At 43.7% G+C, this 71,676-nt stretch overlaps 2 long non-coding RNA genes across 2 annotated transcripts; one reads left to right on the top strand and one right to left on the bottom strand.

Annotated features, from left to right (window-relative positions):
• Positions 1-396: 396 nt before the first annotated feature.
• LOC146766002 (uncharacterized) lies at positions 397-9,865 on the bottom strand. Its single transcript, XR_014958658.1, has 2 exons — positions 9,725-9,865; positions 397-9,485 (listed from the first exon to the last, which is right to left on the bottom strand). It is a non-coding gene; the product is annotated as an uncharacterized LOC146766002 (long non-coding RNA).
• Positions 9,866-12,193: 2,328 nt separating this feature from the next.
• Positions 12,194-66,557, top strand: LOC146766001 (uncharacterized). Its single transcript, XR_014958659.1, has 3 exons — positions 12,194-30,769; positions 30,850-31,112; positions 44,325-66,557. It is a non-coding gene; the product is annotated as an uncharacterized LOC146766001 (long non-coding RNA).
• The last annotated feature ends 5,119 nt before the right edge of the window (positions 66,558-71,676 follow it).

Raw genomic sequence — 71,676 nt, 5'->3', positions numbered from 1 at the left:
AGGGGTTGTGGCCTTTTCATAAGATTATTTTAGGACTCAGAGAAAGGACAGAGGGAGAAATAGAGAAGCACTGTCTCAGAGCTCCCAAGCAATACCTCTGTTGTTACAGGCAGGATTAGAAAATTTCAAGAGCAGGCTCTTTGTGTGCTAGGCTGTATTCCTGTCTGTGCTTCCCAAAGCAGAGGAGCTGGGGACAGGAGCCTGCCCTGAGTGTGCTGCTGCAGGTCAGGACCTCTGCCCAGGGAAGGAGCACTGCCTGTGGGCCTCCCACGTCTGCTCACAGAAAGCCTGGCTGGATGCTGTCACACTCTGACAAAGGTCACTTTTACATCCCGTCTTCTAAAAGGTCACAGCATGACCCCAGGTGCAGGAGAAGAGGAGGAAGGAGAAGGCAGCTTTCTCCTTTTTTTTTTTTTTTTTTTTAATTTGTTACCACTGCCTGAAAAAATATACCTTGTCTTTGCTTTTGTATTACCCCCTCTCTTGACCTGCACTGGCACTTTCTTTTCCTAAATGCTATACCATAAGCTCTCCCTTTATAGGTTTCAATGGCTGGTTACTGGACTTTTTATCCACTTTGTTCTCTCTGCAGAGCTGTAGCTGTCATCCTTCAATGAATAAGCAAACACTTCAAACCTCACTGTGCCCTCTAGATGTAAAACTCTCTGAGCACAGTTCTTGACCACAGCTTGTATGAGATGCACGAGCACAAACTGCTACACAGATAGCTTTTCCCTCAATGGCTGGCTGGAGGGAAGGTACCAATCCTTCTCTTATTCATCCCAGTATATAGCAGTTAATGGATCCATCTCCTCACTGCTTTCCCTTGCTCCTTTTTCGCAGTATTTACATGGGTCAGTGGGGCAAGGAGGACAGGTAAAGGCCAGATGCTCTGGTGTCCTACACTGCTGCAGAGTTGTTTCCCAAACTAGGATTTAGTGAACCAGCTAGAGGATGAAAACTATTTGTTATTCTTGACTTAAGTAAGTCCCAGTGGTTAACAAGGCATTTATGTGCAAACCCATAAGGCTTAAATTCAGAACTAGTGTATTTAACTGCTGGGACATCCTCCCAGTGTGATTTGAAATTTTTCTCTCTCACAGAATTTGCAGCAGCAGTTGAATTATTTTCTGCATTTTGGATGCTAATGTAAGGGATAAGTATGGGAGGTTTCTCGGTCTGCTCATTTTAATAATTAGTTTCTTAAGAGCTGGAGTGAGATGGTGGACATGATTCTCTGGGGACTGCAGAGACTTGTCACAGATGCTGGATCCTTCAAACAACAGACATGGGACATTGAAGTTTTAGAGACACGGTTGACTTTGTGAGGGTGGTAACTTGGTGATAACTTGATACAAGTTATTTTATTTACAGCAATCATTCTTCACACAGAACTCCCTTAAGATGTTTTAAGCAGAGATATAGAGTTAGAGAAACAGAGAAGAGTCTCTTTTCAGAAAACTTACTGTGACTTTTGAACAGGAAATAGCCTGTCCCTGGCTTGTCTTTGAAAAATAGATAGCCAAGGTTTCACTTTAAAATGTAATTATCTGCATCTATCAGATATCTCTGTTAGGTCTCTTATTGCTCACATAGATGAGTCAAATCTCTCAGTATGTTTTTTAATATAGTGTTCCTTTAATAGAGGTACTTGCTGTGAGCCCAATGTCATTAAGTATCTCAAGACTGTCTTACTTTCAATTGTGCTAATACCCTAAAAAATCCACATGTAATTCCCAGGATCTCAAAGGAAATTGATGCAGCTTGCAGACTACCCACCAGTGTACCTGTTCCTGACCTTTAACTAAGCAGATCGATGGAATTCTTGTATATTGGCCAGCCCACACAAAAGTCAAAACCTGTGGAGAAACCGAAGTTGTGTAAGGTCAAAAACTAGGTCATGGCCGAGTTGGGAATGCCAGTGAACTGGGCTACCTGTTGAGCAAAAAAAGGAAGAAATAGCCATGATGAAGAGTATCCAAAGGTGGTTTCCCAGGTTCCCAGTCAGAAAGGAGACTGTTCCACTAATTGGGTCTTAAAAGGTCTTTTCTAGTCTGTTTAAATTCTTACAATATGCCCCTCACCGAGATGTGAGGGTGTCTATCTAAGGATGTCTCTCTTTTCATTCTTTTTAGCTATGTTTGTTTTCCTCCCTCCCCTTACCCATTCTTTGCAGGTTCTTGAAGAGCATTCAGACCCCATGAGGGGGTCTCTACAGATCTCCTAAGAAGATTAAGCTCTCTGAATATTTCATGCCCCTGATTGACAGCTCTTGAGGACCTCTTGTAAGCCTGGCGCCCGTATTCTTGTTTAAAAAAAAAAGAGAGGGAGACAAGAAAATCACATCCAAAGAAAAAAATTGATCCTATGGGCCTGACCTCTGCTGACAGAAGGCACTAGACAGAGGCAGCTCCTCCCGGACATCTCCCCCTCCTTTCCCTCCCACCAGTCTCTACTGTGAAATAAAAGGAAGGTAATGGGATTTTAAGAGGCAAGGAGTAGGCAGAGGAGGAGGGGGTGGTTGTGCCCCCTCCCCTGAGCCCCGGTGCTGCGGCTGCTGGTCCCTCAAGAGCCATTGTGTGCCCCCGTCCCTGGCTCCCGTTCCGCGCCGCGCCCGCCCTTCCCTAACGAGCTGGGGCCGAGCCGCCGGCCCTCATTAGGGGCTGAGCCGGGAGCCAGCCCCGCGCTCCCCGTTCCGCCCCATTAAGGGCTTGCCCCCTGCTTGACAGCGGGGAAAGGGAGCCGGCGACCTGTAAATTCTCATCAGGCTGCTTGAGAGCCTCCCTGCCCCCTCAGCCAGCCCGCAATACGCAGCTTAGAAGTTTCTGCTTTATTTGGAGAGGCAGGGCCAAGCAGATCTCCTCACGTGCTGGCTTTAGGAGACGTTCCTTGGTGGAAACGGGGAGAGGATGACGGGAGAGAAACAGAAATAAACAGCTCTGAACCCTTCTTACGGCTGGAGCACAGAGAGATTTGCTGTCGTGCTTGCTGTAGATGCCAGTGTTAGACTGCAATGTCCTGTGTTCCTCTGCTCCATGCTAAGAAACTGGCACAGCTTCTGGCAAATTTTTAGGAATCATCCATGGTGCTGGGGATACTTCACAATTATGACCATGCAAATAAATGGAATGGTCACTGCTGAGTGATTTGGAGACCCCACCAACTTTTGTAGTCCTTTAACCTTTGCCTTGCTCAAGACTCCAGATTTGCTGTACTCAGTTTGAAGTCTCCTCTTTGATGTTACACTTACCTTTTCAGCATGATTAATCTCTATTAAACTTGAATATCCTTTCAGGGTAGGTTCAGTGTTTCTGTGTGAGGTATGGCTGGACAGCAGTGGCACTTTTGACCATGTGAGTAGGGGACTCTTTGAGGTACATGTAAGATATTACATGTAAAAGAAATGGGAAACTTCATAAAGCATCACTGAGCCAGTTAGTTATGCAATCACCTTTTTAATTATTATTTTTACCAACTGATTGATGCCCTATTTATTTGCAATAGCCATCTTGGTGGAATGCCAGCACTATTCCTCAGCAGTGCTTATCCTGCCAGTGTTCTCTGGATGAGGTGTGCACCCTATATTGCAGCTCATTTTTTTTGGTTTGGAGGGAAGAGAAGAGCATGTGGGTGTTGATAACGATCATGGACAAGATTCATATGCACACAGAATCAAAGGCAGCTTTGGCTCTTGATTAGTCTCACACCACTGCTATTAAGCTTTATAAAGGCTTGATTGTTAGGCCACAATATTGTCACCACCAGTTTAGTCCTTGTGTCATTTGTTATTCCTGGTACTGCCACCCTGTGCCCTACCTGTGTGCCTTGGTAAGCTGTGCAGACAGAAAACCATTCCAGAATGGTGCCAATGGGTTTGGAGGAATTTAATTCTCTCCTACTGAAATGAAAAGATGGGATATGCATTATATTTTCATCTTACCTGTTGCCACTGAAATGAACTGGAAAAAAACTAGACAGACTTCCTTATAATCCTACCAGAGTCAGGAAGATGGAATCCTACCTCTGGAAACATTTTTCTAAGTTTTGAAAGAGGAAGAATTATACCTACAGTTTTCTTGTAGTGGGTATAGTCTTTATAGACAAACTTCTAAATCTAAGATCATTGAAACCCTTTTTAAATCCAGTTCTTTAGTATAAAGCTTTCCTTTCTTAGTTCTTAAAATCCCTTCCTCTACTCAGCTTTTTTGTCAGGCTGAGCAGAGCAGCTGAGACAGAGCCTGGAGACAAAGCTACCCTTGAGTCATTCCCAGCTTCTGACATGGTTTGCCCAGTCTCTCTCATGGACACAGAGAAGGAGCTTTTCAAAAGTGACTGAATGCCTCCCATCCTCTCATCATTCCTCTTTCAATTTCAGATGAGCAACAAATAAAGAAGGGAAGGCTGAAGGTCATTTTTCTCGATAGCAATCTAGTGGCCTACTCAAAGACTTCTGCTTCTCATCAGCCATGCTATTTCATCTGTAATTAAACTAAAGATGCTTGTCTGGAAGGAATATGCTGATATTTGTGACTAATGTGGTGTATTCACTACAGAGCTCTGAGGTATCTCACCTGCATTGATAAGACTAGGACACAAATCACACATGCTGTGCTCCTGCTCTGAATGCTCTGGAGAAACCTGTTTGCCTTCCTCTTCTGTCTGCACAGAAACTTGAGGGAAAAATCCTTTCCCTGATTTGAAGTGGGGTATAAGTAAGTAGGCAGTAAAAATATCCCTCAGTGCCTCAGGAGAACTCTAAAGATCCTTGTGCACTCATGTGTTGAAATGATCAAGCAGGTTTTGTGTCTTTTTCCAGGAGCAATTTCTATCTCTTCTATTAAGAGAAGAGCTTATTGATAATATCACATTTTTTCGGGACTAGTCATATGAAAATAGACCTCATCCTCTGTTTCTAGACACCTGATACAGGCCAACATATTGCTCTGCAAAGCAGTCCTTAGCTCCCTACAGAACTGTGGAATAATACAAGTTGGAAGGGATTTTTGGAGGTCATACAATCCAAGCTAAAAGAAGAGGGGGAGAGCAGCTCAGAATCCTGTTCCATCCTTAATCCCATACAAGCATCTTTTCCCATTAGTGTTTCCAAGAGTCAGCATTGCTGCATCCTGCCAGCCCTCCCTGTTGGAGTGGCCTTTCTGCAGTGGCTGTGGCCAAAGGAGGCTGTGTGACCTCTCTGTGAAACTTTGGAGCAGAGGTAGGCTGGGTTTGCTTCTGGAGCCTCAAAATTAGAAGTTCATGGCACTCATCCAAGTGGCTATAATGCTGGGTATGTTAAAGAGTGGTTATCACAGTAATAGAAGGAGAAAACTAAGGGGTTTCATAAGAAATAAAAAAATAGTAATGGATAATCTACGTTCTTTTTGAAATGCTTATCCAGGTTCAAAACCAGAGTGAAATTTAAACTTGGTTTGTAGGGTTCTGAAATTTCTGGATAATTTTTTCCATTTTAATTTGTGGTTAGGAATAGAACCAGAAGGACCAAGATATCACACAATTTATTTGAGCATTTGGAGTTGTGAGCAGAAGTAAAAATGTACTAGAAATCACACACAAGCTAATAATTTCCTCCAAGGTTTGGAGCCCAGTTTTGCAGAGTTGGGAGGTTTGCTACAGTTTGCAGGTAGACAGCAGTCAGGAGTGGGTCAGAACCAGGATCTGGGGTTACAGGGAGGTCTCTGTGACTGGGGCCCCAATAAAGGCTTAAAGATTTTCTCCCCATCAGGTTGCACTTGTTGCTCTACAGACTCCAAAGCAGGCTGGGAGACTCACTGCCTTTGCCTTCCCTCATAAGACGAGATTTTTCACTGGATGTTATCAAAGGTTTAAGAATGTCCCATTGAAGGAGTGAAGATATCAGCTGATAGAAACCCTGACTTTGTCATCCAAAAGTGAGTTTTTCTCTAGGAAAATGGATCACATTTATGTTGCAGAGACTGTGTTTTGCCTTGAAAAAGCTGGCTAAATTTGGAGTTAAAATCCATGACATATTTTCATTTGGGTAGAGAGAGAGTCTTCTTTAATTCATTTTGCCAATAGTGACAGCTGCAAATGTACTATTATACTATTACCTAATGCAGTGCCAAGTGTAGGTGTTTTGAAGTGTGTGGGGAGGAAGGAGTTAAGGATTCTGCTTCATGAGCCATCCACAGCAGGGAATGACCCAGTTTAAAAGGGTTAACAGTATTTGGTTTTTCAGAACTATTTGTTATATCAAGTTAGTGCAGCAGAGGTCACCCAGGTCACTGTGCCTCCCCCTTCCCTTTCCATCCCCAGCCCCTGCTCCATTCCTTGTTTCTCCTCTAATCCGATGACCTCAGACACAGCTCTTTCCTTATGATGTTCTTGACAGCATCTTCAGACAATATGCAGCTCGACGCCAGTTGTCTTTCCCTTTTTCTCCTGTCCCTCAGGAGAAAACCTGGGATGCTAAAAGGCACTTTGTGCAGTGGGGGAAAGCCTCAGCAATTTGTTCTGTGGTTTTTGGACAAGACTAGCTCAGAAAACAGTTTTCCATGTATGTGCTCTGTTGGCATGGCTATCTTTTCTTCTCAGTGTGTGTGTTTGGGTGTTTTTTCTCTATTTTGTGTGTGTGTATGTGATTAAACTCTCATTTATCCACTGTACATTCTGGTCTCTTTGTCATGATGTTGCTGACTGTGACTTGCTGAAGCTCAGAGCAAATGCTTTTTGGGAGTACAAGTTAACTGTTTACAAATGGAAATGGAAATGTTTGGCTGGAATTTGTCCCTGGGCTTAGTAACCAAATGAGGTCAGATTTGCTACTGTAACTGAGAGTTAAGTACAGAAAAGCTTTCTAAGAAGGTTCTCAACCTCATCCTTTCTCTCTGACCATCTTCTGCCAATCAAAGCTTCTCTTAGATTTTTGTTCAATGTATTTTTATGACTATTTTCAAAGGTACTGAAGGCCCACAGAAAGCAGATCCTCAGGTGTTTGGTGTCTTTGACAATCAGACTAGAATTGAACAATGACTATTATGCTTATATATTTTTTCACCTTACCAGCATCACTATGTTAACTTTTTGTCATACTATCCACTAGGAATAGAATACAAAACATTCTACCTGATATGAATGCAGGAAATCTCATTTTTCTGCTTCCTCAGGTGCCTGTTTTACTGTGTTTCTCATTCTCCTCTACCTGTGCCTCTTTGACATCCAGTTATTTGATTTTTAAAAGACTGTTCCTTGTTTCTGATTTTACTGTGTTGCTCATTGTGCAGACAGAGCTAGAGGAGTTTCACTTGCTGTTGGGGATAAACTTAGTAAGGTGTAAAGGACTGTTTTTCTCCCTCTGCTGTGGTTTGACTACTTTCTGAGGTGTGTGCTTTGCTTTTCCTAGAAAGATGGGGTAGTGTAGTCCTGGATGTCCTAAACCTCCTGCAGGAAATGAATGGTCACCAACAAGCTGCTGTTGATAATGTTAAAGCTGTTTCTTGCAGCCTTTCCAGGGCTGGGGAAACTCTGCCAGACCTCAGTGTTTTTAACAGATCTGAGGGATCAGTGAGAAAAAATCCCTGTGCATATTTGCTTGAATTGAAAAGCAAATTGCAACTCAATTGTATGTGGCTTTCCTTTGCTTCTTGGTCATATTCAAGTATATAAGGGTTATTAGTGTGAATGTTAATTAGAAAACAAAGTTTAAGGCTCTGTCTTCTGTTGGAATTTTTTTACTATGAGAAAACCCAATTCTATTTAGTTCAGTCACCACAATTTGATGTATCAGGAGAGCAGAATTTTACATTCAAAGTTTCATGTAACTGGCAAAAACAAAGTTCAAGTACTACTTTCCATTGCCAGCTTTTTCAGTTCCCAGCTTGCTTCTGTTATTGTTACAAAGTTGCTTTCCCAGTGTCTTGACCAGTGCCATTGGTAGCAAACAAAATTATTATTGTGAGTTGCTTGCTGCGCTGGAGGAATCAGAACAAATCATGGTTCTGCATACTGTGTATGTTGGAGTTGAACTGGATGATCCTTATGGGTCCTCTCCAACTCAGAATATTCTGTGATTTCATGGAAAATTAGTTGGAATAATAAAAAATGTTGGCTAATTAACTTCTTCAGCTGAGCAACAGTTGAACCTCTTGGAAGAAAATGTGTTTTAAGTTTCACCTTCTTTAACCTTAGGTGGAACATTCCTTATGTTTCATGTTAGCCAGGACAGTGCAGGTCTTGAAGCCAGTATCTGTGTGTTTCAGAGCTTTCATCCAGATTCTCTGGGAGGGTTTCAAATCCTTCCTTCAGCACCTGCACAGATGTTTCAGGAGTCTAGAGAGTCGTGGCATTTCTGTGTCATTTATTATGTAGTTCTCTCACCATTGGGCTCAGGACTACAGGTTTTTGGAAGCATGAATGTGATGGAGAAAGGGAATATCTGGAGGCATGGAACCCTTTCAAGTTTTTGCAGTTGTTTGTGTTGTTGTTTTTTTGTTTGTTTTGGTTTTTTTTTTCCTTTTCGTAAAGAAAAGGGCAAGATGCTCTTCTGTCACTGAGCAGTCATCTTACCCACCAAGTCATCTAGGCCAAAGGACACTGTAACAGGGACATTCCCAGGAGTGGAAGATGTACAGTTTCTGTAGAAGGGAAGAGAGCATCAAAACAGGAATGGAAACTGGCAGGAGGAGCTCGGAAAGGCCAAAAGTTTCCAGCTCAGACAGACAGTGAGAGAGGAAGTCAGTGAGTGCAAAAGGATTCCCTCTCTCCCCACTTCTCAGCCCCCACCCTCTGTCCTTCCTCCATACCCCACCCGGGGAGATGGGAGAAGAAACTTGGCAAGCCATCTTGTCGCCAATCAATCTGTGGTGTAACAATTAGCACTTAAGCAGCACTCACGCTAAACACAGACTCAGAAAACACTTACAAAGGAAAAGAAAAAAACCCTCAAACCCCAACACAACAACAACAGGGGAAAGCTGGAACAGATCAATGCCACGCTAACCAGGAGGCACCTAATACCCCATTATTGACGAGGCCGATAGCGCTTTAAGTGTGTGCTCTCCATGCTGAGCAATTAGCGGCAGGACCAGTGTGGTGGAGGCAGCTAAGGCACAAGAACGCACCCCCCGCTGCCCAGCGCTTCCCCCAAGAGGTGTTTGATGACAGCTTCATTTGTTAGCGAGATCCCAATAGCTGCCGGCGCCGGCATCCTTTCCATTACGGAGCAGAGTGCGAGGGGAGCTGGGCAGTGGGTCCGCTCCCCCCGCTCCCCCGGCCTGTGGTAACAGAATACAGTAGACACGGAGTCTGTCTGTGCGCTGCCTAAATTGATTGTAATGGCTTTCTTAACGTGCTGAAAGAGCCGACTGTTTTCTCGCCTCGAAAAAAGGCTGGAGGAAGGAGGAAGTGACTCCAGCGGCTGCGGCACAGTGGATGAAAGTAAACTTTTGTTTGGTAAAGACCAGCCGACTGCAGACTGTCTCTGGCCTTTCAGCTGGCTCTCAGCAACACTGTGTTTGAGAAGAAAGGGGAGAGGGTAGAGAACAAACTGTCAGCTTCCTGCCTTGGCGCTTGCTGCCGTGCTAACCCTGCTCGTCTGGCTGCACCTCCCAGAAGCACACTAGAAACCTCTTCATGCAGGGAAACTGGCTCCAGAAGGTGCCTATAGGGTAAGGCTTTCCGAGGAAATTCATGCATAGGGACAGTAGGGCATATGTGCTTTTAAATGCTTGGCTAGGCTGAGGCTTACCTCAAAAAGGTGTGCTGAGCTCCCATAACAGCAGAAGCTAAGCCAAGCCTGGAGAGGATGTGACCTTCTGAAGAGTATCCAACCAGCATCTGTTATTGATAAACTGTGTTTATCTGGCAGCCCAGAGCCATGCAGAGACCTCCCAGGTGGAGAGATGTCCCCCATGTCAGAATGTCTGTGCAGTCAGATAAAACCATCCATCAATCAGTCATATCTGGTCACCAGAGCAAGCCAGCAGGTGCCACTCAGGGACTCTGCTACTCTCAGGTGTGCTGCAGCCTGTTCTGCTAATCTTTACTGCATTGGCTGGGAGTTGCCCAGAGTAACCCAAACACTTATAGAAAAATCATTGTGTCACACCTTTAGCAACAAAATAAACTGAGTGACAGACGTTTAGGCTTTTCTGAGAGGCAGTGTGTGTTGTAATACCTCTCTATGGGAACCTGCTCAGCCAGTGTGGATCTGGAGTACCAGACTCACTACTTAATCACTCATGTCTGGAGATATGCTTTGGTTCCCTCTTCTCTTTCCATGGAATGAGTCTCTTAGAGGCACCACACAGACTGTTAGGTACCACGAAGGATGAGGAGGCACCTGGTGTACAGGTATCTGGTGTGCCATAGTGTGAAGGAAAAGTACTGAAGTTCTCCACTGTGGTGTCACTCAGGTTTCAGGTGATCCCACACCTTCCCACCCTTGCCTGGTTCCAGACATTTATCTATTCTCAAAGTTAGATCTTGTGAGTTGAGAAAGGGGCTGAAAAGTACAACTTCTCATGCTGCTGTAACCAGAAGCTGCTCTCTGCTTCTGACCAGGAGCCTTTAAGATGGTGCCAGATGGGGCCATTAAAGCTGTGCAAACAATAAGGAACACATAGGGGAGTCTGTTAATGGGTTTCTTTTGGAAGCATCAGCTGGAGCTGCTGAATGAGGCACATGACCTATTTAAAAAAGCCACTTGAGAAATCCGTCTGACTGCTGAAAGGATGAGATTTCTTACCTTCTGTGTTTATGCCAAGCCACTAAAGATCTGCCATGCTGGATGCTCACACACTCCTGTGTTTGCAGTGTTGCTCACTTGCCAATATACTTTATGGCTCATGCCCTATAGCTCTGAGATCGTGGGCTGGAGGAAGTGTCCTAACCACGTTCTGGGCAGGAAGGAAGCCACATGTAAGGAGATGGCTTCTGTAGAAGTGTTGTTTGATTATCCCTTTTGGGAAGGGGGAGCCCACTGTCTGTGCAGATTTTTCCATGGTTAAAACCCAGCATTTTGCATGGAGAACAAGCAGCATGGTTAGAGGTGGCTGACAGAACACTGCGAGTGCAGAAGTTCCTTGGCCTTGAGTCCTGATGGGGGCTTATGTGATCAGAAATTGTGGTATAGTTTGGCAAAGCTCTGAGTTTCAGCTCATGTAAGGATCAGCTACTGATCCACTTTATGAAGGGAAATGCCTCTACCTGCAGTGGCCAGAGGAAAAATGATGTGATGGAGGAAAAAAATATAGATATACTCCTTGGCAGAATCCAGATTCTAAATTGCTCCAGATTGTGAAGGTATTTTCAGTCAATCTTTTGTGGAAGAATACTCCAATATCCTGGCTTGAATTTCATTCCAGGGAGCTGGTGATGCAGGGCAGGATCAGTTCTACATTGTGCATTGTGTGCTGCTTCATTTGATTTGGTTTGAAAGAGGAGGATTCTCTGAGAAAACAGAACACTAACTTCTTGATTAAAATTTTACTCACTCTGCTCAATTCTTTACTGTTTGAAGCACAGTCTTATGATTTTATGATGGGCAGATCAGTCATCTCACAGTACCATTCAACCAAGATGGAAACTGTGGGAGAAGGGTTGAGTCTTCGTTCTCTGCAAGGGAGCAAGGCTTGTTCTTTTCAGATGACCCACTCCTCATTGGTGCTATTGTATTTATTTCATAAATAGTACAATAGAAAGGTGTTGTTCTTGCTGACATAAAGGAAACAAGACTAGAATCTGCCTTGGAGAACACCTTTAGGAAAAGCATAATGTGAAACATTATACTTATGTCTGTCTTACCAGTTTGGCACAGACATAAATGGGAATGTTTTGTTTGTATCGTGTGTTTTGTCAGATTCTTTGTCAGAAGTTAAGTGGCTGATTATTAACCTCAACTTGGACACAAACTTGGAATATTTTATGTGGCAAAATCGAATCTGCAACCCCTTCAAACTAGTGGTGTATTCTACTGGCATGGCAAATTGAAAATTTTACTTTGAGAGAACATCCTGGAACTTAATATCTCCCTTCAAAGGTGTTTTCTTGGGTTTTCATAAGCAGCAGTAAAGAAAAGTTCCCTGAGTAGGGAACTTTCCATATATGATCACTTCTCCTTGCTTTAGCTGCAGCCAAGAGAGGGAAGAAAATCTGGTCTAGTTGTTAAATCTTCAAAGGTGTGAATATGCCATCCTGCAAACTCTTCAAGTCCCTTGCTTGAGCCTGGGAGCCTTTCTTATCTGACAGGAAACATCTCCTGAAGGAAAGTCAACTTGAAGTGTTTTCTCTCCCACCCGCCACCTTCTAACTTTGGTTGCTGAGAGAAGAGAAAGGCTTTTAACACCATGCAGTGACCCAGCCCTAAGTACAGTCTCCTGGAGTTGATCTAGCTGGGGAGACGGGAGGTCAGCTGCAGGGGGCAGGAAAAGTGAGAGAAACCATGTCAACAGGCTGCTCCCACCGTGTCTGAGTGCTGAATGATGAGCCTGGGACATGGGAGAAGGAGCCAGGGTGCTCACCTGGAAAATGTTGCGGGAAGCCTGTCACGGGTGTTTAAGTGCTGACAAGATGTGTTGGAGATATCTTTGCAGTCCATTTAGGATAAAGGTAACCTTCCCTGTGAGTCCTGCTTCACAAGGGAAGTTGCTGTCCTGGTTCATAGAGGGGGGACAGCAGCAGCTTGATGAGGGGGACTGAAGTAATTTTTCAATATGGAATAGTGCTGCTGTACTTATGTAAAGGCTGAAAGGGCAGGGGATGGTGGGGTTTTAATTCTGTCATCTTCCCATAATCCATAGGCATGATCCCAAATCTGGTGAAACCAGCAAAAACACATTTTGCCCAAACAGATTTTGAAACAAGCTCTGTTTCAGGAACATCTCCAGATCAGTAAATCCTTTGATCAAATATATTACTTCTTTCTGAAAAAAATATATCCACAGGATGAATCAGTTGCCTCTCAGCAGTGAATTGTATCACATGTTACCTCCAGGGATGCTGCAGATGAGGCTGGAGATGGCATTGGGCAAATTTGATACCAAGGACATGTGAGTAGCTCCTGAAGGGAAAGATTTTGCTTTCGGAATTAGACTTTCTATAGTGAATTGTAATTCTTAAGAAATAACCACTTGGTGGGTCTTATCATGTACTTCCCAATGCCTTTTCAGGGAACACACAGGGAACACATGTACCATGGAACAAAAAACTGCCTTGCAAAGAGCTAACCTGCCTAACTCTGGTGTCAGTGTAAATTGCTAAAATGAACTGACTTCCTTGCAGTTTTTCTACCTAGGATATGATAAAGAACAACAGAATCAGATCCTGATTTGCAGCAGTTTGTTTTCATTGATTCATTATCAACACTTTAGTGAGATCAAGGTTAAAAATGGGCATTTTCTACTACTTATTTGGGGGCAGAAATTTGAAGCTTTAGTTGTTTCTCTTCCTTTGTTTGTTTCTCACACTGTTAATTGCTCGACTTCTGTCCTTCCGCAAGAGTCAGCTGGGAGAGCTTGGTAATGTTTAGCCCTTGAGCCTGACCTTCCAATCTCTGCAAAGTCCGAAGGAGAGGAAAGAGTTTTAACTGAATTTAATTGGGGTCATCTTTGCCCATCAACCTCTTCCTCCTCAGCACCTGGGGGGTTTGAGCTGGGGCCCCAGTAACTGGTGGAGAAGAGAAGATGTCTCCACGTCAGAGCCGAGCAGCTGTCACTGAGGCTTAGGGAGCAGACAGGAGATGGTGCCTGCAGGAAACAAAGATGGTTCCCACCTGTCCAGAGCTAATGAGGATGTTTCCGATGTCAGTAAATGTTTCCTGAGCGCATCAAAGAGCCAGGAATCTTCACAACCCACTCCTGAACAATGAGCAAGTACAAGAGGTGGAAGACAGAATTGAAGGAATTGGGGAAAAGGAATGAAGATGAGGCAGGGAGGAATATGAAGGAAAGGGGGATAATTGAAGAAGGGAATGAGCTAAAGAAGGAAAAGAGAAAGTAGAAAACATGGCAAAAGAGGGAAAATGAGGATGTCTGGATGGAGCAGGGAAGAAACGGAGAAATAGGTGGAAGTGTCCTTAGATGAGAGATACTGAGAACACACTGGAAATGGACTAGAAGAAAAAGAGCAGAATATGAAAGAGCGAGGAATATGGAGGAATTGGAGAAAAATGGAGAAAAAGAGAGAAATATGGAAAAAAGCATCAGCAGGTGGAGAGTTCTTTTCACAGAACAGCTTGAGAAGCCTGAAAGATGAAGGATAGGACATAGTCTGTAAGAGGAGTCTTGGGTCTAGAGAAGTTAAGGGAAAAGAGGGGCAGAAAATATTTCTGACATATAATATTTTTAATCTTACTCTTGTAGGGTTCCTATGTGTCAAAATCTCCAGGAAAATTCTCAGTCTTGACACAGAGCAAAAGAGAATCCTTTTTATGTATTGCACAAACTATGAACATAAGCTATGAACTGACTGACAGCAGCTCACACCTGGGACTTACAGATAGAAGCCAACAACTGATTTGTCCAGGAAAGTGTAGCACTTCATTAGCTGCAGCAATAAAACTATGGGTTTGTATCTTTTGAAGATGATTCATTCTCACTGTCACCCTCTATTCTTTTATCCTTTCTTTGCAACATAATTATTATTGAAGCACCAAAAGGTCCTACTCACAGATTGAGGGTGTTATTTACCTTTCCCAAGAACAGATTTTATTATTGATACATGTGCTGATATCGCTTTAAATTCTATGAAAACTCTTTGGAAGATTGCTTCTTCCTTAATATCAGATATCACATTTAAAAGTTCTTATGTGTTTTTTATGTTTTAAAATTGCATCTCAGTAGCAGTACTTGGAATAAATGTGCCACAAGGTGTCCCATCAAGGGTGTGATTAATCTTATTTTGGTCCAACTTTCTCAAGATCCTACATCACAGCTCTGCTGTAGGCAGTAAGAAGAGATCAGCAGTTCCAGAGCATCATTCAACTCATGTTAAAATAGATGTTAAAGTAGAAATTATTCCTATTCAGAGTCACACTGGGCTGTTAAAAACAGGAAGACTCTTGAATCTACACAAGAAGGACAAATATTTATGTTGGTGCTAAGTAGCAGTTGTCCTTCATGAGTTTAAAAATAAAATGAAAGCAGAGTATTTCATCAAAGTATGTCCTGTTGCAGCACTGGGAGCAGTGTGTTATGAAACTGTGTATGAAAGCTAAAACATTTAAGAAGGGAGTTTTAAATTAACTGGGAACGCATATAAAACTTTTTTTATTTTAGTTTTGTATTGAAAATGATGAAATTTTGGTTTTATCAGATACCTGCAAAGTCAGACTGTTACAGTAGAGCTGTGCAGTGCCCCAGTGGTTCAGACAGTCAGGTCTACCAATTATCCTGCTTGTTTCCCAGCATTTGCCATTGGCCAAGAGCAGGGATGGGAATCCACCAGCTCATTTCCTATCAGGTTTGGTTCTGAGCTAAAGCCACGTTATTAATGTTCCTCTCCTCACAAAGACTCCGGGCTCCCCTGTGAGATGCCAAGGGGCTGGAGTGAGGGCATTCCATGTGACAGTCACAGGGAAGAGGCACAGCTGAGCCCCAGAGAGGTCAAAGCCCCAGAGTTTCAGACTCTCAAACTTTCAGACAAAGACTTTGGGGTCTCTCTCCTGCTCAGCCCCTTCTGTTCCTGTGTGCTGCCCTGTCCCTATTCCCTCGGAGGAAGACTGTGATGATGTAAGTGGACAATGCAGGGAGCCAATAGTGGGGTAGGGAGAGCCTGCAGGAGATCGCCTGCAGCCAGAGAGGACACAATTACTGCACCAACTGCCCGGCCAGGCCCAGCCAGGAGACTCCACTTAATGTAATTGAGTGTGAAGGCAGGCTGGAGACACTGCACCCGCTGCCTCAGCCCCCCCTGCCACAATATAGACACTATTGGCTGCTAATTGGCGCCAGTGGGCTGGTGCTAATTGTGCTCATGTCTTGGGCTGAGGACAGGCATGTGAAGGATGGAGGGGTCTGCTGGGAATAGGAGGAGGGGAGAGCCAGGGAGACAGTGGTCATACAAGTTGGAACAGGGCTTTAATTTCATATCAAATATTTAAGTAAGTGAGTGGAAGATCTGTGAACTCTCTTTGTGGTAACCCACAAAAGGCCTTGGGGAATAGCACCGCCCTGCCTCCAGCCCAGCCATGAGCTGTCTGAAGGCCTCTGTTCCTCTTCCTCCTTATCTTTGTTTAATTAATTGGGAGAATTGCTAATGATCTTTTTTCCTCTTCATACCTTCTCTGTTTTCTGCCATTGCATCTTCTTCATTCTTTATTTCAAAGATTCGGCTTTTCCGAAGTCAAGGCCATCCAATATTTACACATGGAAATTTTGGCTGAACAGAATAACAGCTAAGGAAGAGATCAGGCTCATTACCCTGAAATTGGAGACAGTCTGCTTTGTATATGCACAGCCAGGATGAGCAGTGGGGACTCTGTGGTGTTGTTTCTTAGAAATATCCAGTCAGACTTCTGGAGGTGGAACTTCACATGCATCAAGTGTCAGTAAGATGTATGTTCAGAAATAATCATTTGGGCTATGACCAACAGTTCATATGTGAATTGTACCTGCATGCTGTCTCACTTCTAAGATTTTAGTCTCAAAAATGGGCAGGGAAAGTATAATTAAGCTGTGCCTGTGCTGGAAGCAGAGCCCTGTAAGGAGTGACCTGGCTGTGATGGTGTGCTGGTGAAGGGGGAGTTTGATACATGGGACAATGATCTTCACTCTACCCAATGTGAATGACTTTCATGATGCTAAGTGCACCAGCCTTTAATATGCCCTGGGAACAAGCTGGCAATGTCGAGAACTCTGCTGAGAATTCTGTCTGCCACCATTTGTTTACAAAGTCCAGGTAATAGAAACTTGGATGTACATGATTTGGGGATTGAGGTGCAGCCAATTTCACCTGAATTCAGATTCTGTCTCTCAGATCCAGGTGCTGCATAGGTTTGTCTTGAGCTGAAGGTGGTAGATTTTCAGATGTTTTACACTTTCCTTCTTTCAGTGTTTTAAAGTCAAAGTGGTTTAGGTGTTTGTACCTTGATTTTGAACGACCTGGAACCTTGGTGCAGTTTTGTGACTGACTTAGAGGCAGTGTGACTGTGGAAAGCACCATCCAGAGGTACAAGCTCATCCTGCTTGAGGGTTCCTCTCATCTCAAATAATTCCGTGATTATTAGTTGCACTTGAAAACAAAATCTCCTTGTTCCATTGAAAGCAATTATTTTCTTCCTTAGTTTACTGATAATTTTCTACAAGATCCAGGTTTTTATATGGATCATGTCTTCCCAAAGAAGCTGGAAGGAAAGGCACAACCAGGGAAGAGGGAGAGCCATGATCAGTGTCTTATTTTTATTAGAAATCACAAGATGTTCATATTCCCAGTTCCTCCTAAAAATGGATCATAATGGGCTTTGCAATGCTGTACCAAACAATGCATAAATAACTTTAAACTTGAGCTGTTTTAATTGTGTTACATTTGTCTGGTGTGTAACACAATGATGACTTGTTTGGCCTCAAGGCACTGCTGCTATAAAATGTTCAATATTAAATAATAATTGCAGAAAGTACTTTAATAGGTTCTCTGGGCAGGATGTTCCAAATACATATCTCACAGGCCACTGCATTCAGATAACAGTTTCAATCTAAAATTAATTTTTAATGTACTGATATCTAGGCAATTTTAAGCTTTTTATAAATTATCACAATGTGTGGATTCTTGGGTGAAAGGCTTAGGCATCTAAAGTTTTCTACCTCTTTCCTCCTCTCAAGATGCAATCCCAGAACTGATGTATGAGGCCTTTAAACTCCTTTGACAGCATGTCACTTTTACTAAGGCAGGCACAAAGTGAGTGAAAGCTCTGCAGTGATTTGTTTCAAAACCTAAGTTCCAAATCTCAAGCTCATGAACTATCAGTTCTGTCTAACAATCAAAATATGCCTACCTCTTCCCTGCAGACACCAGCTTCTAGAATATGGCATCCCTTAAGACAGCCTGTAAGCTTGGGAGAAAAGCAAACCATCGTAGGTCAGGAATATATTGAGCCAGACTTGTACCGGGTACAGAAAGATGCTGTACATGGCTTTCCTTTTTTTCTTCAGCTTTCCTCTTCAAAGGAGTTCATAGCTTGTGAGGGTTCATCAGATCCTTTGCTCAGGCTGTTGATGGATCCTAAAGGGTGTACAAAGTACCTTTAGCACCAGAGCTTCAATTCTGCTTATTGCTTGGTTGTTCTCCTCATCCCTCTGGATCTAACTCTTCATTGCAGTGCTGAGATAGCCAGGCTATCTCCCAGGCAGCTAAGAAAAACTGCAGTGGCCTGGTTGGTGTGAGCCCTTCTGAGACTGTGCTCATGTTCTCTTCTTTCCTTCCTTTTATTGTGGGTTTTTGTGCTTTCCCTTGAGTCAACACTGGTAATCTCACAGAGGGGCAGGGAACCAGCTCACTGCTCCAGCTGAAAGCTGAGATACCTCCATTTTTCTTTCTTTTTTATTCTTCTAGTTTTCCCATGCTTGTTTGTAGGTCAGAAAGCTGAGCTGGTTAGTTGGGAAGTGGTAGGATCACAAGTGCTGATGGAAAGGAAAGAATAGGAATGTGAAATTTGCAGCACTGAGACTGTCCTTCTGTGGTCTTTATTTGGCTTAATCCAGATATAAACTTAATCCAACGAATGGAGATTGTTTAATCAAATGCCCTTTTCTTGACCACATTATGGGGATCATATCACAGAGGGCCATGTTCACTGAGCTCAGTTTGGAGTAGATCTCTCTCATAATCTATTCTAAAACTGAAATTATGTCACTAAAAGATCATAATGATGTGCTGGGGGGGATCTCCTTGATGGATCTGAATCAGGAGAGTGTCAATGGCCTGATGGCTCAAATGCTTCCAGCTGGGCATGGACTGGTGCCTTGCTGAGAAGGAATGGACCTGCTGATACGTGCAAAAGGAACATCAGCTGAATGTCTGTAGAGCTGTGGGGCCTTGGGCAGGGTCTCTGCCAGTTTCCAAGTGTGCAGACCAAGAGACTAAGCCCAGTTCTCTCCCAGAAATCATAATTCACATCTTCAGGCACAAAACTCCCCTTTGGCATTGTGCTGGGTCTCTCTTGGACCTTTGCATTTATCTGTGCTTTAGGAAGAGAGAATATCCTAAGAGTTTCTTCTAGGTCAGCCTGGGGATTTGTGTGGGGCTTATTTGTGTGAGGAAACAGATGGTACATTGTTTTCTGATTGTTCTCTGAACTGGGAAACCAAGAAAAGCTGCCGTTCTAGTGGAATGCAAGTACCAGCAACTGCTTCCTCACTTTCAGTGGGTTAATACCCTGGAACAAAACTATTGCAGTCTCTGCTCATTTCAGAGGGCCTGAACCTGGGGCTTTAACCAGAGGACAAGGTAGTTTCTTCTTTGTGTATTGTCTTCAGTAGGTCAGTGCCAAGGGTAGCAAACAGAACCATTCTATCAATATGGATCCTATTTTACTTCCTTCAGAGGATTCCTGTATTTTACGTTGCAGTACTGCTTTGAAAAACAACTGTGACCAAAGAATAAAGGGAGGAACCCTTTTCCACTCTCTTAAATTGCAGAATTTTCCCTTTAAAGCCTTTACCTCCATCCCAAGCTTTTCCTCTGGACACATTTTAAGTAAACTCATTGGTGCTGAAAGAGATTGGTTTGACAGGCTTGATGATTCACACCTTCTATTCAGCTTCCTACTTCAAACCAGCCCAGGCTGAAAGAGGAGAGGTCAACAGTTTTAATGTAAGGCTGTGATTAGTGTAATTCTGACTGGGTAAGAAGAATCTGCATCCAAGACCTCACTCTTCCATTAGGCAGTGGAAGAATTTGCACCCTGTGTGTGATATTGGTGAGACATTGAACCTAGACCTCAAAATGTGTTGTGGTGTCACCTCTAGCTTCCCTTTTGGACACACCAGTTCTCACCGAGCTGCTCAGAGTGTGTGGTGCATCTGGTGATATAATTGCTGTGAGGGCTCGCTGGCACTGCATTACAATCAGATCATTTTTACATGGTAAATAGCTATTAATTACTCCTGCTGGAGTGTTAGTGCACAAAAACACTCTCCTTGAAAGCTGGCTAGCTAGCTGGAGTGCTAAATGTGGGCACATACAATGACTGAGGAGCTCATTATCTACACTTGCAAGGATGGAACAACTGAAATTTCCGGAGTGTCTCTGCAAACCCGAAAAGTGAAAATGCATCTCTGTACTCAGAGCAAGAAACAACACAACAAACACAACCGTACATGCAAGGCCACTTAACCCAGCTGACTGATCGACAGTCCCTCCTGACCAAGCAGAAATTTGCCTTTCTGAAGGCACAGACACAAAGGTTCAAAGTGTGGCACTTACATTCCTCAGTTTCAGCACTGCTTGTAGAAATGTGACTTCACAGAAATCTCTCCTGTGCATCAAATCCTGGCCCAGTGCATCTATCCCTGTATTTCCCACACAAATGCTGATGGCCACGTGCAGCACACCCTGTCACAGCACACAGTTTTGCCTTTCTTCATCAAAATAAGAAATCCCATTGATTTTTACTTTTCATGCTTCCGTTACCAGCTCCTGCTAACAACTGCCACTGCTGTTCCTTATCAATATTTGATGAGTAGGGTGAGGTGGAATGGAGAAGCCCTGTGAGTTTCTCCTTCTAAATGGTCTCTGTGAGGGTTGAGGTTTTGTGGCTTATGTTTATTTTCTGTCTGTTTTACTCAGTTGATTCAGGTCCTGAAGGTGACTGCTGCTAAAAGACAGGATGGAAATAGGACATCTCTCTTCCCATATACCCTGTTCATGCCTTTATCTCTCTGTTTGCTCTCTTGAGTAGGGTCATGGATGATTTTGTGAGTTTTTGAGTTTTTAGATCCTTGGTGAAATACATCAACAGTGGAAGGTCAAGCAGCACTTATGGGTATGTAGCCAACATAACTTCTCCTTAACTAGTTTTTCCCAGGCTTTATCCAGCTAAGTGTTCTCAGGAAATGAGCTCTCATTTTTAAAACTATCTTTCAACTCACAGAATTAATGACTGCCTTAGTACCTTACTAAGTTGTGCCTTGAAAAAAGAGGTACTCCAGAATAGAGTAGCATGCCTTCAGGACATGTCTCTGAGTTGTAACTCTTCATTTATTTCCACTTGTTACAACAAAGAAGCTTCCATAATCATAGTACCTGAGAATCTTTTTTTTTTTCCCCTTATGCTTAGGCAGCTCTTAAAACTTACTTTGTGGTTGTGAGCTTATGTCAAAGTAAGGTCAAAGGCTCATTCATTACTGAAATGAGAATTCAGTGCTTTGCTTAAAACAGCATTTCTGCAAATACTTTTCATTATAAGGAGCTAGTTGGAGTTTACAAGGATGGAGTCTTTGTGGGCCATAACCCAGAGAGCAGTACATGAAACATCATTTCAATGAGCTCTGTGGGGAGAGTATTTGAGAAGCAAACGAGACTCAGAAAATGCAGCAGAGTGTGGAAGCCTGGCACACCATGAATTCTGGGCTGCCAGTGATGCAGAAACAGGCTGCCAGCTCTGCAGCCTCTGCATCTGGCACCTGATTTCAGGTAAGTGAGCACAGGCACTCAGGTTGGCAGCTGCAGGATAATCCCAGCAGCTGTGATCAGCTGAAATGTGCTGATGGCTTCTCAGAACATGGGAGACCCACCAGCAAACACAGGATACTGCCAAGGTGTTGCTGGGAACAACCCCCTTCCCTTTCCCTGAGATTTAGGCTGCAAAGGCTCATTGCAGGGAGATGGAGGTTTGTCATCAGTTAGGCTGGATGTAGGTGTAGGCATCAGGACCCCATCTGTACCTTCTGGGATTAAATCAGGGGAACAGCTGAAGAAGGAACTTGCAAGGCTAGAAAAACCTCTTGTTTTTACTGTAGCCATCAATAGCCTTATAGGAGTGACTGGCAAATTACTTAAAGATCTGCATAAGCCTCATAATCACATAAGGTAAACATTGGTTAAGAAAAACCAACGTATACTTGTTCAGTTGTTGGTAAAAGAAAATAAATTAAGGAAAGGTATTTTGTGTTAAGCAAAATGCTTTTTGCCTCATTTTAGTGGTTTTTTTTTTCATCTTGCTATAAAATTTGCAAGTTAAACAAGTCTGGGCTTTTTTGATGGCTTCATTTCAAATCTAAATACCTGGGGATGTCTTCCAGTTTCACGCTTCTGTTCCTGTGGTAGCAAAGTTCAACCTTTCCTTGTTTTTGCTGTGCTCTGACCATAAGGACCTCTTTCAAAATGAGCATCAAATGTCATCTGGAGGACAGCTTAGGGCTGCAGGTAAGTGACTGAAACATCTGCAAATGTGTAGGAGACAAGAGAAAACATGAGAACATGGCAGCAAGAGCCTTCAAATATGCCACCAATCTGCTTCAAGACAATCAACAAGAGTGAGAGGGGCAAAGCCCTTGGGATTGCAGCTTTTCCATGCAAGGCATACATTTTGAGCTTGTCTGATGTGTGCTGTGAAATGCTGCTGGGTGAAGAGAAATAATGGATTCTGTCTCTCAGAATATAACTCTTGCAGAGTTCCTCAGAGTGACACAAGAATCAACAACACACAAAATTATTTGGGTTGTTTTGTTTGATTTATTTGGGGAATTTTTATGTTTCTTAGTTTGCTTTTCTTTATTCTTTTCCTGGAGACCACTGCTTTTAACTCTCCTCTGTTGCCCTTCTTTTTTTTATGATTTCAAGACTGCTGGTGTGCAGAATTCAACTCAGGGCCATCTGGAGACCCTCTGCTGCAGCATCATTAATCCCATGCAAGGCAGGTTGGCCATGCTCATTTCACATCTACAGATGTGCACAAATCTAATTATCCATCTCCTGTGCAAATCTTACAGAAAAATTGTAGCTGACTCCTTGGAATTTAGTGAAAATACTTAGGAGTTTCACAGACTTTGAGGGTTTTTTTTGACTCAGGTTAGGATTCAAAGCTATTTGTTGGGAAGTCTGGAGGCCTTCTTACAACTTTCCTTTTAGGTCTCCTCTCGTGAGGAAGTCAGCAGTTTTCTTCCTGTATGATGACTGTGGGGTCTGTGGGCAGTGTGAAGTCGGTGAGCAATGCTGGGATCAGGGGTCCATGTGGGATCACTCACACTGTGATGCCAGCTCAACTTTGGAGTGCTGGGTTATGTCCTCTATAGCAGACTTTTCCCTGTTTCTTGAAGCCAAAGTCTGCTTTGGGGAGATACACCAGGTTATTCTTTTCCTTAGTCTTGCATCCAAACCTTTTGGGCAGCACATGCACAGGTTGGTGTGTGTACCACAGATACCTCTGCCCTGGTTCTACCCCCAGGCACTGTATCCAGAGTCCATTCCCAGTGACAAAGCAATCCAGTTCTGTCTTGTAAATGTTTTAGCAAACCACATCCTTTCTGTAAGAGAAAAATGATCTTTCTTCATTTGTAGTATCTTTCCTAAAATGTGCTGTACAATCATGTCTCTAAAATATATGAGGCGATAGAGCAACTATATTGAAAAATAGCACATACTTGGCCAGTTTTGCTAATAAGTAAAATATACTGGTCTGAATATGACAACTGTATGTGTTGAAATATATTGAAAACATATTTGGACCATTCCACATAGACTGAAATATTGAAAACTGGCCAAATCTGTAAAAAATTTAAGTCAGTATTTTATATATTATATATTTAAAAATCATTTTCACAAATAGATAGCAAGGAACCTTGCTATGAAGATGTGGGAAATACTAATCAGGCTTTATTTTTTCCTGATGGGAACCAGTGATCATGGATGCTATGTCATTACAGACACTGTGGTAAGAGTTAACCTGGCTGCTGGCTCATAATTTGTGTGTTGGGCCCAGCACAGGGGTCCATTGATCTTAATAGAGACCACTCAAGAGCAGGGAATTCCAACAGTAACAGCTCCCTCGGCATTGCTGGTGCTGATTTAAGTCCGAGCATTTCTTCCTCTGCAGTCTCTTTGGATTAGCCTGGGAATGGACAGGAGAGTGGGAGTGAGAGCAGTTGTGACAGCGCGTAGATGGAGGAGCTTGCAGTTTCTGGAGAAATGAGAAATTTCTGGAGGCTGAGGATTCAATGATATGAGCCCATAGACAATGCAATTGTCCTGGCCTTTGCATGAAAACAAGGATCTCCATTTATTGTTAGCTCCTATTGACATTCCTAAGCATTCTCTAGGTAAGTCCAGAGATGTCTGGATACCCTGGATCCTCTGGGAAGTGCCCTTTTGCAGCATAACATAGAGTTACCGTTTGAGTTTTTCTGTGTGTATTGTTATACTTCTGAAAGGTGTAGGGCGGAGACCCTGGATCCATGGAGGATCCAGGGCTTTCTCTCCCTGCACATTGTAGCAGCAGTGAGATCCCCAGTGGAGATGGATGTGCTTCTGGTTGGGGTTGGGATGGTCTGCTTTGCTGATGGACCTGTTACTGTCCAGGGAATGCATTTCCGTGATGGTAATTGAAGGCAAATTAACGACCTCACTAAGTCAGAGATGAGTGTTTTAGAGATGGTAAAAAGACCATTTGAAAACTTGTGAGGAGAACAGGTTCTGTCTGAGAGTTGGTTTGTAGAACCAGCAAGGGCTTGGGTTCCTCATCCAAGGTTACACCAAGTCAGCACCTGAGGGAGATCTCACCCAGAGAGCAGCTTTTAAAGGAAGACCACTGTCCCCTGAGATGACCTTCCTGCCTGATTTGGAGGTGAACGGAGTTTTCTTTGATTCTTAAAATTGTCCAATTCCTCTGTTAGGAAAAAGCATTTAAGCCAATTTGGAGTCCTAAATCTGGCTCACTGTGTGAATGAATCATGGATGTCTCAAGCAGGAATTATGAATCCTATGATCCTGTTGACCAGGTGAATGTACTTCTGCCAACAACACCACATAAAGTCTGTGCAAACATTTATTTGCATGCAGAAAGTTGGAGAGACCAGTTCCAGACAGAAGTGAAACTGAAAGTCAGGTACATCAGGGGTCCTGTAATGAGGTGACTGAGGAGGCTTAGGAATGTCAAAATGGGAATCATGGCTGTTTTACACTTCCGAGATCCCTTGTGCCCTGGAGAGGAGCTGCTCCGAGTAGTGCCTTTGTGTTCTGAACAGCATCAGCTTGCTGAGAGCTGGAACACCTCAACATCCCTAATGAAAACAAGGAGCAAACCAGAATTCTCCTGAAAAATAAACAAGCCCACTTCCATGACCCCTTCTTGACCTCCCAATGAGGTGCTAATTACTAAAGGATTAGCACCTCTTCTGTATCACAATGCACTCAGCCAAGGAACAGGAGGTGACAACACTCAGCACAAAATGCAAATCCAGAAGAATTAGTCCAAGGGCAAGAGACCAAAGTTAAAGACAGAGAAACCTTCTCCACTGCTAGTTCAACCTGTTATCAGAGAAACGAGCTAAGTTACCGCCTTTTGGAGGAGTTAGGCAGGAATGGAATATTTTTTCCTCTTCATGGCAGGTACATAGGCAGCTTTTCTTAATTTGACTTCTCAGTTCAACAGAGATAATTTTTTTTCAGTGTGGCTGCAGTGACAGCAATATGAAAAAGGGCTTATTAAACATTAATCTCACCAGCAGAAGTATCTCCATGTATCTGTGTCTGTGTTGAAACACCATCCCTGTTGCACCACATCCAGTGGCTCACTGATAAACTGGAATGGAAACTGTAGGAATTAGTGGTTGCAAAGGAAGCCCTGCAGAGATGTGTGTGATCTGTCCTGTTAGGCTGTGTGAGATATCTCACAAGCTTCAGTGCCTGTATTTGTCACATCAAATGGATAAAGTCTTTCTATGGTGGCTACTGTGGTCTTTATGTGGGGATTTTCACCTCTTTGATCCAGTATGAGATGGGAAATAAATTGCTTTTGTATAAGGCATATTGTCATAAGGCTTTGTATTGTTTTTATTTTTGGTAGGAAATATTTATTGTAAAAGGGAATGACTTAAGCTGTTTCTAAAGATCAAAGGGAACTTGGCCCAAGGGAAAGAATTTCTGAGGTGTGGAACAGCCCAGTCTGGCCACCTTGGCCACCTGGAAGGTTTGAAATCAAAGCCTTTGCTACCAGGTACTAGATGAGACTGGAGCAGACAAGCACAACTCTCCTTGGGAGCAAACTGGCACACTGTCCCTTAAAATAGGTGACAGTCCAGAACTTTCCTGAGGGAGAGAAGACAAGCTGTAAACAAGAGTCATCTGGAGCTCAAGAACCTCTCCTGTGCAGCAGCTTTACAGCTATTCTGAGTTTGGGTATTTTTTTTTCCTGAGTGGAAGTTCACTCATGAACCTGAGAATGCTGCTCTCATTACATTTTTTTCCGATGATGCTTCATTCTTGGAAAGGAGAGAGTTTCTGGTTTGGATAATTGAATTTTCCAATAGAAGATCTCATCACTCAATTCCTGACCAGCTCCCCACTGACCAGCTATTTTGCCTCTACCCACTTTTTCAGTTTTCTTAGATGTGAACATGAGCTGCTTATACAGCAGCCCAGAGAGCTCCCTTTGGATGAGATACATCCTCCTCAGTAGTTAAACTATTTCAAGCTGTAGTTTTTAGTCCTGGCCTTGTTCATGGCAGGTTCTTTGCTTTTCTCATCCCTGGATGTAAATCCTGGTGTCTCAGTTGACTCTGGCACTGCTGCCTGTACTCCCCATGGCAGAGGAGATGGGATTGTGCCTCCTGGCTGAAGGGGCTGTGGCAGACATGCTACCTCATGTAGTTTCCTGTTTGCAGACTTACCTCAGGCATTTTCAGATGGGCCAAAGACTCCTGCCTACATTGTTCTTCTGCAAAGGATATATGTGGTATGGGGCCCAGGTGACACAATCTCCTCAGTGTAGTGTTTAACTGGGGCCTTGGAAAAATAACCAGATTACTATCTCCAACTTATCCTAAACATGCCTGCCTCCTTTTACAGTTTTTTTGCACGGTATTGTTGCCAGGATGGATTTATGCTGGGCCATTTCCCACTCCAGCTGCGTCATTACAATCATTGTCATGAGAACACAAAAGCAGAGACTGAATGCCCTGTGCCTTAAGAACATATTTATCCCATTGCACTGTTGTGACTTGGGGGGTGCCATGGGCTGGCGGCTACTAAAGCAAAGACTTCCTGATGCTTGATTACCAGGGATCCTCAAAGGCCAGAATGACTCCTTGCTGTCTCAAACAGCCTGGCTTGAGTATGTAAAGCGGAGTTGCCAAGTGAAGAGCAATTCCTGGAGGACAGCAGTGCAGTCATATGCCCAGTCCGGCCCTAAGGAAGGGTTCGGTGCAGTTTTGGTGCCCGCACCCTCGGCCATGCACAGACCTTCTCTCTCCACCAGAAGGCGCTGTGGGACAGGGCACGGCCTGGGGGTGCCACCACGCACCGGGGTGACATCACCAGAGTCCCCTCCCAGTGCCTCAGTTTCCCCATTTCCCAGTGTTCTGAGAAATAGCGACCGATGTGACGCAGAGCAACTGGATGTTATTAAGTCACCAAAGGAGTTGGTCAAACCACATCCGTGCTTTAGAATACCGAGATCAAACCAGATGCCTCCAGGCTCCTCTGCGTGACACTGAGCCACAGAAGGTGAAGAAACTGTTCCTTCATTATTTCATTGGTTTCCCATTGTTCTGTGCCCTGCTCTCATCTCCAGCCTCCTGGAACATTTTGCCATGGGGCCTGAAGGAAAACAAGCGCTCATGTGCTAATTTTACAAGCTACCATGGCTGCAGCAAACAGCGCATGGGGTCGGGGCAGGGCCTTCCTCAGACTCACAGCCTGGCACAGCAGCCTCATTGCCCACTCCAGCTGGCAGTTTGATACCAGCCAGAGAACTCTTGTTGCAGTATTGATTAGATAATCTGCTGACTGATCATGGGGGAATCTAACAGCAATCAGGCTTCCTCCACAGTGTGCTGATGCTGAGACAGGCTTGGTGCTTCTCTGGGTCTTATAAGCATCTCCTCAGACAGGTCTTTTCCTTCTGTTTGCTTTGTTTGCAAAGCTCTGTGTGGTAGAAAGTGGTTTTCTCTACTGTTCATAGAATTATCTAAAGAAATTATTTGAGAAGAGTCCCAGTTCCTAATGGGATACTCTGCTTTGCAGGAGGAGTGTGTGACAGCCCACCAGCCAGTCCAGCCAGCTGCAGCCTGAGTGCTGTGTTCATGAAGAGGGAGATAATTCCATGCCTGGAGTCCACTTTGAGACTCAAATAAATAAACAAACTTTAGGTTCATGTCTTCTGTGCAATGGGCGGGGACAATCTTGTACCTTGTTCTTGTGATCTCTGCAGTTCCTGGCTGTCAGCAGCTGCTTGTTGCTGGTATCATATGGAGCAGAACCAGTGATTTCAGTAAATGAGACAAATACAGAATTCTCCCTCAGCATCTCTAGCTCCACCAATTTCATCTTTTCCTTCCAGCCCTCGGGTACATTAAATGGTTTGGCCTAATGAAGCTCTCTGATCTTAAAATCACTCCACTCTCAATGACCTTCTGTGGCAGCGGATAATATTTAAAAGCCTTATGTGCCTGCAGAGGCTCCTTGTCTCTCTTTTGGGTTAATAGTTAAAAATTCATGGTTGTTTTTCAAAACCTAAATTGCTTTACTCTCTGCAAATGATTCCCCTTTCAATTCAAAATCAAACCTTTGTCTAGACTCAGCAGACTCTTGGCTAATAGCTCTGGCAGGCAAAGATACCAACAGTTTATCAAGATACTCACTTTCTACCCCAAACTCAGTTCAATTTCACGAGGTGGTTTTTGTTTTCTTTTTTTTTTTTTCAGTGGCAGAAGAGTGTTTAGCTAATTGGGTTAAGGAGCCTTAGATGTTCCTTGGCTCTCCACAGAGTGTTTCTTTTTTAGCAGTGCCAATTTCCTTAACAAATGTATTTCATTGTGTGGTGCATTTGATCCTCATATCCGGAACTGTGTGTGAATCCTGAACCACTCCTTAGCTGCTTTTCCAGCTGCCATGGTACTGACTGCACAAGGCTCCACTGACTTAGAAAGTGACCTTAGAATTCAGAGGCCTACTTCTAAATAAATGAGAATATAAATAAAGATGAAACAGTGCAGTTCCTTCAGGCCCATGTGTGATTTCCCCCGTGCAGCTGCTCCCATGGCTGTGTCTGTCACCCTCAGTGGGTCTGTGCAGAGGTTTCCATGAAGTCTCCTCTCAGGTGTTTTGACACTTGTCTGTAGAGAACTATCTTTCCTTTTACTCAGGGTTCAGAGAAAGCTCAGCAGTGATTTAAAAATTATGATCAGAAAATTTGATTGAAAATTTCTGCACTCAAAGTTTGAGCTTTGGAAACACATCTAGGTGTCAAGCTAGGAGTTTGGAAGGCCTGGCTGTGGAGGCCAGCAATGCTAAGCCTGGGCAGAAAATGTTTATCATGTAGAAGAATTTGGCTAAGACTGTTTTAGTAAAAGAACAGCTCCTGCCTGAGATTTTGTATCAGTATTTAGGGTCTTCATCTTGTGGGTAGAGCCACCTGGTACTTGAAGGACACTTAGAGGGTAAGTTCAAGTCCCACGTAGTTTAAAACTCTTATATTTTGCACCTTCTCAGCAGACTTATTGTGAACTACTAAATATTCAGAGTCCAATGTGCCTTACTACTAAATCCTTGATTACATACACTTGAAATCTCATTTATTTTCCTGCCAGGACAGTATAAAGGAACTTTGGTGTAAATGTGAAACAAGCTTTCAGTCTTGGTTGAGGTCCTGGGTTGTGTAAAGGTTGATTACTCAGTGTAGTGTTCTCACATGAGGAGATCTCCACTGTAACTGCAAATTGCTGTGCAGCCTTAATCTGGCCACAGCTGCATGTACTACTGCAAGAGTAAATAAAATAATACTTAGCATGGATAAATATTTTATTTGCATGTTGGAGCATCTTAAAGCTGTATTTTCCAGCCCACCCAAGGTGAAAATAAATACCGGGAAGCTGAAGGAAAAGAAAAAAGTGAATCACTGTCACAAACCATTTTAGATCTGAGGCTAGAGGCTGCTTTCTGGCTTTTTGGCAATCCTTCCTACCAGGGCACTGCATGTCTAAGTATTGTTATTTCTTCTGGAGAATTCATGCTGCTGGGAAAAAAAGAGGACTAGCTTTGGGTAGAACATCTACTTTCTATTATTTTCTTTCAGAATTAAAGTGGGTAACTTTCTCCTGATTATTGATAATAATTATGGCTGTAACTACTTACATATTAAAATATGCAATCCTAGATCAAATGACAGAAATGGCAAGTGGAGTTCTTCAGTGGCTTGATTGGAATGAACTCAAATGTTAACTTCACAAGAATTCAGTTTGCAGGCTTCAGAGAGACACGCTTTATCCTTACTCTATATTTATTTTTTCCACAATTTTTTCATTTAGCTAAAAAGGCTGTTGGAGAAGCAAGACTTGAGGGAGAATTGCAGTTGGCAAAGGAGAAGGAAACATACAGCACTCTCGTGATGCCTGTAGCACCTGCTTTCCCCAGGTGTAGAGCATTAGGTTAAATTAGAGCTCACGCTGCACAGAGCCAGGAGCAGGAGGCAGCTCGTGCTGTGTCCTGGGTGAGAGTGCTCCTACTGTGACCTGGAGCAGCTCTCAGAGCAGCTCCAGCAGGTGGTAAAGGGTTTCTGTGACATCTTGATTTCCAGGCATTTACTAATCCCTGGAAATGCAGAAAAGCTTCTTTCTAGGCTGCAAGAGGTTTCTGTGATGTGGAGGTGAGTGCCAGGATTCAGTACTACCCAAAGTTACCCTTTTGGGAGAACTCTCCAACAGGCTGTTTGGATTCTTGGAACAGCTCTTGTGCATCACAGAGAAGCACAAGCTCCACTCACACAGGAGGACTCCACACAGAGATGTTATCCAAAGGATTGAATCCAGAAGGAGCTGCTGGTGTTTGGTTAATGCACCTCCAAGCTACTAACACCTCCCCTGTAATCTTGACTCAAGGGGACTCCATCTGAGCCCTTCCTCTTTGAGTGTGATGGAAAATTCTCCTGTGGGTGACTGGAAAGAATTTAGAGGAGCAGCTCAGCAGTGCCCAGAGTATGTGTTTGTCAGGTGAGCAAATTTTAGATTCAGTAGCTGGAATGTTATTAGGTGATGTAACTGTTCAAACTTAAGGCTCAGGGGTAGTAATCTGAGGATGAGCTAATTAACTGTGCCATGCAGCTGAGATATTCCTTCAAAAATCTTCCTTGAACTCAAGAGTAATGCACACTGAAATCCTTGCAGCTCTTTTAAAAGGCATCTTCCTGTTCTTTGGATGATGAGTAGATGTTGTACAAAGAAGATTCTCCCGATACACGGGGTTTGTAAAATGTGCTAGTGGTCTGTGGGAGTCGTCCATATCTAATTGTGGGATGGAGTTGCACTCAGCGTGACAAATTTGCTGGGAGAAGCGTGGAGTAGAGGAGTGGGAGTCCCAGGGCGGAGATGCTGCTAACACCCAGCAATAACCGGTTACCCTGCTTGGCAACCCCCATGCTGGTCTAGGTAAATGGAAATGACTTCATTATTTGTTTGTCCCTTGTCCTAGTGCCTTTTATTTTTAAGCCTGCATAACGCAAACCACAGCCCCTGGGGAGCTTAACGAGGGTCTAAGTGGCACCACCGTTCCCTGCTAACAATGGGCTTTTGTTGTTCACACTTTCCCTATCAGAGTGTCCCGGAGGAACGTCCTTGCTTAGGAGACTATATTGTGATGTTATGACCTCAGAGAGGGGTGGGAGAGGAAGGGAGGGTTCAGGTGTATCTTTAACTTACTTGAATAACTTTCTTCTAGTTGTGTTTTCTTCCCACCAGGATCTTTAATGACTGCTCCGAGGGGGCTGGCTCTGAGCTATAAATACAGGCGCGTTATCACCCGGCTGTATTGTGTGCGAGTGCTAATTTCTGTGCTGGGCTTGAACTTGTTGACTTCTGCGGTCGCTGTCAGGAAATGTTGGGTGGGAAAGGATTAAAGAGCCTATTGATGTGACTCGGAATCTCGGGCCAGGAAGGCTGCTTGTATCATCTTAGATCTAGGGACGGTGGTGTTGATACCCAGCCTGGGCTTTTTTTATAGAGTCGCTTTAGTCAGCTCCCTCCCTCCCACCTCCCCCACGGCGAGCACACTGACTCCGGCACTCCAGGCTGGAGTCTCCAAGGAGGAAGTAGACCCTGTAGGCGAATTTCCTGGTATTATGCCATTTTAACAACCTCTCTCTTGATTTAGGTGTTGCAGGCTGGCTAAGAATATTCCTTGACACTTGAAAGGGACCTTTATTGTTTTCTTAATTTGTGAAGAATTACCTTTTTTTTTTTTTTTTTTTTTTTTTTTTTTTTTTTTTTTGTCTCTCCAAACTTTTCTTTGTAGGGTCAGACTGGAGCCATGTTATTGTTGTTAAATTTAGATCTGAGACTATATTAAGTTCTCTGGCAGTCTGCCCCAGCGCTTTCACTTCTTAAAACAGGAAGGCAGGCCTTGGCCTACTTGTGCTCATGTACTTAAAAAGGGTGAGAAGACGATCTTTTACACTGCTGGGAAATAAATATAAAAGTGCACTGTGTATATACAACCACTGTCCTGCTGGAGCCAAGGGACAATTTCAAAGGTTGAAACTCTTTAGGTCTCATGTTATTGAACAGGAATTAGGTACATAGTGCCTTTTTGGAAAGTTTGTCCCCAAAACAATTCTGGCACATGAAAAGATCTCATTCTGTGTGGTGTGGAGGGGAGCAGCTGCAGCAGTGTTGGCTGTTGGGGTGTAATGGAGAGAGCCATTGGTGCAGCAGGGTTGGTTCCCAGGGCTCGCAGCTCCTGCCTGCATTTGGGAAAGAGCTCTTCCAAAGCCTTGTGCAGGGTCTCATTGGAAAGGTTGGTGCTGAAAATGTAACCTCCTAAATTATGTTCGTGCATCTCAGAGAAGGAAACCTGGCTTCTGAGATTCCCAAGGTTCCTGTGGAAGGCAGAGAGGAGGAATGCTCAACACTTCAGGAATAATGACTCACTGAGATTGTGAAGTCTGGCATTTGGGTTTGGAAACTGCCTCTCAGCATTCAGTGTGAAAACAGATTAGAGTATCTGTCCATGTTTGTAAAGAACAATGTTAAATTATTAGTCCCTAAACCAAAAAATGATGGGAAAGGGAGAAAGCATGGCTACATTAGTAACTTTAAATTTTCCTGTTTAATTGTAACCTTTCTCAGCATTTTTGAGCATACTTGATTGACTCCTGCTTTTTACAGGGATGGCCCATCCAGAAGGAAAGGAAATATTGCAGCACCTGCAGTTTGTTCTTTTAACAAACTGTGGCTGAGTGCACACAGATGGCCCTATGGGCTGCAGGGCTGTGCTCCCCTCAAATTTGACTCTTTCTCTGTGCCATTTCTGTAGCTAATCCTTCCTATCAGCAGACAGCTAGGAGCCAGCAGCCCATTGAAAAGGGAACCAGACTGAGGACAGGCTGCTGAGAGGAGTAGAAAAACTGTTCCTTTGAGGACTCTATAGATTTTCTTTTTTTTTTTTTTTCCCTGTGTAAAAGCATTCTTATTCTGATATAAATGATGGGGGTAGGGGGCCACAAACTGTGATAAAAATACCTCTGAGCTTCACCGAGGCTCTTTCTACCTTTTCATAATTCAGGAGTCTGTCAATCAGAGCCCCAAAGGAGAGGAGGATGTGTGAGGCTGTCTGGGAGGGCTGGGGGCAGCAGACACAGCAAATACCACTGTCCTCCAGACTGCTGCCAGTCCTCATTCTCAGGATATCACTGCAAATGGATAGGCAAGAGCAAGTGACCCCCTCTGTGGGAATTAAAATACATTTTTGAATTAATGGTGGGTGCAGGCTGTTCCTACCATGGAAGGGTTCAGGTGCTGCCTGTGGGTCTCAGTTCAATGCAGGGGCTGGGCATTGTGTGTTCAGTGGCACACTTGTGCATGTGCAGGGCAGAATAATTTGCTTTATCATCAGAGAAGAGCTCAGCATGAGCTTCTACAGCACATGGAAAAACCTGATCAGATAAGGGTTATTCTTTACTGTCTTTTACTATCTTCCAAGCTAGCTGCACAAAACTGAAATTGAAAGCCCTTGGGCCCCACCTCTTTACCAGTATCTCAGCTCTTCCAGTTTTATGTCAGGTGAAGTACAGATGAGGAAGCAGTCTTGAAGTGGGCAGTCAGTTCAGGCAAGGGATGTTTAAGCAGGCCAAGGCTTAGTAAGGAGGCAGCAAGGTCTGGAGGATTGCTGGAATTTTGCAGTAATAATGAAACTTTGAAGATAAAGTAGATCAAGGCTTGAGCTGAAATACCATATTCCTTCTCTTCTGGGAAGGCTTATAGCAAGGGATAATGTGGAAAGATGATTTAAAATTTATGTTCTCCCATTTTCCAAAGGAAAACCTTATAATGTTGCTTGATCTGATTGGTTTTTGCTTTTGTGTGAGTATTGTTTTGTTTTTATTCTTTCAAATCAATGCATCATTCCTTAGTTTCAAGCAATTCTTCACCCCAAAAAAAAAACTTCAGTGCCAGAACTGAGAGGTTTTTTTTTCCTTGGAACCAGTCCTGCCTGCTCTTATCTTCTGGCTCCTGCAGCAGGGCCAACAATAAGCCAGGACTCAGAATTCTTTCTTTGCACAATCTCCTTGACAAACACTTAGATGAGCAACAAGAAAACCTGAAAGAGTGTAAAAGGCTCAGGCTTTCTGATCCTCTGAATCGTCAAATAGATAAATTCAGGATTGTTTTAGCTGTGCTAATTTTGGAATTGTATTACTCAGGGAGGTTGCAAGGGGAGGTCACTGGGTGGAAAGGTTATTTCTGTTTGTCACAGGATCTAAATTCCACAGATCTATTTTCTAGGGATTTTCCTTCTTTATCTTGTGTTTCTCCTGGCCCTAAATTCCCCTACTGCCTAACTGGCTGCTGCCTTCTATCTCAGCACAGTGGGATGCTCTGGAATGACATGCAGCCTGTGTTACTGTCATTATCTTGGCCTGAAGCCTGCAAGCTTGTGAGGCAGAGCAGTCAGTTATTTAGTGCCTTGCTTCCAGAGACAGGAGAGCTGGAATCTATGATCAGTCTTTTCTAGTACCTCTTGGATCCTCTTAATGTGGTGTTTTCTTGTTTGCCCCATGGCCTGTTCCTGTGCTGTCCCAGCACACTCCTCACAGCACTGGTGTCTCTCCCCCTGTACACTGCTCTTAAACCCCAGTTTTTGCCTCTCAGTTCCTTTGCTGTTTGTGTGTCACTCCCCTGATCAGGGCCATTGCACTTCACTGCAGTTTGCAGAGCAAGGTGTTGCAATTTCGTGATTGTGTTGGTGTCCAAACAAACTATAAATGAATTGCTTTTGGAGCCAGGCGTGTGGATGTTGCCTGAGCAAATAGGCTGTGACTCCGTCTGCTGGAGCACACCTGTCTCCTCAAACACAGGGGTTTGCTCTCTGTGGAGGCCTGGTGCCTCATCCGCGTCCCTTCCCCGGAAGAGCCAGGTGTCTCCTGGCTGCAGAGCCTTTAGAGCCCCGCTGCATCCCTGGGCAGGCTCCGGCCCCGTTATCAGCGCGGGCGGGCTGGCCCGTTCCGTTCCACAGAGGAAGGAAGGTAGAGTCACAGATACTGAGACACGGGAGAAAAACCCAGATCAGTGGACAAGATGTCTGAGGCATATGATGCTTATCTGCTGCAGTGGGTGGAGGAGGAAAGGGCATCCCTTATCTCTTCTCTAGTTCCCAGCCCGCTCTGGCTGCTTAAGGAGGCTCACTGGAGTCTTCCCACATTCCTGTACCTTCAGGTTCCTGCTGGACAGGAAACAGCTGCTGCTCCAACACCCATTACATCTCAGCTGGTAGTGTCATTTACAGTCGGATTCCCAGGATCCCAAAGGGTTTGGGGTGGAGTGGGTGGGAGTGGGGTGGAGGGGCTGCTTGGTCAGTGAAAATACCTCCCTGGGAAAACAACAAAAACATTGAAACTTGCCTAATTTCTTGAGCAGTTGGTGAAGCTGGCCTGTGATACTGAGGCATTTCAGGAAATCAAACTGACCCTTTGGAAAGAATTGGAGAGTTACAATGCGTGTAAGACTTAAATAGTACTGAAAGGTAATTGCTGTTCAACATTACAGGATGGGGCTGACCATTCTATTATTTTATATCTGAAAGAAATCTGGAAATACAGTATTCACAAGGGAGATTTCTATTTGTCCAGATGCTCCTGTGCAGCTGTTTGGGTATAGAAAAATATTGAAAGCTACAGAATTAATGAAAACAGAGACACAGGTGCTACTTGCAGTGAGAGAACACAACATGGCTTGTGATCTCTGACCACAGCTCCTGACCTTAAAGCTCATCCCATACCAGCCCCCTGCCATGGCAGAGACACCTTCCAGCACCCCAGCTTGCTCCAAGCCATGTCCAGCCTGGCTTTGAGCACTTCCAGGGATGGAGAAGCCACAGCTTCTCTGTGCCAGGGTTTGTTCTCCACATCTCTTGGTTTGTGTGTGTTCGGTCTTTTTCAGCGGAGCCAGGACATGATAACTTGTGTTTTGACATCCTTATCATATATTTAAAATTTCCTTTCTTTTGAATCAGTTCTCAAGGACTTCATAGATGAAGATATTTCTATGACATGTGCAATGCTACCTTCTGCCACCCAAACCTGATAGGGGTAGATCTATCATCAATGCAGTACCAGTGCACAGCTACAATCCCACTGAGGTATTTAATCTGGGATGAATGTGGGGAACAGGCTGTCCAGATCTATCTCTACTATGATCTTCAACAAATCTCCCATTGTTGTTCCTCTGTTTCCATTGCTGTCCTTTACACCTCACTGTGGGCTTGTGGAAGACTCAGAACATCGTTTGGAACTCTACTCTTGTTATGAAACAGTTTCATTGTAGTTGCCATTTAGATGAGTAAAAATTCTAAACAAAAGATGTGGAGGGAAACAGATATGAATCCTGTGAACTTCTGTAATTAGATGCCTGGTTCTGCCTGTATCAGGGAAAACCTATCTCTGTGAGGGAGATTGGCATCTCTGTGTTGTTCATCCTGCACGTGGATATAATTAACATTCTATTGCACTGATGCCCTGCGGGTGACCTTGGTGAGGTTCCAGTGCTGGACTCGCCTGTCTATTGTCTGACACTGGTTTACATCTTCAAATACATCCTTCCTTCCTGTGCTCAGGAGAAACTACTGGGGCCAAGTGTGTGGCTCCTCCTGTCTCGTTGGCGTCTTAGTCTTCGTGGAAACTCCAAAATGACACAATTCCTTTTTCAGGCCTATTTTCCTACCTTAGTTCCTCAATATCTTTAAATTGCTGACCTTCTGTCACATCCACTACTTGATTCACACCTTGTCGTGTTGACTCTGGCTGACATGATTTTGGCCAGATTCTTGTTTCTCCCAGTGTTGGGCAAACCTGGATCCAGGTCTGTAGGAAGGTAAAGGATTCAAAAGCTCATCAAACAGAGGTGATGTGAAAAACCCAGCCAGTGCAGTTGTCAGTGTTTGTGTGTGTATGTCAACAGAGAGATCACTTTGGAGCATCTTTTCCCCTGTCTTTTGTGCATATATACTCTCTTTCTTTATAGGGAATTGTCAGGTGAAGATGGCAAAGAGGTGGGAGTATAATTAAGAACAAAATCCTGCCTTCATTTATGTCCCTGTTCGTGAGTTAATGTTGTTACCTGGATATTGCAGACTGCAGTCAGGGCCTGCCATTTGGGTATTGAAAGTACCAGACTCATTTACAAACAATAGAATTCTATCAAAATCACCCTCAAAGAAAAATTAATCTCATTCAAAATGAACATTTTTCTAGAAGGTATCTCCTTCCTTCAGAAATAGTTGTCTCTATTGAAAAGCAATTTTAAAAGCATGGAGTAAAATCTTTGTGCTTTCAGTTTGGGGTTTCCCACTCCCCAGTTGAACATACTGTGTAGCTTTTGTGAAGTGTGTTATTTTGGCACCTCTCTCCCCAAGAAAGTGCATCTCTTCTTCTGGATGGCGACTTTGCACTCCATTGTACCTGTAGCATGTGAGGTTTTGTGGAATAGTTGTTCTGTTGTGTCTGGGTTCAGATAGCCATTTTCCTATGACCTCTGTCCCTGGTGCTGCCCCACCCTCTGTATTCCCAGTGTCCCTGTGCCTCTGGAACAGCACTTGGCCCTGCTGGACCTGCACAGGTCATTCCCTGAGCTTGTGGATGATCAGCTCTACTTCACAGCTCCTCTGGGCTGTGTTCTGGTCTTTCCAAGTGAGGCAACAGTACAATTCCCTTTTTTTCCTTGCTGCTTGTTTGCATGGAAGAAGAGGAACTGAGTGTTTTGGGGGTCCTGTACTTCCCTGTTCAAACAGGCGTTGGATGGGCACATTGGTTTGGAATAGAGTCCCCTGCCTGGCTGAGAGTAATTACTACTGTATCTTGGGCTGGACTGAATGAATGGGTTGCATAAATGCCCCTCTGAACCACTCACTTGTCATTCCTACAGCTTTTTCATTTTAGAGACCCAACATTTCATTCTAATTGACAAAGTTTCAATGGCAGACTCCAAACCAGAAGCAAAGCATTCAAAGCAGGGAAAATGCAGGAGGCTCTGGAGGTCATTCATATATCAGAGGGTCTGGACATCATTCATCTGGAAAGAATTCAAAATTTGCCATATGTTTCCTTTGTAAAATATTTATAATGATATAACAAAAATATATAAATATTGGAAAATTGGCCATTTTCCATGGTATTTAAAATATACTACGTTGTACCATATAAGCTAAATTGTAAGGAAACTGGTCAATTTTCTAAATTATTTCTCAATCTTCAGTGCATTTTGATATATACATACCGTTGTATGTCTAATAAATATATATTTATGCTATAAGGTTTGGGAAATACATTCCTCAAAATGTGTGTATGTATTATGTATGTGTGTATATAAATGGAATATATATATTTTTTTGTTTTGGGTTCCTTTATTTATTCTTTAACACACAGCTGACCTTCCAGATGCATGCCAGAAACCCAGGGTTGTTTAGCCCTAAATGATGATGTTAATAATGTAAGTAAAAAAAAAACCCCGAATTTTAAAATCAAAAGTCATTGCTGATACAATTGGAAGCAGCAGAGCTCTACTTGTGCATGTCCTGGGCCATGCAGGCTTGTCACTTCCCAGCTTTTTCAATATGATTTCTGGAGGTTTAGGAAGTAGAATATCAGTCTTCAGGCATTTGGAGACCTATCTGTGAAAGAAAAGTTCAAGTTGTGCCTGCAAATTGTGTTTTCCTTTTGTGCCTCTGTCCCTCCTACCAGCCCTCCAGTTCTGAGGAGACTCCAGTGGATTTCTGAATAACTCCAGCAGTAGGAAACTACTATTCAGAGAGAGGTCTGAGCAAAGGCTGATATAGCCAAGATGATGTTGGGATAAACAGAGAGGCTTTTTTTCTCCAAAACATGGACTGGGGTAACTCAGAAGGAGGACTTGGCAGGCTGCTCCCATCCTGCCAACATAAGGGCTTTTTAGAACTAAATTAGTTTTAATCTAAGGTGTTAGAAAGGAGATTAGAACTAGCCTTTAACTTGGTGGGTATAGATTTTTCACACTGGGAACTTATGTAGCACCTCTTGTATTTATTGGGCAAAGCATTTTGAGTTTTGCTGAACTACTGTGGGGAAAAAAAATGGATTCAGCATAACCCCAGAAGAAGAAGCATTTGGGCACTGACCAAGCTCCCCAGGGAATGCTTATGGCTCCAAGTCTGCCAGAGCTTCAGGAATATTTGGACAAGCTCTCAGGGACAGGGTATGATTGTTGGATGTCTGTTTGCAGGGCTAGGGGTTGGACTGGATGATTCTTGTGTGTCCCTCCCAACTCAGGATATTCCACAATTCTATAACAAATTGCCAAGTTGCAATAGCCACCCTTGCTTCACCTTGTCTGTCCGTGAGTGCAGACTTGTACTGGAAGGAAGGGACACCTTGGAGATATTTTACACTTGTGGAAAGGAGGTGGTGAGTGTGAGTGAGTGTGGCTACATGGATGGACCTCTTGTAATTTTGATAGGCAAAGGGTCTTCTGTTAAACTTCAAGGGGAGTTCCAGACACTGATCAAGGACAGGCTGTGTCTCTAAATTTCCTCTCTGACCTGTTCCTCCTGACTCGTTAATCCATGTTAATTTAAATTTATGTCCTGTGCTTCAAAAATTATTTTCAGCCACCACTATTCTTTGGGCATCTCTTGCCATCTGCCATGTGAAATGTTCCAGCTTGACTTCATTTGGTGGAACATTCCTTTTCCTGTTCCACCCTCTGTCCCTGGCAAGTGACCTGCCCCTGCAGCACAGGCAGCAGCATGTTTTTACGTGTCTGCTGTTCTCTCCCTGCCTGGGAGAAGCCGGGGAGCTGCAGATCCGTGGCACTGCTCCGGTAGCATGTTGGCAGGCACATGAAGCAGATTCTCCAGTCACCCTTAACGCCAACAATGAGATTTATTATCTTCATTGCTCTTAGGGAAATTAGCCCAGGGAATTAATTTATGGTGTTTTGAAATGCTGTTGTCTTATCGAGTGACTGCTTGCTTATGGCCAAACTCCCTGTTACCTTTGGTCACAGAGATTGCGTGTTTAATGTGAGCTTTAACGGGGGCAATTAAAAGGGCACAAGTGAACACAGTCACACTCCAGGCCGTTTATGGCATTTGATCCTTGTACGGCAGGAATGACCCCTTCCAGCTCACCTTCTCTCTCAACATTGTATCTGGGAAGGGAGATAAATTCACAGTTAATAAAGATAAGGCTGGAAAACTCCCTTTGTGAACTTGTGAATAGCTCACAGGTTGCAGTTCAGTTTGTAACAGCAGGATCAGCAGCAGCAGTATCTTGTAATTCCATGAGCCAGAAGGAACCACTTCTGAGGGAACAGGAATTGTGAAATGATAATACCTTGCTTTCACTGTACTGGAAAGCAAGATTTCAAGGGTTAAAATCTGCATTAGCATACTATTGATTAAATCCTTTCATTTCCCAGGGTATACACTGCAATCTTTTGTGATTCTTCAGCATTTCTAGAGTAATGGTGCTCTTGGCAGGGATGGCTCTTGTGGGTACAGTGCTTATCCAAGCATCCACAGCGGTGTTGAAGATGGAGAGGTGACTCTTGCCCTTCTGTCTCCTACATTATTTATGTTTGTATTATCATTAATTAATGATTTATGGAGCCCATTTTGCAAACCATGAGTCCATTTAGGGCAGTATAAAGCAGCATGGATGTAAAACATGAACGCACACAGGTGCTTGCCCTGTGCACAGAGGCAGCCACCTTTGGGATGGAAACTGGCAAGAGATAGAAAAATGTGCAAAAACTATTTAGCCAGAGGGCAGAGCGCTGTATTCCAAGAGCTGGAGAAGGATAATGAGAATGTAAATATTCTGAATTGTATTCAACATCAGCTTCTCTTGCAAGTTGCTTGTTGTAGTTTGAGTCAGTGTCTTTGCTGCACAAAGTAGCACAACCTCAAGTGGATATTCCTCCTTGAGGGAGTTTCATCTCCAGTACCTGGCCAGGATGTTGAGAGGGTTATTTCATCATGGTAATGAAGATGTATGTGTAAGATACAGTACTTTTCTCCTATGAAATTAGACTCCCCCCAGTTAAACAGCTATCTTGGGTTTTGTATCAAACCATACATCTAGGAGTCCCCAAAAGGCTCATTTTCCCATAGTTCCTGCAATGTCTCTCAGTGTTTTTCTCCTTTCGTCTCAACTCACATGTATAGCTCTTTGGTTGGAAAGGTGCTCCAGGAGCTCCTCTTGAACTTCCATTTTCTTTTAATTGTAGCTGGTTGGCTCTGTTTCATATGCCAACTCTGTCTTGTTGAGGATTTTTTGTTACCTATTGCTATCATGTGATAGCATTAAAGGTAGATACCAAATCCTGCTGATGCTCAAAAACATATGGTGTGAGAAACTCTGAGGAGGTCAAGTGACTGCGCTCACTTGTTCTTCATCCAAACAGGTTGTATCTTTGTCATTTTGGAGCTGGACAAAATGTCCTGGGCAGTCTTTTCACTGTAAACATAAATGTTGAGGTCGTCATGCATTGGGTGTAAGGATAAACATCCTCGCTTGTATTTAAACGTCCATCTTCCTCTCTCAATCAGATAGTGGAATGACAATTGTGTGGGTTTTTTTTTTGTTGTTTATTTTGCTTCTGTGGTGTGGAGCACTTGTATGAGCTTGGCTCGTGATGGAATATCTCAATCACTGGCATATCACACACAGGTTACATCAGTGCAGCTGAAAGCTCTCTCTGTAGTTATGCCACACAGGTTTACCTCCATGCCCATAAAACCACATCCACCAGGGACCTCATCAATGCAAATACACGCAAGAGCAGCTAATGAGGATTTTAATTTAGCTTTAAATGCCTTTGGTGCTGGGTAGGCCTTTACAGCACCAGGCGGGGAAATCTCCAAAGCTCTGGTGGCTTTCACCATAAATGTCATTGCACTGTATTTATTGTTTGTTTTAGCTGCGTTTCTAATGACCAAAAAGCTCCTTTCTCAGATTACACCAATGCTGTGTGTTACTTCCCAGCACCTTGGTTTGTTTAAACATAGTGCAAAATGCAGGAATTGTCCAGAAATAATTTTCCCTTATGGGACCAAACGTGCGAGTGGGGGAGAACTGACAAAACATCTCCGGAAAGACTCCAAGGGAGAGCCTGGGAAGGTCCTGACTTCACTGGGTGACAGGGTTTTATGGAGGTGTGTGCTGAGGTGTTACAGATACCTGTGATCCTCTATCAGCATGGATCCTTGGAAGGACTTTCCCCAGGGTTACTTGATAAAGAACATTTTGCTGTATGTAGTTGAGCCAAACTTGTAAGATTAAGGTTTGTCTTGCCAATGTTTTATAACTGCCCAGACGTTTGCAGGCAACGATTACTTATTAATGCTGCTGTTATATTGAGTGTCACCTTTCCTTCTAATTCCTTCAATCCTCAGTGAGTCATTATAGACTTCAGAGCTGACTTCAACCTTTCTCGAGGCCTGTGTTTGCCAGACCCTATCAATGGGAGATTTATTGCCCTGAGGTGGTATTTTCCAGCCTTGGTCCAGAACCGGTCTCGTTTACGACAGGGTAGGGGCAGAGTTTTCAGAGGCTCACAGTCTTGATGCTTGTTTGAGGTTTGAGGCACCTGTCTTAAGGTGTTACATGCTCCCACTATGAGGTAGTTCTGGTGCTGCTCCTCCTCCTCCACTTCTTTTTCCCTTTACTTTTTTTGATTTTCTCTCACCTGACACTTGCTCTCACAAACTTTCAAGAGTCCCTTTTGCACCATCTTTTCCAGCTGATCTCCTACCCTTGGAGTGTCTGGAAATTCCAGCTTTTCTTCACCTTTTCTGCCTCTGCAGTCAACTCCTTCCACAGCCTCTCTCTTTTCACTTCCTTTACAGACCAAAGTTTTTGTAACCCTATTTGTCCTGCACAGAAAATTTATGTCTGGTCATATTCTGGCAGCTAGCAAAAATTAGTCTGAGTCACCAGCTGGCTATGATTTAAGGCCACAGTATCTTATGTAATACATAACTTCTTTAAATCTGGGGGAGAAGACCAAGATCCCCAAGTCCCTTTTACCCAGACACTGAGATGCTGGGCTGTACCGTCCCATGTCAATGCTCCCTGCAGTAGGAGGACACAAAGTGTTGGGCAAAGGGACCTGATGAACTGCTGGGATAACAGTTCTTTGCTGTATTTCTCCAACTGGTTTAGGATTTGTAGTACAAGCTTCTAGGAGTCTGTTTGCACAGCTGGAAACCTGCTGTAGCCAGCATGATTCCTCTATTTATAATGTCCTACTGCCTGACATGTTTGGTAGCTTTGGTGAGGTGCCTCTCAGATCTCACACCAGGGCCTGGCCTTGCTGTCAAAACTGTACCATCCCTTCAGCTCTGTGTCCAGCCTCAGCAGAGACCAAGGATTAGCTTTGCACAAGCTTGAAGTACAGAAAAAACAAGGTGAAAATCCTCCTTCTGGCTTTTCTTAATAGAGTTTGCAACACCTGCCTTCCCCAGGTGACAGGATTAAGTGTTCAGTAAACATAAGAACTATCCTTCTGTGTATACATTCAGGCCCTATTAAAAGCCCACTACTACGAGCCTGTGTTCCAAATCCCAGCTTTTTCAGTGGTTTAAAGCCTGGCTCCTACATCCGAGACACTTCACTACTTGACAGCTGCTCTGTGGCCTATATACAAAATAAGTCTGAAATCTCAATTTGATCATTCCAGGGCTTGCAAGTGCATCACAGAATCATTCTCACAGCTTGACAGCTTGGAAGGACATGCTGTAGATCTGGAGTTGGATGAATTCCTCTTGGAGTTTTGGAAACAGGCCTGCAATGCCAAGCAGAGGCGGAGAACCAGAGACTTGGCAGGGAAAGCTTTCCCTTTCCAGGCATGTATGTTGTGTTTGAAACCTGAAATGAAAGCAAGTTTTTCCAGCCCTTTAAAACTTGAAGAAATCTGTCCCTCTGTCCCACCTTCTACCATGAAATAGTTTCCTTCCTAACACCTGTTTGAGGCTGACGCAGAAGTCTCTGTGTTGGCCTGTCCAGGGAGACTCAGTGAGCCACCCCACAATACCTCAGCAGTTAACACTTCAGCTCACAGTGAAAGCAGCTGCTTTGCTCCACGCCTCATAAAGCCCTGAACAAACTTTTACACATTTGTGCTGAGAGAAGGGATAGATACTCCTTATCCGCTTCCCTGCCAGCACACAGCACGCCCGGCAATTCCAGCGGGGCCATGGTTATCAGGTGAGCAATGAGGAGGAGTGTGAATGGAGATAGGGGCTGGGCTGGGCACTGTGGCAACGAGCAGGTTATTGCAGCCCTGCTGGCGCCGGCGGGGCTGGTGCGGGTGGCTCGGTGGCCTGCGAGGAAGGGCCATGCTCGGATGGCTCCTCACCTGCACAGTGATGAGTAAACACCCAACGTGACATCCGGAGCCAGCCCGCGCTGTCACCTTTATGGGGGAAAGCGAACTTTCACCTTACCTCTGTTTGCCAGGTCTCCCTGTTGTATTTGCCCTGTCAAATCCAAAGCAAGGGAAGAGTTGTTCAGAAGTGTTCCTCTTCACAGCCTGCGCGTTCTCCCCAAAATATTTCCCATTTTTTAAATGGTAGTTTCCAAGCAGTTCAGGAGCAAGTCTGTGTGCTGGCTTTTCAAGGCTCTGTGCAGAAATTTGCTGTCCTGCTCACAGACCAACACTCCTCTGAAAACCAGAAACTGTGCTACCAGATTTGTCAAAGGAGACAATTCAGCTTCAGGTCTGAGGTTGTCTTTGCCAATCCAGCAGTTCAAACTGTGGTTCTAAGTCAAGTCAAGTATCTTGCAGCACAGTAATCATGGGGACACGAGAAACAAGGGGCTGTAATATATCAAGTTGTTCTGTTGCATTTTTTTCATGTGTTGTGATATCAAGAGGTGCAGAGGGTTAATGGCAGGTCTGGAAGCAGAATTGGGTTGTCTGATCGTGTGGCAATATTTCTAAAGATCATTATTAGATAACTGAATTCTCAGTTCCTTTGACAACCTTTTCTTGAAAGTCATCTCTTTTCAATTAAAACACTACACTTTAGATAGTTAATGCTAATTAAAGATGGCAGTTTTTACAGTTTCAGGAACCATCTTTTAATAATGTCAACTGATATATATTCAGAGTTAAGTTTATGGAGAAGATTGACATAAAGAAGGAATCATCCTCAGAAAGGAATGAAGAATCTCGTAGCAGTGATGAATTGAGAGATGCTCAGAAGGGCCATGGGGGTATGAACTGAGCCCCTGGAAATGCAAAACTTTCTTGTGCGATCTGGGAAAGCTTGACTCTCATTCTGACCAGTTATCAGAGCATTTCTTCATCCCAGGGGTGTTACTATGTGACAGTACTGTAGGAGATAGAAATCACAGATGATTCAAAAGGAAAAGCAATGCTTAACTTGGACACCAATTGCCCTTCCTCTTGTTGTAGGAAGTGCTTTACTAAATGGGGTTTCTAAATATACATTCTGATTTCTCTGTAAGCTGTAGATTATCTTTGTTCTCAGGAATTCTGCATAGATCTGAGATACTGAGTTCTGACAATCTTCATTAACTAGCAATGCTCCATTAGCTAATTTCTCAGTGCCAGTGACCTTTCTGGGTAAGTCCACATGACAACCACATAAATGCCATGTTCCTGCTTCCTGATTAACTTTATAAACCATTTGCTGTATAGCTTTAGTCCTCAGCTAGCAGCACCTTTGGCTTTCATGTGACTTTGAGTGCCAGGGCCAGTCCAGTAGATAGGCTTTGCTTGTTTGGAGTCCAGAGGGAAGGTCAGCCTCCTTTATAGGAAATAGGTGAGGAATTTCTTTGAGGAACCCAATCAACACCACATGGATGGCTGTTCCAGCAGTGATGTTTTCCTGAACGCCCTGCCCACTACCTGGCAATGGAGGAACTTGTTCTATGTGTGGATATGAGATCAAAGAGTGATGAGCAGAAGAGGAAGTATGGGGTGCACCAATTGGTCTTGGCCAGAGTTGTGTTGCTTTGCTGGCTTGGCATTGTGTCACGAACAGGGTGGCTTAAGGCAAGAGAACAGAGGTGCCTGACAGTGTGTGAGCTGTGCCACTCCTCTGGTACAAGAAGGTCCAGATCTCAGGAGGTTTCAGTGGGCAGGCAGTGCTGTGAAGGGCTCTCCAGAGTCTAACACCCACCCCTACCCTTCATGCATATGTGATCTGGAGTGATAAGAGTTTCCCATATTGGGAGATGCTAGTCTAGTATGTAATCATGGGTCTTTTGGGAGACACTATAAAGACAGGACAATTATAACTGGTCCATCCTTCCTCCCCTATGTGGGTACCCAAGATATCAGAAGAGCTCAAAGTCCTGTGCTTAAATGCACACAGCAATGGCCTAAGTAGCAGAAAATAAATTTAATCTACCTAGGCCTGGTTGTGAGGGTAGTTGATGCTCCAGGTATTTGCAATGTTTTCCTTCCTCTTTAAACCATTGTGTTTTCCTTTTAATAGCATCTCAAATAAACCTCTGCTATTTAAAAAAAAAATTCTTACTATTTTTATTTTTGCTGTGCTTGGAGCTCTACTTGAGACAGCTGATTTATGCCTCGGCCAAATATGAAAGCTGTGGGATAACATCTCCAAGGTTTGATATCCTTCCCTCCTATAGCTTAGTTAAAGATATGGGGCTATGTTGCGGAGTCATGATTTAACCCACCAGCTGTGGGTGAGAGTTTAAACACCATTTAGGGCCTCAGCCCTTTGCTTCTGATCTGGAGATAACGAGGAGGTTAAATAACTGCAGCCAATCTGGATGGAGATCACAACCATGCCTTATGTGGGTGTGGCCCATAAACTTTTATGATAGTCTTGGATACTACTGAGAGGGTTGTGGCTATCTTGTCTTGAATCTTCAACGATCTGCCTTCCATAGGGAGAAACTGAGTTACAAGTGGTTGTATTGCAAAAGCCCTTAATAATCCTTGGTATATGCAGAGGGTTAATGCTGGCTGTGGGCTTTGCTGTTGGATCTAGGGAGGTTTCAGTGGAGGAAAATCAATCTGACACCTTAGAAGAAAGAAAGTTCTTTCTGTTTCTGGTCTCACACTGTGCTCATTATTGTACAGGTTGTGACATCCTGGTCACTGTGTCAACCCCCAGTGAATCCATCTCTCAGGTGACAAATCCCAAGGAAGAATTAAGGATGCAGGTTGCAAAACCTGATACAAGTTTAGCTTCAGCAAGCATTGAATCAGGACTTAGAGGAGTCAGGAAAAGAGCAGCTCAATAGAGATTTTGGTGAGGAAAGGACCATTTAACAGAGCAATTTTCCTGTTGTTTTCTTTTTGATATTTTCCATTTCTGCTGTTTTAGGACTCCTCTCTAGTCTGGTCTTGTTCCGGTTCCTGCAAAGAGCAGTTTTGTCTTCCCAGTGTAAAGCGTGGTTTAAGTCCTGACAACCAGACTTTCTAAGACTGCTTAATTAGATGTTTCCTTCTCACCCTACAGCAAAATAAACTGTTGCTGCCATCATGAAGGCTGGTTGGGAGTAGATGTCATCCCCATGACAGAGAAGCATTGTTGATCTTACTGCAGCCTTTTTCCATGTTTTTGGATGTGTCCTGTGTCAGGCATTTGCCTCAGTGGATTGTCTGTGCCTGTGTTTCCTTACATGCTCATGCAGTGTTGCTTCACACTCAGCACTTGGAATTGTTTTGAATTTGGTGACAGTTGATTTATGGTGAGATGTATAATGGTGTAACCAAGGGCAGCACAGGCTCTGGGATATGAGCCTGGTGCTGTTCCTCTGAAGTTAAGAATAATAATTCTGATGACTGGTTGAAAAGAATCCTGCAACTGTTCTGCCACCCCACAGCCTTTTTCCTTCTGGCAACATCTCTGGGGAATTCAATGCAGGGAAATTATGTTCTCTATCTCTTTGCCCTTTTATTCCCCTGGGTTTTTTCTCTTTTACTTCCTATGCCTCATTTGTTCCACTGTTCTGAATCATAAATAGTTCTGGTAGTAAAACACATCTACCGGGGGTTGTATGGGCTGTTCTTGCAGTTCTTGTTCCTTTGATGTATTCTTCGACTCCGTTATGTCTTATTTGGAGCCTGAAGAGATGTGACAAGACAAGTAATGCAGCTGGTAAATATTTTAGCATCCCACTTGGAGCACTTGAAAGCAGTCTGGTAATGTTCTCAGTGTCGGTGAGTTGTTTTCACATGGATGATGCACTGTCTTCACTGCTCCAAAGGATCTGAACTCTAACATCAACTCAGATTTTGGGTGAAGAACACTTGAATCTCTGTCCCTGAATTTGTTTGGATGTCTGGTCCAGGGGTCTTGTGTTGCTGCCTGGCTTTCCAATGCTGCTGAGAGAAGTGAAAATAGATGTTACTGTATTGCCCCAAGGAAGTTCAACTGCCTTGCACCAGAGATGGCCCAGGGTTTTAGTCACAGCTTACGAAGCCTTACACTTGATTGATTTTTGGGTAGGATCAGTGCAGTGTGGGGCTCCCATTCTGCTGCAACCTTTGCTGCAAAAACTAAGTTCCAGCCTCTTAATTTAGTTGAAGCAGCCGTGCTGAATGTCTTGATGGACTTTACCTGTAATTTTCAGATTCACGCTCATTGCCCACAGTGTTTCAGGTGTTGCAGCCTCTCTGGGGATGCAGTTGGTTGTGCAGGATGGACCTGCAGCCATGATTCTGTTAGTGGTGGCCTTGTGGCTTTGTCACACTGTCACAGATAAGTGACATACTGGGGCAGAGCAGTAGGAGAGGTCTGACTTACCTAAGCCTCATCTTCTGCTGGTCTAAAGCTGTAACAACTTAGCTTCACTGAAGATTAAATCAGACATTCAGTGGTGATACTCCTGGGCTTCTACAGTGTACTGAAATGTTTCTGCAGATTTAACAGGAATGCAATGAACAAGCTTTTCAGTTCAAGGCTGATAGATAAATATGCAGATAACCCGGAGAAATAAATGGGCAATGTTCTTTCTCCAAGACTTTTAAAAATCCCTCTGTCGAATAATTTAGTAAGAACATAAATAAGAGATAAATGGCAGGAATGTGAATCCATACTGTAGCTTTTGGACTTGGCATGTTTATGCTTTACCCTCTTTTTGTGTATGTGCTTGCTGCTGCTATACTGAACAATGCCGCTCTGAATAGTACAGTTGAAGTTATTTTCAGTGTTTTAAGGTGCAGCTCTTAGTTCTGAGGTGTCAGAGGGATTCATACAGTTAGAGTCTATTCTTACTTGTGGAATGCTCTTTGAATTGCAGCCATCAGCTGCCCGTACCAACTTGAGTAAGTGTGGGCAAATGTCTCTTCAGTGGCTTAAATCACACCACAATTCAAAGTTATTACAATAACAACTAGAAGCTATAACTAAGATCAAGTCCCTGTTTTATGCACCTAGAGTGATGGTTTCAAGAATGGAAAAATCACATTTTAAAAAAGAGATAAGTAAGATTCTTGCTGCCATTTCACAGATAGGAAGCCTGAAGAACAGTCACTTGTGTACTTGATGTCACAGGGGTTGTGTGACAAAGTTGAAATTGATCTGCACGTCCAGTTTAATGCCATGAATTTCTCCTCTTCCTGGTTTATTCCTTCTTGGAACTGCTGATGTCTTATATACCACTCTAGCTTAGCCCAGGCTGTCTCTCCTTTGACTGTTTCTGACAGAATACTGTGTGCTACTTTTAAAAGCCTCCTGGGCTTGGAGCCTTTGGAAGCTCATCCCTCCTGGAGGCTGGCAGTGACAGCTCTGCTGGTTCCTACTGGCACTGCTTGGGAGTGTTGCAAAGGGATGGAAACAGGGTGTAATTGATCTGAAGTGAGGGCATGTTCATGTGATTTACATGCTGGGGGCTGGAGGAAAAGGGCTGCACTCAGTATTCCCACTCCCTTGGGTCTCCTACTCCCCGCTCTCCTTCTGTCCCCTCTCTTGGGACATCAGAGACAGCTTCTTCTTGTTGGTAGTCTAGTCGTTTACTGAGATGTGATGGGCATGTCAGCTCAGGACAGGATTTCCCCTCAGGGCCGAAAGCCTTTAGTAGGAGTGGAATTTTAAGGATTCTGAACAGGAAAAAAAAAAAAAAAGCCAAAAAGTTCCTACCTGAGTGACTGAGAAATCTGGTTAGAGAAGGCACACTCTGGACTGGGGAGATTATTCATGTACTTCTGAAATCACATTTCCTTGGAGATTGGAGCAGAAATTGTGACATTGAATTTCATTTTCCTTTACATTTGTATACCAAAAATAAACCCTGCCTAAGTCATTCAGTGTCTTCTTGATGGTTTAGAAGCAGTCAGGATGACAACAGCTACTGGTCAGAATTGTCAGAATCAAGCCTCATTATCACAGCTTGCAGTACTTGACCTGGTGCTCTGGCCAGGAGGAGACATTCAATAGGGTGCCATATTCCCTTTGAATTAAGATCTTGCATATGGAATTTATGCATCCTAGAAAGATGTTCTTCCTACTCACAGATATAATCAAGGGAACGCTGGTATTGAGTTAAAGTGGATGGGGAGCTGGGCACCTCCAGTTCTCTGTTCCAAAAGCCTTAAGGGGTAATCAGAGTTACAGAGAATATTACCCCCTCTGTGGGAGAGGGTTCAAATGAATGAAGGGTGTGGTTTACAGGGGAGCTCCACACCTGTATTTTTACATATAGAAAAGCTGCACGATTTGCAGCATGGCTTAGTTTTTGTCTTATGTCCATGGTCAGTGCCTGCCTTCCCCGCTCTCTTCCCTGCCTTCTTTCATCCTTGTATCCATCCCCTGTTGCTGAATCTGGTCAAGACCCAATAAAACACCTTGGTACATGTGTCCTCCAAAACATTTGTCCATTTTTTCCATTGAAATCAGATTTGTTACCAAGTTTTTGGTTAGAACTACAGTTTGCCCTTCAGATGTGCTCAGCCCTCTAAATCAGGAGGGAAGGTTTGAAAATGCTTGGATGAAGGCAGAACAGATGTCACAAAACTTTGGACTTTCATATATATATCTTTTATCAAGGTCTTCAGAGCTGTCCAGATGTAATCAGATCTTGTGGTATTGAGAATCCTGACTATTTCTGTGGGAAAAGTCTTCATTTTCTATGCACACTAGGTTTTTAGCAGCACAAAAAGAAACTAGAAACATATTGTTTTAAAAATACTGGCATATCTAGATTTTTATCAAGTCTCCATAAAAATAAGAGGGCTTGGTCTAAAAACTGTATATAGAGAAGATAAATCTTATGTCAATGCACAACTTTAAAATGTCATTATTTTTAGCCAAACATACAAATATCTGCCTTTTTATTTTTATGGGTTTGTTTTGGTTGTTTTCTTTTTACATCAAAAAATAAACTGTAGACAAGCATGGGAAACAATAAATCTGGGTGTGTCGGTAGTAAATGCTCTAACAAGTTCCCATTGCATAGTGGTATGAAATTCCTCTGGGAACATATATTTTTATATACATGTCAGAGGTCTAAAAATACATTACTAGAACAAACCATAGTGTTAGGAAAGAGGAAGAGGACTTCCCAATTTGTTTTATTGTTCTGTTTTGCAAATGAGAATTTGTAATCTGAATGGGAAAATATTTTTTTTTGCAAAACCTGTGACAGAAAATGATCCAGATTAGACTGAGTTAAGTGAAACTAAGACTATGGGACTGTTCCATAAGGAAATGCATTGTGTTCCTCAAGAAGTGACTGCTGATCTTTCCATCTGAAATGACTGCTGGTGTTTCCATCTTTAGCCAGAGCTGTGTCAAACCCAGCAGTCCCAAGGGTTGCTTTCCCTGTGGTGCAGGCAGGAGATGATGGATCATGGAATGTTTTGGGGTCTGCTCTGCCAGCATTGCTTGGGTGGTTGTGCCTGAAAGGGTGAGACAGAGTCCAAACTTTAAGTGAGATAATGTGGATGTTCAGTCATTTGTACCTCTGGCTTTGGAAGTCTTTCCAGAGGTGCTACACATGGTGCTGCTCCTGCAGTCTGGGAGTGGGGCTCAGAGTCTGGGAAACAGGAGGAGCTGTGCTGCCTTTACAGCTGCTGGGGCCCAGTGTCCCACCATGGGTCACCAGAGTAGCTGGAGATCACATCAGTCCCACTCATCAGGAGCCCTGGCTACAGGTCCTGAGCTTTGGGAAATCCCTGTGTCCCTCCTGGCTTTGTTCAGAATGGGATGGGCCTGGCTTGCCTGTGCTAAGGTTCTGATCCCAAAGCAGTGTGTGTGAAAAATGGCTGCTGGGATGGGATTTGGGCAAGGGCACAGCAGTTCCCTGCTCTGCTTTCAGTGGAAAACGAGAAACGTGCAGGGTGGTGCCTCCTGTCCGTGCCAGACTTAGGGTAAGTGGCTTCTTTATTCACAGTAATTCTACCCTTGCGTTTGATATTTATGTTTCTTTGAGCTGGAGCAGTATTGGGAGGCTCCATTTGGAAAAGGAGTTTATTGGGGGGATGAGAACACCTGCCCACAGGTGAGCGCACACACACCTTCAGTCACAGACACACAGCCCTCACTGTTGTCAGGAGAAATGGCCAGTCCTCTGCTCCTCTGCAAAACTGCTCTTTATCACCTGTGGATGAATGGAAAACTGGTTTGGAAATAGATTGTCAGTCTTATTTATAATGGCCTAATCAGGCAGATCAAGAGAGCCTTTTTACCTGTGTTTTCTAATCAGAACATGCCACCAAGTCTGTTTGCTTATCTCTTAAACCTCTGCTGTCCAAACAGAGCACACAGTATCTTTGCAATGGCAAAGGTGAAGTCCTCAAGCCCTGTCATCAGAGGGAGAGCTCCGGAAGATTCAGAAAATAATGGTGTTTTTCAGCAGCTGGAAATGCTGGGGCTGCCCTCGTTGAAGGTGGATCTGTCTCCTCTCTTAGCTGAAGCTGGCCTGCAGGAGATGTGCAGTGCTGGGAGACCCCATCTCATCCTTAACAGCCCAGAGGCAAATGATGTGAGACTTGTGTACCATGGGGTACAGCAGGGAATGTTTAGATTAGAAAGAGGAATAGTCACTGACTTCACTGAGCACAGACCTTGTGTTAGTCTGAGCTTGTTGTTATGAGCGGAGTCAGTTATTTCTAATTTTGTCTTCTTTCTACATATTCTGGCAGCGAACCTGCTTTTCAAGAAATTAGACTGGAACAGGCCAGCTTTTCAATAGTATTGATTGTGTGAGTGAAGAAGAGGCAAGTTCTCAGCTACCTTTCAGTTATACACAACGCATGTCTCTGGTGTATAGATAGTATAAAGAGTTAAGCCCTCCTTAGTATTTCTCCTTCTTCTCTTATACTGTGACTGAGTGATGACTATGGTGACTCCCCTCAAACAAACACCTCTCCCCCTCCACCCCTGTGCAGAGATTCTTCTCCTTCCCTTTCTTTTTTTGCCAAGATAAACTCTGTGTGTAAATTGGATGAGCATTGAGTACATTAAGGGGGAGGGAGTAAAACAAAAATAAGACCCTAATTAATAGTTTTGTAACTAAGGGAATGAGAGGAGAATAATTCAAGGAATAACAAGAACAGCTTTCAATCTGTTACTTGCTGTGTGTTTGTGCATGTAGTTGTTCACTAAAATAATTCCAGCTGTTCTTCCTTCTTTTAATAATAGTTCATTGCTTTCCCGTTGTGGGGCCATATTTGGACAAACATTAACCAGATCAAAGCCTAATGGATAGTTATGATGGCTCTGATTCAGCAAAGCACTTAAGCAGTGTTTCATTGTAACTTCAATGGGACATGCTTTGACTTCAGCAAGATGTAAGCACTGCTCTGGCCAGTGACAGGAGAAATGCCTGTGTGACTTGGTGTGGGTGTATGTGCTGTGCTTAAAACTCTAAGGTAAAGTGAGCTCCCATTCTAAAGAAGCAGAATGGAGCCTATCTCCATCGAGGTATGACGCTGGACTAAGCACCCCTTTGCCTTCCTTAATCTTGGCCATTCCCATCATGGAGTGTTTTAGTAGCTGTGCTAGAGCCAGAGTCATTACTAGAACCAGAGGAGGTTGTGGAAACCAAGAATTCCAGTCAAAGGGAGGAAGGACAGGGGAATACCATGAAGGAAGAGTGGAAATCTGCCCATGGAGCAGGGCTTCTGACTCCTGTAACTGCCAGAAGGTTCATCTGTCCCCAGAAACTGTCTCTGGCAGTGACTTACAGCAGGTGTTTAGGAAGAAATGGGAGAAGAAAGAAAGAAAGAAATTTTAAGAAATGGGAGTAGTGCTGAATACTCCCTTCCTCAGTGGAGTCAGTATCCTGGGGACTTGCTGAGCTGGACACTACATATAGACTGTGATGGTTGTTTTCTGCCAGTAACACAGCAAGGATCCTTGCAGTCCTCCTGGTGCTGGAATTATTTCACAGGAGAGAGTTTTACTGTTGAGCAAGACATGAGGAAAAGAGGTTGAAATTATTTTTGCTGAAATCCTCCTGTTGATTCCTCCTTGATGGCATAAAATCTTAAGAGTACAATTTTCTTGTCTCATCCAGGCCATTAAAGTATAATAAATTATAGCAGCTTCTAGGATTTAAGATACTTTAAGTGGCTGGGCTACACCACCTTGGAAACACTTGGAATTCCCCTTTGTGATTGTCTGTGAGTTATTTATAGGAAGTCCTTACTCTGATTGCAGAGTCTACATCACAGAACTGCTGATTTGAAGGGGGTGTAGTTTAATTTAAAAGTTTTGCTTGCTGTGTTTGCCATTTCATGTTTCTGGTTTTTAAGCTGCTGTCATGAGTGAACAGAAGCAGTTTGTGGCACATTGCCACCACACACAGGGCTGCCTTACTTTGCTTGGAGCACTCCCTCTGGAACAGCTTCCTAATGGGAGCATCACTATCAGCATGGCCACATGTATTGGGACTCTGATGGGCCAGAGTGTCCTGAGGTACCGGAGTGAAAGCCTGGAGAAAATTGAGACATTGGGGGAGGAGAGGGAGGGGAATTTAATTTCCTTTGCCCTGACATTGATGTTATTGTAAACTCTCTAAAATGGCACCTTCTGGCTCAGAATTAAGTAGCCACGATGACATGTCTCAGTTTGTCCAGACTGGTTTTCTTGTCCAGTTAAAGTGGGAGAGTCTTACATCTTTAAAGCTTCCTGGCTCCCAGGAGGAAAATGCCAAACTTGTCAGAGAAAACAAACAGTGGCTGTCCCAGCCTGTGTGTGTTCTGATTAACGAATCTATTAGGCTATAAAACCTGGGACCCCCTTTCCTAGAGAAAGAGCATACATTAGGAAACTGTTGACAGTTCCTAAGTCTGACCCCTTGCACAGAGCTGGAGACCTATCAGCAGTTCTGAGGGGCTGTTTGTTCCAGGAGGTCTCAAAGAAGTTTTTGACGCTCCGTAAATGCCAGATGCGTTCTTGTTGTTATTGTTTTAATCTGTAACGTGGGAGGCCAGAGGGAGAAAAAAGGAGGAGCCACAGCACAGCTGAGTGTTCCTGTTCTTTTGGTGTAATCAAAACATGTTTGGAGGCACATTACCTTGGGATATTGTTGGCTCCCTCAGACTGTGCAGGGCCTGCTTTAGTGGCAAGTTCTTTGGTGGGTTGGTTGCAGTTAACAACAAACACCCAGTGCTGCAGCTGATGGCTTTCCATGCTTTTGGCTAAAAAGGAAGGAATCACCAGTGTTGCATTCAGCATTCACTTCCCAAGGAGATACAAACCTACAGTTCTGACATTTGAGGACATACAAACCCCATTTTACAAGAAAAGGAGTTAAGTTCTTGGTGAATTTCCATAAGAGCAATTACCTCTTCCTTGTTTTCCCCTGCCCCTTTTCCTTGTGCTGTTGCTTGTTAAGGAGGCAGCTTTTTTTCTCTGGCATTATGGTATTCATCAAGCAGAAATGCAAATCACTCCTGCACTCTTTCATACACTGCTGAGTGGTTTTACACATGGAGTATTTTTGGAGCATTTCTCTTATGAGGAAGGGCCTAGGAACTGGGGCTGTTCAGCCTCGAGAAGAGGTGACCCAGAGGGGCCCTCAGCCCTGGGTGTGCCTGTGTGCAGGGAGGGCTCCTGGCACGGCCAGGCTCTGCTCCGGGAGCCAGCAATGGCACCAGAGCCACAGGCAGGGACTGATCCCAGCCATTTCCTCTGCACAGGAGGCACAACTTCTTCCCTTGGCAGTGCCCAGCCCTGAACAGATTGTCCAGAGAGGCTGGGGAGTCTCCTCCCTGGGGATATTCCAGAGCCCTCTGGATACAATCCTGTGCTCTGGGATGGCCCTACCAGAGCAGGGAGGTGGCACCAGGTGACCCACTACGGTTCCTTCCAACCTGACCCATTCTGTGACTCTGAATATTTCCATGAGTTTCAGGTCACTGCTTTGTCCCTGGCTGGGTCTTTGGTGCTCTGTCACAGCTGAAGGAGGCAGCTACAGAGAAGGCTTTTGTTGCAGCTCCTTCCCAGCCAGGCGTGCACACAATTTCCAGCCCAGCACACAGCCAGCAAGGCTGGTCAAACCAGTGGTCTCTCCAGCCCATGTTGTGAGTGAGTCACCCTGCTTTTTGTAATTAGTAATTAAGATAACAAATATGTGTCAGTGAGTACTGCAGAACATATTGAGGAGTTACCAATACGTGACTCAACATGCTTGAGACAAATTGCTGTGCTGAACCAAACTTTGCCAAACCACGGAGAAGTTGAGCAGCAGCCCTGCAGTCCCAGTCCCTCGTGTCCCTCGTAGTCACAGGTGGGTCTCAGTGCTCTGCAGCCCAGGCTCTGTGGAGCAGGTGGCTTTTACCCTTGATAGAGCACACACCATTTAGGTCAGACCCCGGGAGAGCTCCGAGCAGGAATACTGCAATTCACTGTAGCGCTTTTAATTTGCTGGATGAGATCTCTGGTCTCTGGAACACAGGACTTGTTGTGAATCACAGCAGGATATTCTCTTAAAGAGCCCAGCAGAAGGCTGCTGACAGTGTCCCCGGGCGATGCTAATCCGACATCGCATTGGTCATGGCTCCTCGGGTTACCCGCGGCCCCGTCGCACAGGAGGCCTGTTAGTGTGGGAATGAGGGACCTCGTGCTGCAGGGACACAGCCGGGGCATTAGGAGGAAGAAAATCTATCCTCTTCCCATCACTTCCTGAAGGGAATGTGTCAGAATGACGCACGTACTCTGGGCTTTATTTGATGAGGGGGCCAAGGGGGAGTGAGAAAAGAATGAGAAGGTCTCAAGGGACGCGCGATTTGGCTTCACCGGGTCACAACACTCTGAAAGTTCATTTGGAGTTGCTGAAACTGAAGCACTGGAGAGCAGTCCTGGCTGGACACACATTTGTCATCTTCGTGACTCAGGAGGGCTCTTGTGGATATTTTAGACAGCCTATGGATTATGGTGGGCTTTTCTCAGCCTCATAAACATGCATCAGGAATGAGATGGGAGAATCCAAGGATGGTGGTATGTGCTGGGACTATGGACATTCTCCCAAGGTGCTTCTGGGGTAAAAGCATCCCTTTCCTCACATTCTGTCCTGCCCAAACTTTCAGGCTAAATTGCAACATGTGTCTGTATCCTCTCCAGTGTGATCTAATATTGACAAAAGAAATGGAGCTTTAATCTTTTGATGACATTCTCGTGTTCTTTGGTCATCCATGCTGTGAGGGATAATGCTCTTGGGAAATAGGGGATCTCATGAATAGAAAACTTCTGGTGCAGTTTCTATGACCAAAGCACATTCACTTGTTGGCCCAAATCACTGCCGTTGTTTTCTCACTCAAGAAATACAGGTTCTGGTCAAATTAAGTATTTCAAAAGTAGGAGGAAATCCATTGGTTAAAGCAGACACCATGTACCCTACAGCCAGTTTTTGAAACTAATCAGAACACTGCGGGGGGAAAAGCAGTTTGGTATTTTTGTTCCAAATGAGAAACTTCAGAATTAACTTCAATGTTACTTTTAAGTGATTTTTCCTTGGGTCAAATTAAATATTTTGTTTGAGGCCAAAATGTTACGTTGTTCTGTTTTTCAGTTCACTGAAAAACAATTCTGAAAAAATAGTGGGTTTTTTGGGCTTCTCCCCAACTAATCTCTCTTCCTTTATTTTTTCTATAATGCAAGCAAAATACAAAATCAATTATTTATGCATCTCAAGTTTTAGCTTCTGTTTTAGCCATCCATCAGATTAACAGATACCACAGTATAGTAATTTTTTACTCTACAGACACAGCGCTGTATTTCTGTGCTTGTAAGAGTTGCCAATGAAGGAATAAAGTCCAGTGGGATGTTGGGCTCTGTTTGCTGGGCTGTTGAGTGATTCCCCAACTGAATGAAGAGCCTGGCTGAATTAAGGTGTTAACCTTGATCATAATACCAATGTCCACCTCACCATTTGTGGAGTCAGAAAATGATTTGTTTTAGCTCTAGAATGATGGTTTAGTCCAGGTGCTGCTTCTCACAGTAAACTTTGTCTGAGGATAAATGGGAAGAGGCCATTGGTGTCCAAAAAAGAGGATTTGTTTAACATGGGAAGGAAAGAACTGAATTAAAAGACAAGAAGATCACATAATCTACCACCTCCTGCAACCTCATCTGGTGGCTTAACCTTTGATGCCTACTTTATTTTTCTTCAGTTCTGGTGCTGTCCTTAGAATTCTCCCCATGGCTTGAGAGAAAACCCTGCAATGGAGTTTTACCCTGTGTGCATGTGGCTTGTGCTGCAGCACTGGGGCCCTGTAAAACCACCCTCAGCCCTAATGGGGTTTGGTTGTTATGGGATTATTGTTTCACTCTATAGCATAATTATTTTTTGTTCTTCTTTCATCAGAACAACTCCTGTGGGCATGTACACATTGCCTGGATGCTCGAGGTGCTGTTCTGGATGCTGTGCCCAGGTGGGAACGCAGGAATCAGGTTTAGAGGAGCTTGTCTCCACTCCTCACTGCATGCAAGTGCCACTGCTTGGGCTTGGGAAATCAGTTTCTCTCCCTGTGCCTCTGCTTGGATGAGCTGTCCTTCCTGCAGGAATTTGGGCTCGGCAGCACCTTCGAGCAGGTCTGCAGTTTCAGCGGGTGCCTGTAGGTGCTACCACAATACAAACAATAATCAATCACTGACCGACACCTCCGAGGCTCTCACTGAAACCAAACACAATAAAAAAGCCTCCCCAGGGGCCGAATCTACCAGGCTGTGTAAACGATTTTTTAGTGAAAGTGGTAGAACCCCCATCTCTTGGGACATTTAAAGCATGCTGCAGAAAGCAGGAGCAATCAGTGTGGTGGGGAATAAGCATATGTTGGCAGAAGGATCACATAAAGAGGACTTCATTATTCGGGAGTGCCTGTCCAGCATAGATCACCATGAGTGAAGGCACAATGACTTAACAGATCTCTCTCAGCTTCTGACTGCTGCTCTTCTCCACTGCAAGTGTTCACAACCAATAAAGAAGGCAAAGAAGACCTCAGCCAAAATGGAATACGTATTTTTAACCTCCCTGCCAAACTTTGATATTTTCCTGTATTAGTTTTAGGTATATTTAGGTCAATTCCTGAACTCCTTTGTTCAGGCCATTTGCTCCAGCAAAACACAAAGGTAGAGGTGTGCATTTGGAGATGCATTAGTAATTAATTATGGGGAGATAATTGCATTAAATCAGAAGTAAAATAAAATGAGAGAGTCCTGGTGAAGAACTGCAGCTCAGTGCAGGGGGAAACAGCTAGGTTACAGGTAGGAGTAAGTACAGGTACAAGTTGCATGGAACTTGTGTGTAAACTGCATAACTTGGATTTGATTCTCATTTGTGTTTGTTTTTCAGTTTCCCCCATTCAACAGAACATAAATTTTCCAGGTAGGTGAGTGCAGTCAGGAATGGAGTGAAACCACCCAATGGAACTAGACAGGATCCTTCTCTAGTCCGTGTTCTGCTCTTGCTTACACTAATTAACTGCTGTGGGGCTGCTCCACCCTGGATGGAAACGGTGCCCCCGCCTTGGAGCGGTGCTAATCCCTACGAGAGGCATCTTTTCCAGCCAGCCCTGCAGGTGGCACAGCGAGCCTTGTCTTTCCAAGCCACGGGAGCAGTCCCTGGCTTCCCTTCCCGTCGGTTCACAGTGCAGCAGCAGCTGGGATGGGGGAGACCTTCAGTACAGAACAGAGACTGGCGTGATACGCTGGCTGCTGAAACATCCTGGCTGTTCCCGGGCTGTTTCCAGGGCTTTGCTTTAGACAGAGACAGAGAAACCAAATATATATATATATATATATATATTTTTTTTTTTTTTTGTTACTGCATCAAGGTGTTTTGGATGCCTATATGCTAATTCCAAGATAAAGCTGAAAAAGAGAGTGCAGCCAAGCTCTAAAAATCAAGATAACTCTTGAAATCTTTGTTGTACACACTGAATGTATTCTCTGTCAGGCAGGTCTCCTTATCAGATTATCTCTTCTGAAGCCATTGGAATCAAGTGGAACTGATTTGGGAATTGTGGAAATGGTGGATAGGAAAGGGCCTTGTAGCCTGCAGGGATGCTGGGAATTCCTGCTTGTTAGTCCTTATTCTCACTTTGCTTCTCTTCATGGCCTTGGGCAAGTCACTTAACTTCTTAATCTCTGGCTCAGTTTCTCTGCCTGTAAAATAAGATAACTATTACTATCACATACCTGTCTGACAGGATTTTCTCCCCCAGTAATAATTAACATTTGTAAAATGTTCTTTGACTATGTTTATTTTTATTATAATACTTCCAGATTATATTACAATAGTGACGCTCTTGCTGTTGCAGATTTGAGCTCCTGTACAAGATTACACCGGAAATTAAGTCATTTTTCTAATAAGATATAAAACAACTTGTGGTCGGTGTGGTTAAACTGAGTTTAAAGCTCATTTACAGCATGACAACAGTGTGAAGTAGCTGAAGCATTGCAGGGAATCTAACCCCAGTATCTGTGACAAAATGAACTAGACACACTGAAGATTATCCATGATCTGATCTTACCCCTAACAGAAAGGTTACTTATTTGAAGTATTTGATAAGTGGGGTTGAAGGTTTGAGGTTTCCTTTGGATTAGCAGAAGGTGTAAAGTGGCTCTGCACACTTGGATCGTCAGTCCTGCAGTTCGAACTAAGCTCTAAGAAACTGGACTGAGGAATTGTGAGGATGTCTGCAAGCCTGAAGAGTCTTTATTTGCGTTTATCTCTTTTTTTTTTTTTTTAATTACAGTGGTAGAAGGTGTTCAGGTTGAGTTTGAAGGGATCTTCAAGATCATCTCCTTCCTCAAGCAAAAGTTACCTAGAAATAACTTCAGTTTTCCCTCTATGTGAAGGGAAGGAAATCAGGTTCACTTGGCTCGATAAACCTACTGTTCATGAAGCTGCTTTTCATCTCCAGCAACTCATCAGCATGAATTCAGTTTGATTTTTGTTAATGGACTTTGTAGTTCCAGTACCTTTGTCTCTGCCTCTTGAATGCTCTGGTATCAATATTGATCCCTTCCTCCTCTCCCTCTTTTCTCATCTGTATCCATGTAAACTTTCAGTATCTATCAAACTCATGGCAATGAAATCCATCCACCATTTATCAGGGGTCTGGGTAAAGAGATGCTGGTTTTGCTGCTCTGAGCCTGATGTCTGCTACTCCATCTGAGTGTGGATTGGGCAGACTTTTGTTTTCACTGTTACGGTGAAGGATGTTTGAGCCTTTCCTGAGCCAAGGGAGGCTTGTCTTCATGGCATCCCAGCTGGGTTCGTGAAGACCATCCAGGAAAGGTGCAGGGCCTTGTAATCCAAAGTCTATTTCTGTGGTGGGAGGAGGTGGCGGAAAGGCAACGACTCCTTCAATAGCTGCTTGTCTGCTTGCTGTGCTTATTAGCACCCACATATGTGACCTGTCCAAATAACAATAAGGAAAGTGTAAGCTAATCAGGAATCAAATGCAAGGAAGGAGAATATCAAAAGTGACTCCCTTTAACCTGACAAAGAGGAAGTTGTTGACAAAGTTTCAGGCTTGATTGAGCAAAATTATTTTTAACTCATCTTCTCCCCCTTCCTGCCCTCTGCTCCCCTGGAGAGAAGTCTGGATGTAACACTATTGCTAGGACTAGGCCTATGATTAAGTTCTGTTTTTCAAAGGTGATCCCAGCATGATTAAAACCAGGTGGCCCCATGGCGCAGCAAGGGAGCCAGATGTGCTCTGCAAACTGGATTGCCATTTCCTAGCCCAGCTGCAAACATTTGATTGTCCACTCGCTCTGGGTATTACAGCCGTGACCTTCTCTCTTCCTTACCTCCCCCGTCTCCTGTCTGCTTCCCCCAGTGACATTTGAGAGCAGAAAAGTCCCCTTAGACTTGTTTGTCACTGTTACAACCATCCTTTTCTCCCTTCACCTCCCCACTCCCAGCCTGGGTTCTGCACTTCCATTATTCACAGATGTTGGAGGGTAGGAGCTGACAGTGTTGGCTTTTACCCCTCTCTTTCCTTTCCTTGGATTTTTTTCCCCTCTCTGTGTTCCGGCGTGTGTGCACTGACCCCAAAGCACTCCCAAGTCAACTGGCAGCGTCTGAATCCACTTAGAGGTGAAGGGATAAAGCAATTTTCTTTGAGATGTGGCATAAACTGTTTAGGTTTTGCTGTCTCCGAAGGCCTGTAATGAGAGGGTGGCCCTGTCCCAGAACAAGCCCTGTCTCACCCTGATCTATAAAATTTGGAATAGGTTAATCTTTTCCCCCAGCACTGGCCTGTCAGCCCGTTTGTGCTGAATTAGGGCTCTAATGCATGGATGGTGTCAATAATTGCCTAGTAAGCCATACTTAAAAAAGAGTCACAATCAATCGTCCCAACATTAGGATGTCATAATGCATCAGTCCTGCATTAGGAAGTTGTAATCCATCACCTTGACATCAGAGGGGACAGTGCATGGTGGGAGCTCAGCTCAGGCCTAGTGCAAGCTGGAACCACTCCATAGGCTTTGCATCAGCACTGGATTTGGTCTCAAAGGGTCACACTGTTTTGTTTTCCCACCTCCACTTTGCAGTTGAATAATGAATTTGATGAATATTGAAGTCTCTGGGAAGAGAGGGACTGCTGATGCTATTTCTGGGAGGTCTGGGACAACAGAGAGTTTGAGTTTTTCATCTCTTTCTGTCTAGCAAAGTAACTTTTCTCTTCCTCCACTGCATGAATTAATTAATCCATATTTCTGTCCTGACTGGTTTCCACTTTCTCTGGAAATGCCTATTTGTGCAAGTCTGTAGATTTTAAGATTCAGCTTCCCCAGGTCAAGCCTCATTCTGGTTTGAAGCTCCTTTATAGAGACTTCTCTGTTGTTTTAAATCTGCAGCTCTTCCTGTTGAGGGCAAAATGCCCTCAGCTGCTATTTCAGTTTTGTGGCACAAGCCTGAGGATGGGAGGTGGAACTTGCAGCAAGGTCTGAATTCAGCTCAGTGCAGGTGAGGCTGTAGAATTCCCGGGATACATTGTGTGTATTCAGACCTCAGGTTTCAAAGCATGGAGGCAGAATTCCCTGAGAGCTCTGTTGGGTGCACAGTTCCAGCAGTTCCAGGCTCTGAGTGCCTGGAAATCACCTCAACACTTACCTCCTTTCTTACCAAGCATTGTAATGAGCTAATTAATGTTTCAGTATTACAGGTTTGGAACCTTTATCCTGTGTCCTGAGGAAATAAAAACTAAACCAAGAAGCGAGATACAAGGAATTACATGAATCAGTTCTTTCCCAGAGGCTGTGGAAAGGCAACTCCAGAGGCAGCTGTGGGCTGGTCACCCACCTCTGGGTCAGTGCCTGTGGGCAGCTGGCTCTGGTGGCGTTTCCTCAGCTCTTCTGTCTGTCTGGACATCCTGAGGTGAAAACAAATCCCTAATATTACTTATGCTACCCTCCTGAGCTGTTGGCTAGCTGCTTGTGAGGAGCTGGGTTTGGGTGGCTGCCCTGGGAACAGGCAGCTGTGTGTCCTGCTGCTTAGTGAGGCCTGGCTGGGTGCTGGGAGCTGGGCAAAACACAAAAGAAAGGCTCAGCTGCTCCCCCAGAGCAGAACAGCGGAGTCACAGGAGAAGAAGTCTTGGGGAGTAATAATGTCATTAAAAATGGGATGTCAGTTCCTTTTGAGGGTGAAAGAGGGAGAAGCAATCATCATGGAAATGTGAGTGCAGGAAAAGGTAGTGTTTGGTCATTGGCAATGGGCCAGGGGGAATATTCACAAGGAATGGCCACAAAGCCAAACACAGATCAAATTCTTGTGTCTGCTCACAGCAGTTGGTTACTTTTTTTGATGAACGTTATCAAAATTGTTGGTTTTCTAGTGTTTCTTAGTTGTGTTGTGTAGTTTCCTGTTTGAGCCCAAAGGTCCTGAATCTTTACATTTACTTGCCTTGAATTTAGTAATTACTGGTTTTGTGTGCATATATGAGAAAGTGAATAAATACTGGTGGTAATTTTTTTTTTTTTAGAGTGAGGGACAGCTTCTAATGTGCAGAGTCATTTAAGTTTTAACTCCTGTCTGAGATTTTTCAAAACTACCTGAAGCCATTTGGAGTTGGTGTCCAATCCCTCAAAATATCAGAAATCCTTTTCTTTGAGTGCCTTGAGATAGGGCTGAGATTGGCAGAGCAGATAATAACAATAACAATAATAATAATAATAATAATAACAATAAAATATATATATTCCCAGGACCTAAAGTGCAATTCCCTTGCTCTTAACCCACATTGAAAGGCTCTGTCACCATGACAAAAACCCCACTTTGGTGGCTCAAGGGCTGAGCAGAGGCTGTGGTGCTGTGTCCTAGAGAAATCCATGGATTCTGGTATCTCTTCTATTCCCATATCATCATATTCCTTAGATCCTTTCTGGGTGAAACACTGAGATGGTCTTGAGAGAAATGCAACAATTTTGCTTCTGAAGGGTCCACACTGACAAGGCTCAGGTTAAAGGCTGAGCCTGGAGTCAGTTTTAGCTTAGCCTCTGGCTTTGGTAGGCTCAGTTAATCCTTTGGGAGGGTTTTATCCACGCACCAACAGTGCCAATAGTGACCACTAAATTCAGTTTTATTGGCTGAATTATCTCTGATGCCATGAGAACACCACTCAAAAGTGACCTTCGTTGTTGATCTGGTTCTAATTATAATCCAAGTAGTTTTAAACATTCATTTAAATGTCTTCTTAATTGCAACCTAATTTCTTCAATTGTAGCCCATTCATCAGTTGTTAATCATTTTTTAATTGTGTGGAAAGTTTGAAGGGTTAATAACAAGTCATTTGTTAGCTAGAGGTCATGAAAAGGGTTATAAAAATTGCTTGGCTAATTATAAATAATAAATTAACAAACGGATGTCTTCCCAAATTTTAAGGTGTTTCAATATTTGCAATATTGCAAAATTATTACAGGTCAGGAAGGATGGATTTTATTTCTTGTACAAATATGGATTTTGGATGTGTGTTGGAAGTTAAACTCTGTTGCTCTTGCTTCTCAAGAAAACAGTGAATGACAAAATGAACATATTTTAATGATGGCTTAATTGGAATTGGATGGAAGTGACTGAGAATTTTGATGGTAATCTTTTAAGGCATGCACATTATGTGAAAGAAACAAAGGGGAAAGAAAACCAGTGCCTTTTTCAAGGTATATATTTTTAAAATAACATCTCTTGAGTGTTTCTAATAAGAGCAGCTGTGAGCAGGAGTCGGTGGAAGAAGAAAGGATGTGAAGCTGAAATGAAGCAGTGTTTGGGATCACATTTGTCACATCCGTGTGTTTGGATCTGCTGTTTCAGTTTGTGCCAGCCTTGCTCTCCTTCCCAGGGATGACCTTGTTCTTCACTTCAGGCTCATTCCATCAGGGAATCTGGGCACTGGGAGCTTCTGGGTTTGTTTTCTTACAGAAAATCAGAGACTCTCTGCACCTTGGTAGTGCTAGGCTGAGATTCGAGGTGATGTGAAGCCCCAGCTGGAATAAATGTCTCAGCAATTCCTTCTCTTCGGATACAGGATCATGGTGTCAGTCTGAGCACTGGGAGTCTGGGAAAATTCCTGCCACACTGTAAAAGAATTTGTAGGAGTAACAAGAGTCTGAACTGTGCTGAAATAATCCTGAGAGCATCACACTCCTCACACTGCAACAGTTGAAAGAAAAAATTCCTCGGTACCTCCTACAGGCTGGAAACAGGTAGAGTGATGGCTACAACTGGTTGTATTTTCCTATGAGAGGTGGGGTAGCAAGGCAAGACAAAATCCTGCACAATGAGACAGACTTGCTAAGAATTCTATCTTTTAAAAAGCAGAGGGGTTCCTCACTGTTTTTCCTCTCCTAAATACAGACATGCCCCAAATCCTGGCATTTTCACAAATGGTTGGTTCTATACAGATGAAATTTTCCATTTATTTTGCTAGCCTCCTTTGCCTCACTTCTCAGCTTAATGTTTTACAACTTTTGCTCCTGGTAAGAAATCCCACCTTCCTCCACTCTCACAGCGGCCTCAGAGATGTCAGGGAGGTGATTTAGGGCGGGTTTCCATCGGAAGGTCCTTCCATTCAGCTGTAATTTAGGGCCATTGCTTAAATCCCCCGAAAGTTCACTTCTGGGAGCTTCCCTCCTTTGTACCCAGCCCAGGAAATAAAAATGCACAGCTTCAGAGGAGGTTCCAATCAGCATCTGGGCAGGAGTGAGGATGCTGATTGGAAATTGAAAGCGGCTCTTTGCCATATATCAAGGAGGTATTTAGGATATATCATCCTTCCTGATGGGATGGGAAGGGAGCTGCAGGCAAAGCTCACGTATGGAGTGCTCTCACCGGAAGGAACAGATTACCAGAGGGAAAAACCCTTTAGACAATACGTATGGAGCAGCCCAAGTATATTCTGTCCTGTTGGGACTTTCTAACCCCAGTGAACTACGTCCTTATCCTTTCTTTCCTGCTTTTCCCTCTCCCCACATCCACCCCTGAGACTGGCAGCACTGAGAAATTTGTATCCCCTCAAAAAAAAAGGAAGGAAAAAACCAAAATCCCAAGGAAGGGATAAAGCCCAGTTTTCCTTACCCTGATGTCTCACACAAATCATGCTATGGGAGGTGTACTTGGAGGGCTGTTTATGGCAAAATCCAGTATGAACTGGGTCCAGCTGGGAAACTACCAACTTCACAGCTAGAGATGGAGCTGATTTTATCAGTTTGAGTATATTTTATATCTCGCTTTTTTTTCCCCAGCATGAAACACTTCTTTTTGCCTCTTCTTTTAATATAAATTGCAGAGAAAAGGTGATTTTCAAATGAAGAGAAAACTTCTATCACTTCTTTATCACTTCCCTGTACTAACCCTCTGCAAAGGATGTTGATACAGCTGGAATACAGCAGAGTTTGAGTCAATTTCTGTAAAATTTGTGCTCATTGCATGAAACTAGGAGTTTTACTATGGTGACAGCATGGACCAGACCTGTGGTTGAAATGACCCACAAAAGACTGCCCTTTAATCTAGTTTGATTTTTAACTGTTTGTTTTTTTTTTTAGCTGAATTTTTGGGATTGGCCCAAGTTGCTTCTTTATTATGGAAGCTTCTAAGAGCTCTCTGTTTGCATTTGTTTTACATTTTTAAAAAAAGTATATAGTTCGTGTCTTGAAAATACCATAAATACAAATTTACTTCTGTTTTCCTGGAAGTGTGGTTGTGTTTGCCAGGGATACTCAGTGCTCTGGAATTTTAACTGGAGAAACAAGGGAGTTTTCAAGGAAAGATATTTATGTCTGATATGTTGATATTAATAGTGTTAAGTATTAGCAGAAAACAACCCCAAAAGCAGAGAACACTAAATATTTGGTTGCTAAATTCCTTTACTTTCTAAGTTCTTCTTCACTTGATGTCACCATTGCAGTGCCGATCAGGGAATTCTACTTGTGACAGCAGGGGAAGCTCCACATGAGAGGTCAAAGGGAAGGAGCTCTTTGCAATACCTGCTCTGAGGGGTCATCCCAGCCTAGCTTTAGCCTGGGACTGTGGGGAGAGGAAACTTGGGCAGAAATAAATTAAATTCTTCTACTTGTCAAGGGTTATGACCAGAACATTGCAGGTAACTTTTAAATGTGTAGAAGAAAAGCTGTTTCTAATGGGGACTTCGTCTACAACTGTGTGAAACAGTGCTCTGATCCAACAGTTCTGAGCAGCTCAAAAAGCTTCTCTTAGCTTTCACCTTTGTCATTGTGTGAAAGTGGAATAAAGCCCAAGACCTTGTGCTGATATCAATCTGTAAAACTGCAGCATTTTTGTAGCTCTTAAGCATAGTGCTGGTTATATATATGGAATGTAATTTATGAACTATCTTAACTTTAAATATTTCTCTTTTTATGCACAGTTTCTCTTCAGTGGGTGATTTTCTCAATCTAAATATAAAGCTTGATATGCATAAATATATATAAAGAATATAAAGCTTGATAAAAATTTGTGTGATTTCTCTGCTGTATTGTCATCAAGATACCAGAGCATTTCGCAATGAAACTAACTCACTGTTTTGGAAAAGCTCTTTGCTTTTCCATCCTGCTCTGTCTTACTGTGCTTTTGAGACCTATCCTTGGCTACTTGTTTAAATTTTCATGTTCCAACTGACCAACCTGTCCTTTATCACATGGATTGAGGTTGTGGATTTGAAATTGAGCCTTCAAAGGAGCACTGGGGCGGGCTCAGGTGAGGCTGTTGTTTCTTCTTCCCCCCACTATTTCCAGGGTCCTGAATTTGGCTGTGCAAGTAGTAAGCAGGGTGGTTTTAAACTTTTGACTTTATCCTGTGTGATGTGCTTTTAAAGAGTGATAAAAGGTAACGGAGTAAGAAAGGATGAGTGACTCCAGATCACATCTTGGTAGGAATTAATTTCCTACAATTGCTGAATTAATGTGATCAGTAAGCAGGGTCTATAATGGACAGGAAACATCCAGAGGGATTAGAGCAGTACTGAGCAGGGTTCTTATCCAAGGAACTCTTTGTATAGGAGAACTTCAGTAAAACATCTTTGTTAATTGTTAGGGAGTGCATTGGTTTGGGATTCCTCTATAAAAATTAGTATCGGCCTTACCTTAGAGATGGCTCTCTCTGATCCTCTGCTTAGGGATTCTCATGATTATTTAAGATTTCAGGCATTTGTGGGGTTTGTCCTGATTCACACTGAGGCTTTTGACTGTGGCTATTGAACAGAATTGTTGCAGTAGGCAGAGTGTCAGCAGTGTCCATGGAACACGTGAAGGTGCACTGTGCCCTGAGGGCAGCCCATGAAGGGCTGAGCAGTGAAATATTGCATCCTGGCTGCCTTGGCTTTCTCCTCCTGGAATCTCCAGGCTTCTTTACACGGAGGAGCTGCTTGCAGAAAAAAACCTCTTTTGCTTCCAGAAGCAGTAAATGGTAAACAGACCAGAGGGTGATCCAGCTTCTTTCTCCCCTGAGCCTTTCCAGGGGAAATTTTCTGGGAATGACTTTAGCAGAGCCTCTTTAAGAGTCATGAAATACACAGCGATGAGATCACAAGGACTCTCTTTAATAGGATTTCTTTTTTGGGGTCCCAGGAGTAATGCCATGCCAATAATTCACCACTGCAGCCCCCTTTCTGTTTCCTACCAGCAGTAAAGAACCCTAAACAGCTTCCTTGGAAAAAAGCATCCTGAGTTCAAGGGCCTGATCCAAAATGCACAGCGGTCAGCAAACACTGCAGTAATCTCTGTACAAATCTGATGCCAAACCTCTTTCACACCAGCAGGTCTCAGAATTGTGTCTGGTTCATGTTTCAGTGTGTTTCACCCTTGTACCTAAGAAAACAGAAACAAAGCAAAAAATCCTTCAACCCAGAGAGCTGCAAAGAAAATGATATTTTGAAGGATGGACTTGGGCCAGATCAGGAAATGTTGAGTTATCCCATCAAATTCAGTAAAGAAAACATATTTACAGATATGGCACTGACTTTGCATAGAGAATTCATGTAGTAAATGGGAAAATAGAACCATGTTCAAAATAAAAAACATTTCCTGAGCTCACTTAATTTCTCTTTCTGGGGGAAAAATAAAATCTCAGGGAGAGGTAAGCCTTGGAGCCAGATCTTGCAGGTCATTTCAAGGGAATGTGAATAAGGCAAGTGTTTTCCAGATTCCAGACCTGAGGAAAGACCTGTCCTGAGGGGTTTCTGGTTGGAAAATTCAGCTGGACTCTGCAGCAGTCTCTCCCATCTCCTATAACTGAAATGATTCCCAGAGCTCCCAGGGCTCTGTATCACACCCAAGTGAGACCTCTCTCAGAGGATTCTGTGGCTTCTCCATATGGGTTGGACTTACTGGGTAAAATAGGCCCTTCCACCATGAGGGATTTTCATGAATTTGAGGCAAACAACTGAGAAAAGTGAGGTAAAGTGCTTTTTTACACAGCTTTTTGACACTTTTCTACTTCTAAGCCTGAATCAGAAAGTGCAAAACTCAGAGAATGTTTTTTTTACAGCATTTGAGCATCACAGGATGATCTAATTTGAGTGCCTTGTTCTGCCAACACTGGTATTTGGGAGGGCAGGCCAGAACAGTGGGAATTAAATCTCTGTGGTGATTTTTGGATGCCTGAGCTTGTTATGCTGAGGACAACTGGTGAATGGGCTCGCACTTGTGTTTCCCTGCCCACAGTGTCTGTCCTTCAGAACCCCCTGAAGCCTCCTCTTGCCTGTCATCTCTTCAGACAGATCACTGACATATCCCCCAGCCCATCCTTCTCTTAAAGGGGATGTTAAGTAGGAGCATAGGATTAAAGAAAGTGAAATTTGCTTGCAGCTGCTCTGTGCTGTCCGTTCCACTCAGCATCAGGGGGATTAAATGCTTTCTTTTGGGTGTCAGGTTCTCTCTGTGCCTAGCACAGAGTTGCCAGTACAGCCCAGTGCCCTGATCATTCTCCCTTCCCAGATTGATTCCACCTTTATATCCATTTCCTACCCCACTGCCTGGTGTCAGCAACCTATTTGAAGTAGAATGAATTAGCACCGAAGAAATAACTGATAAAAATACACATTAGCACCAAGCAAACTACAAAGAAGGAACTGGCTTCCTGACGTGAGCATTCAGTACCATCTGGGAACTCTCAGTGTC

This window comes from Lonchura striata, chromosome 15 (assembly GCF_050655825.1).
Source record: "Lonchura striata isolate lonStrDom1 chromosome 15, ASM5065582v1, whole genome shotgun sequence".
Classification (NCBI taxonomy): domain Eukaryota; kingdom Metazoa; phylum Chordata; class Aves; order Passeriformes; family Estrildidae; genus Lonchura; species Lonchura striata.
The sequence above is the reverse complement of the archived record's forward strand: the minus strand, read 5'-3'. Positions and strand labels throughout refer to the sequence as shown.